Genomic DNA, 72,089 nt, shown 5'->3' with positions numbered 1-72,089 from the left:
GTGCGGATCGGACTGTTAGGGCACTATGTGCTAATTTATAGTGGGTGGGTTGTAACTCTCACCATTAAGAGAAAGGCTGTGCGTGTTTACGCATGAAGCACAGAGATGCAAAAGTGTCTGATTTAGCCTATGCGTTCATGCGGATTTGGATGCTGCGTGTCGCTACTTGAAAGACACATTATGGACAGTTGTTTTCTCGCCTACCCGAGAAGACAGAGACGGAGGAACTTCCTGCACCTGCCTTACAAGATGTAGGTTGGATTATGTCCAACACAGTGTTGGTTATCCAGCTCAGAACCGTATCCAGATTTTAAGTCCCAAATAGCCTATTAAGTATGTTTGAAAATTATCGGGCGAGCCCCGATGAGTCCTCGAGCTGTGGGGAGGTTTAAGACTGGATCTGCAAACCCTCGACATCACCACATAATATGAGCTAAACATATTTCTATTCAATTTTATATTTCCATATTTCTACTCGGTGGTCGGGAGGTAGGCTATGAATCGAGATTAAATCGGCCCAAAACTCCTGTAGTCTGTGCCCGGCCTTAGTGCTGTTGCATAAATGCTCTGTTTTCATGATACATAATTGACAATTGATTTAATAATTTCATGCATTAAATAAATAATTCATCTGATGTAAGGTTAACATTTAAAATTAATGTGATCTGATGTGCAGTAAATTAATTTGGAACAGATTAGATGAGGCACACTCCGACAAAAAGGGCAGCCCTCTCCAAAAAGACCAGAAGGTGTTCCACTTGGTTTGAGTTTCTCGTGAGATTCCACTGTATTAAAAGTCCTGCTTATTGACGTCTGAAGCCAAAGCGGACAATCAGAGACTTTTTAAAAACTCTCAAGGACTCAAGACCCTCTTATCACGCAAGCCAACACGTTCTCAAAGCGTAGATCATGAATATCTGTTACTACGTTTACTGCTTTGTGGGCTACAGTGGGGCCCACCTCTCTGTGTCTGCAGGTAAAATGGCCCTCCTGATATTTCATCGTGTGTGTGTTATATTTGATGCATTTGACTCAGAAATTGTTTTGTGTTTTTGCAGTGGCGGCTGTGCTGGCACATGGAGAGGCCGAGGTTATACAGCGGAGGGTCGGGCAGAGCGTCACGCTGCAGACCGGAGTCACTGGACTGCAGACTGACGACGGCATCACCTGCTCAATTCTCTCAGATGACAGTAACAAGCCAGACACACTGGTCACATATTTCAACGGGAAGCTGAAACTCGACTACATCGACAGATTCAAGGGAAGACTCCATCTGCACGAAGACAGCGGGTCTCTCACCATCACGAACCTCAGCATGAACGACACCGCATTTTACCAAGTACAGATCCTCAATGGGAAATCATCAACACACACGTTCAGTCTAATTGTTGGTGAGTTGTAGCACTTGAATATTTAAAGGAATGGCTAACCCAAAGAGCAATATGACCTTAAAATGTAAATCCAGTGATAACTAATATAACAGAGTGAAAAAAATAGACTGAAAACTTCCTATATTTGAATGTGAAATAATGATATTTGTGGCAGTAAAATCACCAAGCCAGGAGTTTAGACTGGAAAAGTCAGTATGGGTGTGGGTATTCAGTGATAGGTGTAATGTGATTATCAAGGGCAGAGAAATAAAGGTATTTCACAGACTTTGAAAGTTTTTGGATTTGACAAAAGTAAAAATAAAAGAATGGAAAAAGCACTCCATTTATATTCAAACACTACATCCAAATTGATTTGGATCATCACCTCCCATGCTTATAGGAAAACCTTGTGATTACCTCACCATTTTTCCCCCTTTGCCAGATCATTAGTGGGAAATGCAGCTTCTGCAGCCTACCCAAAACCAATTTTGGGTCCACGAACTCAGACAAAATTAGCTATGAAACAGAAATATAATTCTTCCATCTGAAACACATGGCATTTTGTTGTCTGTGTGTGTAGATTGTTTTTGAAGATGTACATTTATGTAGACTGAGGTCATGAATACATCTACAGTGGTCCCTCGTTTATCGCTGGAGTTACGTTCTAAAAATAACCCGCAATAGGCGAAATCCGCGAAGTAGTCAGCTTTATTTTTTCACAATTATTATAGATGTTTTAAGACTGTAAAACCCCTCACCACACATTTTATACACTTTTCTCAGACAGGCATTAACATTTTCTCACTTTTCTCTCTTGTTTAAACACTCTCAAAGTTCAAACCTTCGTAGAAAAATAAGTCCAGTAGGCTATTATAGAATGAACGCATTCTGTACTGTACAGGAGTACGAACGGAGTACGGAGGAGATTGATTGACAATGGTCCCTTAGCCAATCAGGACGCAGAACACAATGCGCTGTAAAAAAAAAAAAAAAAAAAAAAAAAAAAAAAAGCATGCAAAATTGCACTAAAAAAATCCGCGAAACTGCGAGGCCACGAAAGGTGAACCGCGTTATAGCGAGGGACAACTGTATACTTATTTGTTTATTATAAGTTTTATAATGAGTCTTGTTTCATGAAGTAAATGGGATGAATGTTAATTTGTTTATTTAATTTGAGATTTTTTCATAGAGGTCATATAGTGATATAAACATCAATACTGACAAAGGAACACATATTTATTTCAACCATTTATCACAAGCCCACCTTGTGCTGCATGTCTCAAGCTGGTTCTCCCTCCTGACTGAAGCGCTGCAGAACAAAAGTCTGTTGTTTCCTGTTTCACAGAAGCTGATCCAGCCCCATCCAGCACCACACCTCCCCTCAAGGTCACAACACCTACCCTCAAGAGCACCACATCTCCCATCAACACTGGTCTGACGGTCGGCTTAGCAGTTGGCATTCTTGCTGCTCTTTTTGTTGCTGCTGTCATAGCAGTGGGCCTCTACCGTGCAGGAAAATGTGGGGGAATTGGACGTAAGTATTAACCTTGATATTAACTGACCCTTTTCTCATAACAAGAAGAAAGCCTTTATCATTTTAATTCACAATGACACACATTTGCACCAAATCGTACTGGATAATAAGGGTATCTTGTCTTTTAAAAGGCTGAAAAGTAGTTAAATTAGATTCATTTTAGGCATTTAAATGTCTTGAATGAAGCTACTAGCAGTCTTATTTTTCCTCAAGCAATGCAGCTTTATTTTGACTTCAAATTTTGACTTTGATGCAACATTTCAGTCAGTGGCAATAATGCATTCTTAGGTACGCATAAAAGATAAAAAAGATTTTTCAGTGTTGTGGTGCAAGGTGTGCCAAATCACTCCAGTTATTCCAATTGTAACTTCAAAAGTACGACAGTGATAGCTTTAATCCGTTTTTTTGAAATTTTGCCCCAGTCCAAAAGGGTGACCCCAGTCTTCAAAACAGGCTTTTAAACTGCAGGATCCCATGCTGACATTAACTTGCTTTAGCTTTCCATGTTTTCTTTCTCTGCACAGGACCTCATCAGGGCTATGCCAGAGGACACACAGACGCATGCAACAGCTGTGTAGTTTGATGCCGGCGTTTGACTTTCTGCTCTGGAGTCATCTCCAGACAAATGTTCAGGCTCATTTTTTTGTACAGCTCTTCATCACAAACGAATTTCAAAAGGCCTTCATAAAAAAACGAGCCTACCTAAAGGTACAATAAGGCATATTAAAGAAGGACAAGAGGAAACATGAGGCCTAAACAGCGTGGCCTCCCTGGCACCACCAGCCTTATGGCCTAGACCAGCGCTTCCCTGTTTTGTCCTTGTTTGGTTTTGTTCTTGACATACAGTGTGTGAGAGGAGAGAAAGCCAGCGCACATAAGTGGGAGGTTAGGAGGGGTAAAAGTATCTTGACAATACTTTCCGATAGCGATGGATACATATTTCAGTTTCAGCATGCAGTCTGTGAGTTCATCCTGAGCTTTGCTGTCTGATGCTGATGACAACAAGCAGCGATGCAAGCAGGAAACAATGACTGTAACCCTGGCCCATAGAAACACACATGTTGTACTTGATGCAAGCTGAAAGACCTAAGCAGTGCCTTCAGTAGGTGTAATGTTGCGCTCAATTTAATGTTTTTAAATCTGAGCAATATCTCTGTTTTATTCGCTTATGAACTCCATTGCAGGTAATAAAGGTTACATGAGGTAAAGTTTATTAAATGAGAGCCAAAATTATAATGTGAAACAAGAAGATTCTGCAGCTCGACCCTCTGCAACTGATGTGATGACTGCAATAAAATAAGTGAATATTTGTTTCCAGCAAGGCCCAAACGCGCATATACATTGAGAGGTACAAGTCTCCCCCCCCCCCAATGTTCAGGCACTCCAAAAATGTCCCCCCCTAAAATATTGCTGGAATATATTAGCAATTTAATGTTCAGGCATTCCCAAAATGTCTGTCCCCCCTATGCTGAATTTGTGGTTTTGGCCCTGATTTCCAGCTTATTAGACAACATATTGCAGTTCAAATAGCCTATACCCATAATTTCACTGTTCCTATAGCTGAAGTGAGTGTGTGTTGAACTAAATGAGCTTTAATAATAATTTATCTGTATATAGCTTTAATTACACCAATAGCCTTTACTTCTGCTTCAGGAAAATGTAAATAGCTTTCACCATTCCTGTCAACAGGTGCTGACACACATCGCATTAACATACATTTTATTATTCATAGAGCTAATATATGTTTTCCATGTTTATTCTTTGTCTCTCCAAGTGTAGCCAAGTGTTTTCAAGATTAACTTTTGTATGCTGTGTCTGTGGAAACACCCTGTTTTAAGTATTTTTCATATGTCAATTGTTATTGTAGCGCCAAGCTGATACATACAACAAAGAAGGGAGTTACTGTTAACACTGTCCAGGTTTTAAAGCTGTCACACACCAAGAAGGATATCCGTGTGGAGATGATCAATGTACATCATGGCACTTTAAAAATAAAGTTGTTTTTGTAAAGATCATGTAAGCCTTGTTCCTGGGACACTGCAACTGTAGAGCTTCATTAGATGCTCATTAGCACTGCATCAGCGTCATGATAAGTGTGATGCAGGGGGTTTAAAGGAGAGGAAAGTCCTGATGAGGCGCTCAGCAGCACATGGACAGGAGTCCTACAGGTGAGTAATGCCGAGGTTATGAAACCCACACCTTGACTTTGTGGTGGACTCACTTAGATGAGAGCTCTCACTGTGCATACGTGAAGGGGCTGGGTGAAGAAAGGGACTGTCTGCAGCAGGAATAACAAAACAAAAAAATCTGATAATGCTGAATCATGGAGGTGAGTATACATCCTCGATGGCGTAGATGTGAAAGAACCTTGTGTGGCTGAATGCTACGACCACAGCCCAAATGATGTTTTACTGAAGTCGAAGTTAGTGGTGCTAGTATAAACATCTACTTACATGTAAAAAATAGCACATTGGAGTAACATGATCCTTTACAGTATACTCTCAAAGGAACTGACCGGGCAATTGACCGGTTTGTGTTGCTTATGAAGATCTGCAAAAGACAAACTCTGACATTGGTGTGATTTAAATGTTATAACATGAGAAAAAGAGAGTTTTTGTAAATTTACTGTCTCTGCTACAGGCAGGCCTAAAGGACAGAGCACTTGACTGCAATAAACGAGTGAATATTTTTTATTTCCAGCTTGTTAGACAACATATTGCAGTTCAAATAGCCTGTACCCATAATTTCACTCTGTTCCTTTAGCTGAAGTGAATGTGTGTTGAACTCAGTGAGCTTTAATAATAATTTTCTGTATGTAGCCGAGCTTATTGTTCCTCACCAAACACACACTTTACTTGCTTTGTATTTCCTGGAGTCAACCTTTAATTACACCAGAAACCTTCTGCTTCAGTAAAATGTAAATAAATTATGTTTTGAGGTCTGGCCCTTAAGTTTAAAAGTGTTTGTGTTCAGAAAATTTGGTTATTTCCCTCCAATGTCAGCTAGCTAGTTAGCATAGCTCTGACATTGTAAGAAAGCCGAACCCCTTCAAAGTTATTAGGGCATTTTTATTTTATTGCTGTGTTTTTCTCCTGCACAAGCTAATTTGTAAGTGTAAGCTAATTTGTAAGTTTTCAGGCTACACCAGGTTAATTTGTAAATAGCCTACAGTGTGTATTTGTTCATTTCTAATTTGGACTGAGTGTATTTATTGCATTGTTTATCTATCTATCTATTTATCTATCTATCTATCTATCTATCTATCTATCTATCTATCTATCTATCTATCTATCTATCTATCTATCTATTTGTTATGCTAGGCTAGTGTTGTGCTAGTTGTGTCTACTTTCCCTCAGGCTATTATTTTAATTAGCTGATGGGTTTGCAGCTAATATGGAGCTACCACTGTTGACAAGTTATGTTTGCTGTGTGTTTTGGGGTTGTGTTTGTTTGTTTGTTTGTTTTTACCTCATGTTGAGATTGTGTACTTATTTTCTGTGTGAAGATCCAAATGTTTAATGTGCAGTAGGCTACCAAACTCGGCTAATTATTCCTGCTCCTCATGTCTCCATATTGTTTCTTTGCTATTCTTTTCCAGTGTATGAAACAGGGATATTTATCAGTAAAAGAGAGGCGTTAGTGCCATAAAATGTTCATGTGAAGTTGAAGACAGAAGCGAGGTGCATGGTGACCCTTTCCTCCAGCTGCTCATGTAACGACGCCCTCTGGTGGATGGAAGCGGTCAACCAAAAAATAAAGTGGATGTTTAAACTTTTTATAATGTAGATGACACTGATGAAGACGGTCAGTAGGCTATTCGAGGATAAGTGGCTGAGAGGATGCAGTTCAGTGCGACACACAATCACTATTTATTAGAGAGCAGCTCTTACTGATGAGACGAATCAAAACACAACAAGCAGCTGCCGCCTTCACACTTTGTGTTGTTCTTTTCATTTTAAATTGATGTTTAAGGTAGCCTACCTTTAGACAAAGACGGAGTTAAGGAGGATCAAGAGTTGAATATAAAGCACCAGTCAAGAAATGAAATAATACACCTTCAAGAACAGCAAAAGTGCAGTAAGACACTAAATTGAGGATTTTTTTGTGTAAAATCACCGAGCCTCTCTCTATTTAAAAAAAAAAAAAAAAAAAAAAAAATCATATTAAAATTTGAAAAAATGAGTTATTAGTAGATAAGCTTCACACTGAGACCACTTGTGATGAAAATGTATGAATTCTTGGTGCTCATTGTTGATGCGATGCTGCCCTCTAATGGACTTCTGTATCAGAGCAGCAAAGTAAAATAAATTGCTGCGCAGCAATGGTCGGAGCCGGGCAATTTTAGGCAATTCTGAGCAACAAGTGGAGAATAAGAAGAGGCTTCACAAATTGACTAAGCCAGTCACATGATAGCAGCCGCCTATGCATGGAAAGGCAGACTTTAAACCACTGTTAAAAAACAAACAAACAAACAAACAAACAAAAAAAAAACACATTGCATCTAGACAGCCTGGAGATGTTGGTAATTTGTTTTTAACGATGATTGATTTGCTCCATAAGTGAAAAACTGATGTTTAAGTGTAAAGTGTCCAAAGGTTTCTTCAGTATTGGGGCTAGGCCTACATTTTGGTGAAAGTTGCAAAGCTGTAGCACATATGGTTGATTTGTTATAAATTTTCAAAGTTATGAAATTTAGAGGCTTGCTGTAGCGCCACCATCAGGAATACTGGCTTGTGTTTGCAGCTGAGGGAAATCTGGCATGGAACTAGACCTTTGTGCAAAGTTTGGTGAGTTTTCACGCATGGGAAGTAGGACTTCCTCGGAAGAAGACAAGAAGATGCAGGAATATAAGAGGGACCTGGCGGCATGGCTGCCCGGCCCCTAATTATTGGCCTTAAGGATCATGATAACATACAATCTCTGTTGGACAAATGTATGCTGAATCAGGTGAGGAGAATCCTGGAGGACCCATTTCATTTTCTGTACCCACAGTATGAGCTATTTCCATCAAGCAGGTGATACTGAGCTCAGCGGTCCAGATTGAACTGGTACAAGAACTCTTTTGTGCCTCTGTCAGTCCGTGTTCTGAACAGAAGTCTTAAACAGTAACTCTACAGCTCTCTCTCTCTCTCTCTCTCTCTCGCTCTCTCTCTCTCCCTCTCTCTCTCAGGGGTGATAGCCTTGTGCAAATACAGCACTTTATGATTTTATGACTTCATGTATTTTTATTGTATTATTGTATGTTTACTGCATGTTTCCTATGTATGATGTATCATGTGTGTGTTGATGGGTCTGGCTGTGCTGAGTCCAAGCCAAATTTCCCCCTAGGGTGACAATAAAGTATATATCTATCTATATCTATTTATATCCACACACACACACACACACACACACACACACACACACACTTTCCATCTTGCTCTTTATGATGACCAGGTAAGCTGACCAAAAATTGTAAAGAAATTTTTGGTGTTGTAATGGCTTTATATTATTTCTAAGTACAGATTTTTGTTATTTATAACCAATGCGTACAGGGTGTGTATAGGACATTGAAAACATAGCATCATGTGTATTTCATGTTTACCCGGTAGAACCAATTACATTAGTTAAACTCATTAAATATGAGGCAACAAAAATGATGTTAATCATTTATTTAGAGACGTTAAACATTGAGTTAAACATAATAGAAGGGTTAAAGCAAGCCTCTGTGTGTTTGACAGAAATGAGCAGTTATGGCAGTGCTTATTAGACATGATGCAACATTTTTGCACGTGTGATTACTATCAATTAAGGGAAGCTCAAAGGGAAGAGTGGACTAAATCATAAATCATTAAAAAAATTATAGTGGAAAACTCACAGCTGCAGAAACTATGGAAGAAATTATTGATGTTTAGAAGAGGCTAGAGACTACACCTTTAAGTGTTTAAAATAACTTGTGGTATGGAGAGAAAGTAGACTTGAGGGAAGCAAAATGTCACCACACACTCCAAGCTCAGATAGCAGCCAAAGTCCTGACCCTGATGAGGGAGGCTTGCAGCTGAAATATTGGTTATCTTCATGCATTTCTTCAAGTCTTCACTGTTCTGACCTGCACCTCAATACTCCAGGTGTGCATTTTTTTTTTTGGAAGGAAACTGCCACAAAATGTTTTCACTCACTGTGCAGGAGTCTCAGACAAATATTGAGCGACACTTGAAGGCTACACAGCAGCACAAAGCTCCCAAGAAGAGCTCTGTAGAGGACTTTCCCTGTGAAGACAAAACACACACACACACACACACAAATACTACAAATGTACTAACACCTACAGCATATGAAAAAAACATAACCATAAACTTTCAGCCTCATGTTTTCCATTGACACTGACTATCAGCTACATTTTCCTTAAATTCCCTCTCTAAGATGGAGAAAACCTCTCCTCTCTTAGTGTGAGAACAAAACAATTGGTCACCATGTTTTTGGTTCTCTCTGGTCCCCAAAGTCATATCATTCGCCGGACGCTCAGGAATGTTCTCATATTCCCTGGTGATTTCAAATCCATCGGGCTGATCGGACCTTGCCATGACCTTCAGCTGATACAAGGTGTGGAGAGAGGGCGTCTCAATCTGTAGCACCGCTTGGACTAGCAGTTTTACAGTTTTTTTCAATTCCTTACACACAAAACCTTTATATATCACACTATTTCTAAACTCTTTCACTCAAACCTCACAACTTCACCTCAAATCAGCAAAACCATAAACTAATTCTCAGCCTTGACACAGTTTTCAATTTAGCTATTCACTTTTTGCAAATCAGTACACACAATTCTCTAGCTAACACACAAAAATCTATCAGGAAGTAACTTGATTTCCCATTTCAAACACAACCAATCAAAATACCACACTTATTCATCAGTGCCTCAGACTCTGTCCTCACATGTGTAAACAATAATTGCTTTACTGAACACCAACCAATCACTCCTTGACATAGGCCTATAAAACTATCTGTCTTGAACAATGGATAACAATGCAGAGAGCCAGGGGAGTCAGACGAAGACACAGAGAACGACGAGTCCAGGTTCGTGGAGGACGCTTTGGAATAGTGATGGGTCGTTTGCGAATGGACCAGCTCCTGATTGGGAGCTGTGTTTTTTTTTGTTTTTTTCCAGGAGCCAATTTTTTTTTTCTGCGAAAACTGCACGTGATTGGTCAAGATGTGGGGTACCGTCTGTCTCTGCTGAGCGCTTCACCCCGAACCGGCAGTTACACACACACACACACACACACACACACACATATGTGATGGTTGGTGTACTTTGCTTTGATGCTGTACAATGCTGCATCCACAACAGCAACTGATTTATTCAGAAAATTAAATATTTTTGGTTCCATTATTGCTTGTGTTGATTTCTTTTTGCATGCTACTATATTTTCACCCTTATATGGCAATATATCAAGAAAATCCATAGAAACAAAAGAGCTTTAGATTTAGAGCAACAGTGTGTAAATGATATACACAAGTATGTGATACAATGGGAGATGTGTTTGTGATTTGAGACAAATGCTTGCTTTTGAGATGTGTTTACAATATTTTGAATACTGTGTTTCATTTTGCAGTAGATAGGGCGCATTTTGCATTTTGTGTGAGCAGTAGTTGGATTTGTGTGTAAAGTTTTGAGAAAAAGACACAGAGCTTTGAAAATGTGTGAAAGCAATTGAAAAAAACTGTAATCTGGACGACAACCTGACAACACAAACACACACACACACACACACGCACACACTGTTACTGGCAGTTTTGAGTTCACGGGAAGCCTTTTTTATAAAATGTTGATCTTATCTACTTTTTTCCCTCAAATCAAAGGTTAGTGTGTAATATAATAGATGCTCTTGTTTGCCTGATGTTATCTGACAGAGTGAAGCAAACTCTGTCAGCGGGGGAGGACCGAGACTGTGAGTGATTCTGAACATGAGGCAGGATTTTGTAAAAGGTGGATTAAATTATCAGAGGTCAAAAGGTTGTACTTTGTGATTATATGACAGCAATGACACCTTGTAGGCTTTTTGTCCAATATTTGGTGTGTTATTTTGTAGAAACTGCATACTGTTTTTTTCCTGCTTTGGACCAAGTGGTTATGCAATATCAAAGAGTGAATGAGCAAATAACGTGTTTTTCAACGGTTAGGTGTGAATCAGTAGTTATCCTAAAGCACTTACAGTTTTTTTCAATTGCTTACACACATTTTCAAAGCTCTGTGTCTTTTTCTCAAAACTTTACACACAAATCCAACTACTGCTCACACAAAATGCAAAAAGCGCCCTATCTACTGCAAAATGAAACACAGTATTCAAAATATTGTAAACACATCTCAAAAGCAAGCATTTGTCTCACATCACAAACACATTTCCCATTGTGTCACATACTTGTGTATATCATTTACACACTGGTGCTCTAAATCTAAAGCTCTTTTGTTTCAATGGATTTTCTTGATATATTGCCATATAAGAGTGAAAATATAGTAGCATGCAAATAGAAGTCAACACAAGCAATAATGGAACCAAAAATATTTAATTTTTTGAATAAATCAGTTGCTGTTGTGGATGCAGCATTGTACAGCATCAAAGCAAAGTACACCAACCATCACATATGGAGGAGAGTGTGTGTGTGTGTGTGTGTGTGTGTGTGTGTGTGTGTGTATGTATGTGTGTGTGTGTGTGTGTGTGTGTGTGTGTGTGTAACTGCCGGTTCGGGGTGAAGCGCTCAGCAGAGAGAGACGGTACCCCACATCTTGACCAATCACGTGCGGTTTTCGCAGAAAAAAAAAAATAATTCGGCTCCTGGAAAAAAAACAAAAAACAAAACACAGCTCCCAATCAGGTGCCGGTCCGTTCGCAAACGACCCATCACTATTCCAAAGCGTCCTCCACGAACCTGGACTCCTCGTCCTCTGCGTCTTCCTCTGACCCCCCTGGCTCTCTGCATTGTTATCCATTGTTCAAGACAGATAGTTTTATAGGCCTATGTCAAGGAGTGATTGGTTGGTGTTCAGTAAAGCAATTATTGTTTACACATGTGAGGACAGAGTCTGAGGCACTGATGAATAAGTGTGGCATTTTGATTGGTTGTGTTTGAAATGGGAAATCAAGTTACTTCCTGATAGATTTTTGTGTGTTAGCTAGAGAATTGTGTGTATTGATTTGCAAAAAGTGAATAGCTAAATTGAAAACTGTGTCAAGGCTGAGAATTAGTTTATGGTTTTGCTGATTTGAGGTGAAGTTGTGAGGTTTGAGTGAAAGAGTTTAGAAATAGTGTGATATATAAAGGTTTTGTGTGTAAGCGATAGAAAAAAACTGTAAAAAATCAAAGCAAAGTACACCAACCATCACATATGGAGGAGAGTGTGAGTGTGTGAGTGTGTGTGTGTGTGTGTGTGTGTGTGTGTGTGTGTGTGTGTGTGTGTGTGTGTGTGTTTACTGTGTGTGTGTTTACTGTGTGTGTGTGTAACTGCCGGTTCAGGGTGAAGCGCTCAGCGCAGACAGACGGTTCCCACATCCTGACTCCCCTGGCTCTCTCTGCATTGTTGTATGACAGATAGTTTGACCTTTGACCTATTTACAGGCCTATGTCAAGGAGTGATTGGTTGGTGTTCAGTAAAGCAATTATTGTTTACACATGTGAGGACAGAGTCTGAGGCACTGATGAATAAGTGTGGTATTTTGATTGGTTGTGGGAAATCAAGTTACTTCCTGATAGATTTTTGTGTGTTAGCTAGAGAATTGTGTGTACTGATTTGCAAAAAGTGAATAGCTAAATTGAAAACTGTGTCAAGGCTGAGAATTAGTTTATGGTTTTGCTGATTTGAGGTGAAGTTGTGAGGTTTGAGTGAAAGAGTTTAGAAATAGTGTGATATATAAAGGTTTTGTGTGTAAGCAATTGAAAAAAACTGTAAATGTGAAAGTAAATTGGGAGTATTTAAGCCACTCCTCCTCTGTATGACAAGAACTCCCTCCACTCACAGTGCTGTCAGTTCTAGTTTTGTTCTGCTGCAGGTCTCAGTCCAAGGTAAGAACAAACTGCAAGAAATAACTTGGCAGTTACTTTAGCAGTTTTTATTTATTTATTTAATTGTGATTCTTGCTTGTGTTTCATGCATTAATTCAAGTTATGTCACATTTTTGTTCTTTGAGGTAAAAAAAAAATATATTTGGTGTGCTGCTGACTGGTGTATTCACAGTGTTCAGTATTCATCTGGAAGATATGACAAGCTGGGTGTTGCTTTGGTTTGTGAGGCTGAAGGATAAAACACAAGAATACCGAGGTGCAAAAGGCAGATATTCATGAGCTAGGCCTATTAATTCACAGTTGCTGGTTTTCCACACTCACAAGTTATTTGTATGATTTCACAAATAATGCAAAAGATGCAAGCTTGCCACAAAAACCTCATGTCTTAATGTTCTCAACATTTTAGACATGTTTCAGTTTTGTTGAAGTCTCTTATGAGTAGAACTTTTGATTTTTATTTCAGGCTTCCACTACATGTTTCCTTTTACTTTACTCCTTTATGAGCGAGGTACACTGCATATCACAGATCAGAATGAACACAACTCTCACTGTTTGGATATTTGTTGCTCAACCAGTCCAACCTGGTCACGTAACTGATGTGTGATTGCAAATTCAGCAAGAACAAACAAGTTGAAAAGACAACAAAACCAAGTCTGACAGCTCCCGTCAGCAGTAGGAGAGGCAGAGCAGAGATTTCTGCTTCATGGGAAAGTTTTTGGCGGTTTTTTAGGAAATGCTATATGGAGCATTTCCTAATAACGATGCAGGGCTCTTTTCTCCACTTCTCCATTTTCACTTCCTTTGCTGTTGACTGTCCATTTTTTAGTAGAAGTATTTAACACACGCTTTAATATTATCATCTGTAATCATAATAATACATAATTACAGTTGAATAAGTGGAAAGTATCAGGTTTCATCTGGTATTAATGCTGCTTCACAAAGATATAAAAACAAAATCTGAAAGCCAAACCGTGCGTTGCTTCCCACGAAAAAGCCATCACTGTACGCAGGGGCGACTGGTCATTTACATTTTTATAAATGAAGCCTGCCTAGTAAACACACGCACTGTCAGTTCATTTTACTGATGTCATGTTGTAGAGTTTCTGGGTGTCTTTTTCAGAGCTTTAGTTTTCACTGCCATTTAGGGCCAAAACTGTAATAAATAAATAAATAAATAAATAAATAAATAAAAATAATAAAAAATCAGTAGAGCAAATTTATCACTGGAGAGAGATACTGTTGGAGACTGGAGACAAAACAACAATCCACCTGGAAAAACTGAGCACAGAAACTAGCTTCAACCAAGGAACAAAAATACAGTTGAGTAAAGAATCGGGTGACAGAAAAACCAAACAAACCCAAAATCATCAGTCAAATGACCAAGCAAAGACACAGGAACTTAAAGATTAGAGCTAAAGATGAATCAGATGCAGCTGGGTGTTCACGGCAGGAAGAGAAGCCCTGCTACACATGACCTGGGCCTGAGGGTGACCTCTGCTGGCAGCTAGAGGCTCAAAGGCACCATGACTTATTGCCAAGGTTACAGTCAGGTCCAAACATCATGTGACCGGTGTTTTAATAGAGCTGGGCCTGTGCGTCCTCTGGCACAATCCCAACAAACTCCTGTGCAGAGAAAGAAAACATGGAATAATAGTAGGAATATCGATTGGGAGAGTTTGCAGTGTAATATAGTGTTTCACTGTATAGAATTTAATTAGTGTGGGTTTTGAGGGATGATACCATTGCCAACATGTTTGATGTTTGCAAACATTCATGTCACGGTGGGTTTCTTAAACAGCATTAGAACCATTAGAACCATCACCTGACACTGAAACTCTCCACTGAAGTCCAGAATAATGTAATTATTTCAGGATCTGCAGGTCTTTGAGATGGGGAGACCTGTGTGGTCACAGGAAAACACTGGAAATAAATGAAATGTTAAACAAATTTTTTAATTAAATGTCAGGTTTTCCAGGCAGTTTCCAATAGCTCTGGTCAGACAGGAACCTCCATCATAACAGAGGATATCTAATGAAAGTCCATCATGGGAAAACTGATAAACTTCATGGGCTTAATTCTCTCTCCAGTGGATCAGTTGATGACTGGCTGTGTCTCACATTAAAACATCCTCAGCTCAATAAATGACTGAGAATCACAACAAGACCAGATGCTCATGATGCAGGCCAAGTAGATGTAGTTCAGGAATAGTAATCTTGTTTTGTTAATCATTACCAAAATGCATCATTGGACGTGTGTGACTGATGATATGATATGATATGATATGATATGATAATTAACTCAATATCACTGCTGAAGAGCAGTTTCTCAGGAAACAGAATTACATGTTGCGAGGTTTGTAAGGCATCTAGTTAGAGTTAGTCATGGCTTCATTATGACCACTAGATGGCATTAGTGCTTAACTTAAAATCAGTACAGAGGAAGTCTTGCTCACTTCTGAACGGAAAGGACAGTCTTGAGGAGGAAGGGGGAATTAAAGAAAACATCTATGTAATTGAGGGAACAATGTCATGTTTCAAGTTTCATTCATATATCACTTTAAAAACCAAACATCCTTTTCACCAAAGTGCTTCATAAAAAAAAATGGGACAAACAATAGACAGAAAAGAAGGACAATAGAAGCATAGAAATGAAATAGTAATTGTACAAACAAAGCAGCGTTAAAAAACAAACAAACAAACAAAAAACAAACAAACAAACAAACAAAAAAAAACATCTAAAGTAAGGGACAGCAGATAAAATTCAACCCAGTGCCCTGACTGACTGCCGCCGGTAGTTTGTTCTGTGTTGTTTTTGTTGTCTTGTTGTTGTTTCGGGGTGTAGAATCAGTTTCCCAGTTGGGTCAACAAAGCTGAAGTGGAAAGTTGAAATATGCGTAGTGCATTGGTTAGACTGTGTACAAGATGTAGACAAAATGTTCTTTTCATTATGGGAAAAATCTGAACCAGTGAGGCCCATATAAACTGTGACACTGAAGGGGAAGATAAAAAAATGGGAAATTGTGCAGTTTGTTTGAACTTCAGTGTATAAATTCACTTAGCCTACATACATTTGGTTCCCACTGCTTTTGTTGTTGTTGTTGTTAGTTTGGTTTTGTTTAATCATTCCTTTTTCACCAACGGTTTGTTCTCTCAGTTAGTTTGTTCAATTAGTTTATTTTTAGACACTGACACAGGAAGTGAAGGTTCGTGCTACCTTATGAACGGCACCAGCACAACTTGCTTGACTTCGCCCAGCCTCGAGGTTTGTTTTAAATTTGAACAGGAAGTGTCTCATTTTTTGATGGGTTGTTTCGGTCTGAACCCTGAGTAACTAATGCAGGATGTATGCACAGATATAGAAGCTATAATGATTAAACATGTTTATCAGAATTTTCAAAAAAAAAAAAAAAAATCAACACAGATGAGTCTGTCTGCAGAAGCCTCAGAAAGAAAACAACTCACACACTTCACTCAAAATCAAATAATTTAACTGAGCAACGTTTCTTGATGTTGTTAACGATGAGTTAACATTGTGGTTAATGTTGGCTCTTTGAATTGAACGACGGGAGCCGGTTCCTGATTAGGAGCCGCTTCTCTCTCTCTCTCTCTCTCTCTCTCTCTCTCTCTCTCTCTCTCTCTCTCTCTCTCTCTCTCTCACTCACTCACTCTTTTTTCTTCCTTTTCTCTTCAAGCCGCACGTGATTGGTCAATATGTGTGGTGTCGTCTGTGTCTGCGGTGAGAGGCGGGAGAGGCGGCAGTTAGCCACACACACACACACACACACACACACACACACACACACACACACACACACACACACACACACACAGACACACACACACACACACACACACACACACACACACACACACACACAGGAGAACAGGAGGTCTGATTATTGATTCTTAAAGCTGCGAGCAGCGTTGGACGGGCCCTCGCGCCCCTGCATACGTTGGAATAGTTATGTTCCAATTGCATTTTTTTTCATGTAGCTAGATGCTTCAGGCCAGGAGTCTTATCAAACATGTAAAGTATAAGAAAATCACTTAAGCTGTTGTCAGATTTAGAATTGCTTGTCACGTCTCAGTGTTTTTAATATTTCGATATTTCAGATCTTTCACTTACTTGTCATCTTCTGTGTTTTGCCCTGTTTTGTCACATTAAAGCTGAACAGATAAGATCAGCTTTTTTATAGGCTATATGTTGCCATCATGTCTCATAAAAATGGCTTGTTTTGCACATATTTGTTCAAAACAACAAAAAAGACCAGCAAAGACTGTATAGCCTAGGCTACTCATTTGCACAAGATCTGTAAAGCTCACTTCAATTCTATATGTGTTGTATTGAGCTCGACATTCAGTGTATGGCCCATCAGCCTAAAGACTGTATGCTCATTTGCACAAGATCTGTAAGCTCACTTCAATTCTAGATGTGTTTTATTGTACTCCACAATCCAGCTGATGGCCGATCAACCATCAGCTGGTATGCTCATTTGCACACGTGTAGACAGGGGCGCCGTATATGGGGGAAAAGTTAGGAAGATTCCAAGGGCCCTTGCCTGACAGGGGCCCCAAAAAATAGGTGAAAACTAATATAAAATTATTAAACCATCATCGAGTAAATATATATATATATATATATGTGTGTATATATATATATATATATATATATATATATATATATATATATATATATATATATATATAAACATCCATATTGACCGACCACTCACCCCTCCATATCTGCATGAAATGGTTCGGTCCTGCAGCTGCGCTGGCTCACTTGCCGGTGACGGTGTGCTTAATTAATTTCAGTGAAGCGACAACAGCGACCAAAATGTTGCCCAGGAAAATAAAGTCAGGATTTCAAAAAAGGAAAGAGAGAAAAGAGAGAGAGGAGAGAGAGAAGAAGGGGTGTCAACCCCTTACTGACTTTTTCACCAGGAAAGGTGGGTAGCCTGTCTGTGAGTGGTATTAACCTGTTAGCTAAATGTCCATAGTGAACTAAGCTAGATACCCACAGACTACTGTTAGCCTATTTCATCAACATTTAATCAGTGCAGGAAAACGTTTTGCAAGATATTCATATTAAATCATTGTCCCTGCCCCTTTGAGCAGACTTAGCAACAGATGAGTCAGCAGCATCCCAGTCTCCCCATACCTGCACCCCTCCCTGTCCCAGTGAAGAAGGTGAGCAACACTGTGTTAATGATATTCCACTTAGCATCATTGCAGGGAGTCTGTGGGCATTTTTCTATCTCTCTTGCTCTTTTTACCATAACAAAAAAAGAAATATTTATTAATTACATAAATTTAAACACAAGTTATTTTCTCACTTAATGATCATTATGAAATAAAATTAAAAATAAAAATAAATAAATTAAAACACCCCACTGTCTGTACTGGATGCTGGACAGCTGGAAACAGTGAGTAGCTTACCTCAGCCTGCATGTAAGTTACAGACAGTATTAAAATTATCCAGTTTGATATGTTCATTTAGATTGAATTATGGCTGTCAAATGACAGATACAGACTTTATTATTCCCATCATGAAGGTCAATTATTTGAGTTAAGTTTGCACACACACACATACACACACACATACGCACACACACCACAAAAAAACAAACAAACAAACAAAAAAAAACTATTGGTAATCAAATGTACTATATGTTATCAAGTGATGGTGATACAGAACTGTACTGTAGTACTGAACTGTAGTGAACTATATATATATATATATATATATATCACATGCATTGTGTGCATCCTACAGAGCCAGGGCCTTCTCAGATAGAAGGAGGGACAAGTGTGAAGGTAGAGGAACAATTGAAAGAAAGACAGGTGGAAGAAGACAGACAGTGTCCAGAAAAGGATGTTTACCCAGGTTTGTGGCCTGCACATTTAACTGTCCTTTATTGGTGTATGGCATATTTTAATATATATACTGTATATATCACAGTATGTATATATCACATGCATTGTGTGCATCCTACAGAGCCAGGGCCCACTCAGACAGAAAGAGGAACAAGTATGGAAGTAGAGGAAGAAGGGAAAGAGAGACAGTTGGAAGAAGACAGACAGTGTCATGTAATAGATGTTGACCCAGGTTTGTGGCCAGCACATTTAACTGATAAAGACAGAGAAGCTCTTGTGAAAGCACTGGCCACCAGAGATGATGAAGATGTACTGCCACATGATTCTGAGGGAAAACCATTCCCAGAATACTTATTGTACAGTAAGGCAGCCAATGGGAGGGAAAAGGTGAAGAGAGACTGGATAATGTACAGCAAATCCTCTAATGCACTGTATTGCATCCCATGTGTGCTTTTTTCTCATTTACTAAAAAGACCTTCTCTGAGTGCACTAAACAGCCAAAAGGGATATAAATTGTCTGATGTAAAGTGGCGTCGGATGTATGATAAATTCCCTGAACATGAGAAGACTACGGCACACAGAGAGTGCTACTTGAAATGGAAGAACTTGCAACAGTCAGTAATGGCAGTTAGTGGCATTGACTCTCAGTTGCAAAAGCAGATCCAAACAGAAACTAAGAAAAACAGAGCTCTCTTGCAGAGAATCCTGGATGTGACACTACACTTGGCATCACGGAATTTACCTTTCAGAGGTAAAACCAAAGACCTAGATGATATCCAAAATGGAAATTTCTTAGGCACACTAGAGCTTTTGGCTCATTACGATCCACTGCTTAATGAGCACTTGCAAAAAGTCAGGGACAAAAAAAAAGGAACCAGGCTGACACATTATCTGAGCTCTGACATTCAGAATGAATTTATTGATTTATGTGGCAGAAGAGTTTTGAAAACAATTTTAAAGGAAAGGGAAGAGGCTATCTACTTTTCAGTCATCTGTGATGCTACACCAGACATTTCCCACACTGAGCAGAATGTGGTGCTAATCAGATATGTGAGTTATAACAAAGAAACAGACGACTGGGAGATCACAGAACGCTTCTTAGAATTTAAGGACTTTCATAAAAAAACAGGAAGTGAGATAGCAGAAATGATTGAAAATGTGCTTGATGACAAAGGAATAGACATTGGAGACTGCAGAGGGCAAGGATATGACAACGGGGCAAACATGTCAGGAAGGGTCAAGGGAATCCAAGCTCAGATATTAAAGAAAAATCATCTAGCTACATTTTCACCCTGTGCCTCCCACACCCTAAATCTTGTGGGTGTGCATGCTGCACAGATAAGCCCTGAAGTAGCAACATTTTTTGGCTGCATCAATTGCCTTTACTCACTTTTTAGTGCCAGCCCAGAACGCTGGGCCATCTACAAAGAGAAAACAGGTTGCTCTTTACATCACCTCTCAGATACCCGCTGGAGTGCCCGAATCATGGCTGTTAAACCTGTAGCACAACACCTTCCTTCAGTCATTGAGGCCCTTGACAGTATACTCACTGCATGTAGTCTCACCAGCGAGGCCAGATCAGAGGCTAGTGGTCTGAAGAACTACTTCATGTCATTTAATTCTATTGTTCTGCTCACTGTCTGGCTCAAAGTACTGCAGTGCATTGATGACAGGAATGTGGTTATGCAGTCTGGAAAAATCTCTCTTGACACAGAGGTAGCCAATATCAGTGCCTTAACAAAAGAGATGCAGACTCTTAGAGATGGATGGGAGTCACTCCTGGCTGAGGCAACACTGATTGCGACACAGCTAGATGTCATACCTCAGTTTAGCAAGGAACACAGTCGGCAAAAGAAAAGGAAGAGATTCCATGATGAGACCTCTCAAGAGGAGACAGCTCAGGACAGTGCAGCAACAGTGTTTCGGAACACAGTGTTTTATACTGCTATGGACAGCATCATAAGTGATCTGGAGACCAGGTTCCACACCACTGCTGAAATAGTTGAGGAATTCTCTGCTGTTTTAAAAGTTGGGCAGATCAGTGAAGATAAAGTCCCTTCTGTGTGCCAACCACTTATCAAGAAGTATGCCAAAGATCTCACGTCCGAGTTTGAAAATGAAATAAGACACCTGAACACAGTATATGCTGCCACTTTCCCTCCTAACTTGTCCCCTCTTGGCCTCCTGAATGCAATTAACAAGATGCAGCTACACAGCATTTTTGGGGAAGTCTGCATCGCTTTGCGTATATTTTGTACATTGCCTGTGACTGTTGCTGGTGGGGAGAGAGCTTTCAGTATGCTAAAACTGATAAAAAACTATTTGAGGTCCACTATGTCTCAGGACAGGCTTTGCAGTCTCGCCATGTTGTCAATTGAAAGTCAGTTGGCTAGAAAGCTAGACTTCAGAGACTTGATCAGTGACTTTGCTAGCCAGAAGGCTCGGCGCTGGGCTCTTGGTGAGTCAGGCTGAACAAGGGCCAGTTGTGACAACTGGCATGGCTATATGGAGATGGATGGATGGAGAAATTCCCTGTCAACTTTATTTTCTGTGCAGTTATGTTCAACAATCTGCTGTTTTCATTGTTTTAAGATGATGCTTTAATTTTGATTGAAAAGTTAATATATATTTAAGTTTGTTTGCTTTTCTTTTTTTAAAAAATCCTTCATAAATGTTAAGAGAGTTTGCCATTTGGAGAGTTTAAAATAAAAATACATTGAGACTGTAAAAGATGGACTTTAGCACATTTTATGGTGGCTTTTAATCTTGCATCACATAGTGAACTGCATACTGTATGCAGACTTGAGTGTACAAATCACCTGCAGTAAATTATTGTGCTTGCACTATTATTGAACTACAAAAAGCAAGACAGTTGAAAGCCTTTCATTTGAGTTATGTAAAGCTTTTGATGGGACACTTAGGTCCTGGAGATGTGGTGACAATCGCTGCGCCGAGGGGGCCCAATTGATTTTTTTTTCATGGGGCCCAAAATTCCTGGCGGCGCCCCTGGACACAGCTATGTAAGTCCGCCCACCAATGACGCGGTGGGCCGCGTCATCGGTTCTTTCTCTGGCTCCTGTGTCGGTGCATCTGACCACTGATTGGTCACATGCAGATTGCTGTGAATCATTGCAGCTATGCGTGCAGTGGGGTGTCAGATTACAGGTCGCTTTTCTCTCTCCTCCTGGAATCACGGGCATCGCGCACGTACCGCGGGCGACGCGCGCGCCATGCCGTCGGTAAAAATGAGCCCCCCCATGTATTGTGAGGCCCTACGCAGCTGTGTGTTCTGCGTGTAGGGAGGGGCGGCCCTGATTAAACATGTTTATCAGAATTTTCTGCAAAATCCAACACAGTTGAGTGTCTGCAGAAGCCTCAGAAAATTAATATGACTGCACTTTGTGGATCTCAATGAGCAAAAACAACACAGAAAACAACTCACAGACTTCACTCAAAATCAAATAATTTGGCTGAGCAACGTTACTTGATGTTGTTAACGGTGAGTTAACATTGTGGTTAATGTTAGGGTCGGTAAAATTGCAAATAATTGACCTCTAATTACCAGAAATGTGGGCACATAGTATATGCTTTCAAACTGGCTGCTGAGAACTTAAAACAGGTGGTGATCAAGCATTTTGACAGCTCTGGAGTTTACACACTGCAGGAGATGATATCCTGTGTGAGACACACCCTGCAGATAAGATTTACGTGGGCAGAAAGTCAGAATAATTTAAAGGCCACCTTTGATTTTTATTTTATTCTTTTAACGTTCTGTTTGTGTTTTTATTTTATTGTTTTTATTGTTTGTGTTTTTATTTTTTGTTTGTAGTTTTCCATAGAAGGTATCACAGACATCGCAAGTGCATTGACCACAATGTGGTAATTATTATAATCAGATCATGATTTACTAAGCTAAAGATTTAGGGGGGTGAGCTGTCTCTAAGGACAACTGTACAGATCGTTACATCATATTAGATTGAATATCTTCAGCTATATGATGATGATCTTCGGGGTAAATTTAATTATTAACATCTCACTTGAAGTTATGTTGCTTAAGAGACCTCGCCTCCCTCCTGTTGTGTCCTGAATGTGTGTGCAGCCTAAACAAATAAAACATCACAGGCTACACACATATTTGGTTCCTACAAGCGTCAATACAGTATTATTAGAATAAGCACACAGAGCACAAACTATAAACTGATAGCAGAAATGAAGAACACCTCTGGCTTTTGCGTTTTCTAAATGCAGGGCAGCAGGTTGCACTAAAGTTTTGTTACACATGCAGTAAACAAAAACACACAAACACACTGGTATCCAAATGTGTAAAATATGGATATGTATTCCAAATATAACACACTATCAGTGCAAATAACACACACATAAACAAACAAACACACGGTGTTTCTTTCTTGGTGTGTGGGAGGATCACAAGAGGCAATTATTCACAGTAGGCCTACAATGGCAATGTCCTTTTATGCCTTATGTAAAGTCACAGAAAAAAATGCAACAAATAAAATAAATAAAATGAAACAATGTCCAGTTAAAAGTACACAATAATTCACAACCTAAAATTCAAAGTGAACCTTTTTGCATCAGTGTCATTGGAAGCGGTAGAGAACATGACAGTTAAAAAGTTTCTCGTTTCTCAGATGCTCGGTAAATTTGTTTCAGTGGTTAGCGGTGGGCGGCTAACCACTGAGAGAGTTTTTGACTTGTCACGCCACAAACAAAAAACTTCAGAGCCCCGACTCCCCAGTTGGCACTGGAAAATATAGTGTAGGGTTGAACTGACATATAGAAGCTTTATTGTCATTGTGCTACTGAGGACAGCATACACACTAAAAACTGCTGGGTTAAAACATAACCCAACTTTAACCCAGCCCCTGAGTCAAAAAGGGTCGAACTACTTGCTGTGTTATTTTGACTCAAGAAACTGGGTTATGCATTCTGACACATAATCTGGGTTAAATAAATAACCCAATTTTTCTTTTAACATGACCCAGGATTATAGTCAATATAACCCATCTTATAGGTCATATTCATTTAGCCCACTCAATCCACAAGTAGAGTGGGCTAAAACTTTCACACAGTATTCTTACTAATTAAGCAGTCCTACATTTATATGATTTTACTGTACGTTTCCATGGACAGTGTTACAGACGCTAGCACACATAACACTATTCAATTCTGAATACGCAATCACACACAAGTGCGGTATTAGCAGCTAATTCAGTTTTATGCCAAGCCCTGACTACAACCCAAGCCCGAAGACACACATCACTCACGGTTTTACACTGATAAATTATCAAGTTGTAAATTATTCAATAAATAGACAATAAATAGTCTGCATAAAATGTGCAAATATGCAATGTGCAAATATTCTATGCAAACCAATAATAAAGTGCAAATATTGGACTAAAGTGCCAAGTGCCGTTATTAAAGTGCATAGTTAAGTTGTCTGTTTAAAGTGCATTTTCTACCAACCATGTTGTGCAATATTTACAAGCAAAGCTATCAGTCACTAGTAATGAAGTGCTCTTCGTTACATAAACGAACGTTTGTATTCAATCAATCAATCAATAAGCAATCAATCAATCAAACACAAGTCTCTGACCCAACAATGGGTTACTCTCAGAAAAAATAACCCAGAAATATTACCCAACTCGAAAAACCCACGAATTGGGTCAAAATAAAATCCCTATAACCCAAGAAATGGTTATGGCTCTGGAAAAATAACCCAGAAATTTAACCCAACACAAGTAACGCAGGAATTGGGTTAAAGAAATAACCCAAGTGTTTTTAGAGTGTAGGCTGCAACGAAATTGAGTTGGTGCATCCCTGAGTAAAGTTAGAAGTTAAGAAAATATATTATATAGCATGTATGAAAAATAAAAAAATAAAAAAAATAAACAAATGTTGAGTGCTAAGACTGGTAAAGGGTTAAGACTGACATCCTGCTGGTAGAAAGTGACACTTTATTGTTTCATACTAAATGTCCCTAATATCCAATAATTGTACGTAGGATTTTGTAGCTACAAGACGATTTATCTGTTTTCCATTGTGACTGAAAATATGTCTGTTGCACTGTGTCACACAGTATAGATGTGAAAGAAAAAAGCGGGCAATGGGAGAGATGGGTGGGCCCTCGATCAGACAAACAAGAATCAGGTAGTCTTTGGAGATGAATCAATCAATCAGTGTAAAATATATTTTTAAGTTCGTCTCCTGTAAAAAAAAAAAAAAAAAAAAAAAAAAAAAAAAAAATCCTGTGTAGAGCCTAGCTCCACGCCACGCCGCGCCAGGTTTTTAAATATTTAGCCATGTAATAATGAAGGCTTTTTACACATTTTTCTTCGTGACAGTGAGCCCTGGATGTCTTTTTTATGTTTACCAGTACTATTCTACACAGGATCTTTATTTAAAAATGAGACGAACTTAAAAAACAAACATATTTTCCATTTTATACATGTGATTGTGGACTGATTTAGAGGCACTTGTGTGGTCAGTTAATATGAGGCTATAAATAGGCAGATCCGTGCGTAATAGCTGCGCGTGATGACAATATTATATAGCACTTGATCGAGATAAACTGGCCTGTCTGCGGTTTGAAGACGTTTCACTTCACATACAAGAAACTTCCTCAGCTCTGAACCGAAGAATGGAACTAACTAGCGTTGACTAGTTTTGATTAACGTCTACGCAAATGCTGGACTGCTGAAGGAAAAGGTGACCAAGAGAAGAAGGCACAAATACAAATACATCGAGGTGCTTATGCACAAAGTTTGTATGTGCAGAACACACAGGAGCCTGAGTAGCTTTGGCACGCACAGAATGAGCCAAAAGTGGTTTTCAAAATAAAGTCCATTTTGAAAACGTGTTGCGCTTTCACATCGGAGTTCTCCGTGCAGTGATTAACGAAAAGTCCAATGAGAGTATTAAAAAAATGTGGAAAAAATGTTCTAGCAGCAAATAGGAAATTGTATGTTATGATGTGTGCCAGAATAAACATGTGAAATGAGAGTATTTCATAGTTAGAATTTATAGTTAGAGAACAGCTTTTATTGATTGATTGATTGATTGATTGATAATACTTGTGAGGCAGGGCTGAATTATTTGTGCATCAACAGCTGCTCCATTTATAACAGTACCTAACAAAAAAGAAAGAAACTAGGACAAGGAGCAGAAAATACATGTATTTACATCACAAGATATTTATTTAATAAGGAGACGAACTTAAAATAGTTTTTCTATATTCTAGATGTGATAATGCTTAGTGAAAATATCAGGCCGCTCCAGTGGGCATTTGATCTGGGTTCTTCGTCTAACTTCAGGATTGACTGGTAGCCTACACAAAAGAGTGTTTCAGTCTGTTAAAACGTGGAGCCCTGTGTCTCTCCTTCGACGGCAGCTGGACATCTTCACTGTTCAGAACATGGTTGTGGTTAGAGATACTAATGTTGTTGGCCAGCCTCAGTAAGCTGGAAGAGGTTGTTCCTACCATATATTAACAGTTTTTCATTTGGTGCCGCTTTTTACATTTTGAAGTCGTGGTCAAACTCTTGTAACCTGTCATTTCAATACTGTGGAACATTAATAATCACAGCAGTAAAAAATAATAGGCCTAATAATAAGAGCAGAATTTCTTTACTAGCGCCAAAAGACCTGAGACGTCGGAGAAAACGCATTTGTTCATTCGTTATTCATTATTGTCACTGCATTCTACCGCTTCCATGTTGGTGCATTGCAGGGTTGTCCATGTGGAGATATTGAAGCTGTATCATCAGAGCGCTTTAGAATGTATTGATGAGGTTTGTCTGTGCGACAAGACAGTGACAGGCTGAACTCACAACCCTGAGAGGCCCTGACGCTGGTCATGATGGGAGACGAATCGGCACTGTTCACCTTCACCATCTAAACTCTTTTGGTGGGAAAAGACGCAGAACGTGATAGGCCTACTTGTATATTTTTCTTTTCCTGGCGTGGCAGCAATACGCTTCCGTACATAGGCTACCGGTGAAACAAATATGGGACGCGGAAGCCGCGCGTCACATGCAGGCAGAAGGAGGCGTTTGTTAATAGCTACGTTTCTCAACTCGCTGTAAAGGAAGTCTGTGTCTGTGTGTTCGGCGCTGAGCTTTAGTCCACGCTCTCTTTAGCTGCGTGTGTGTGTGTGTGTGTGTCCTATTGCTCTGTGCAGCCAGTCTCCCTACAATGTTCCGTCTGGACATGAAGCCACTGGCCGCTGCAGTCCTCCTGAGTGAGTATACAACTCATCTATCATGTTGTAGTTTGCTCTATCTGAAGAGAGCTACTACTGAAATGGTGGCTTTGTAGCCTATGATAGTTATTTTATTAATGAGGTGTTGACAATCACGTAGGACACCGTGATTAACTGATAAGGTGATGTTTCAAATGGCACAGCTTGCATCTTTGTATTAATATAGTGGCATAATATTTCCCTTACATGCTTTGCATTAGTAATTACATACTGTGTAAGATGCCCCGTTAGTCCATTCTTTATCGAAACATTGAATTCCTTTATTGAAAATATGTAGATGAATTTTGCGATAACAGACTTTGGCTGTTCTGATGGCATCCCTCCCACCCCCATTTTTTTCCCATCCTGTCTAATTTCGCGATTGGTGTAGGATAAAAACCGCATACGGTGAAAGTTTTAGACACCTATAATAGAGAGTCAGACAATAAAACCAGCAGCAGTGTTTGCTCAGTCAAACATAAGGTTTAAATAGTGGATTATCTGACAATCCATTGAGCTCTGCTGTCGTAATCTTGTGGTTTCTTAGTGAGCTGCGCTGCTTTATGGGAGATTTAAAACTGGAAGAATAAATTCTCTGTTGAACCGCTGACCTGATATTTGCACTCAGTTTATCTTTCTTCTTCAGAGGTGTGCAGTGAATTGGAGTTAAATTAAGTCAGCCAATTTTGTGGGTTAGTAATGAATAGGATGCCGTGTCAAGTGTGTGTGTGTGTGTGTGTGTGTGTGTGTGTGCGCGCGCGCAATATAACGCCGTCATTGTGCTAGTCTCTTTGCTTTCCACCCATGCAAAGAGAAAAGCAAGAGCAGAAAAAGCAATACCTTCTTCACTTTACTGATATGATACAGTTAACTCTGTCCCTTTCACCACTGTACATAAAATGTCTTGCACCTGCAGGTTGATCGTAATTAGTGGGCTTTCATTTTCCAATATGGTGGCACTAGCACTGCTACTCTCTCCACTTATAGGCTACAGAAAACAAAGCAAGAGAACATATTTTTCAATTTAATGTTTACGCCAGAAATAGACTTTTTTGTGTGTTACTGTACATGAAATGGCTCGACAAACATTATCAGGCTTGGACTGGTAATCTGGCAATTCTGGCAAATGCCAGATGCCAGACCACTAGTGAGTGGTCCGGGCCAATGTGGGGACAAAAATGTGGGGAAAACCTGTGGGGAGACGGAAAAATGCGGGGTAGGCCTACAAAATCCAACCTGCCAGCTGTGGCCCGCTTGATGAACAGCCCATCTGTTTGGGTGTTGCACGATCCAACACTGCCTGCAAGCAGGTGCATTGACCCTCAGGGCTGATGCTGCAACATGTTTTAATAACACATTTATTATAAATTCATCGAAAGAATCGAGACTAGATTTTGGAGCACTAGGCTTATCTTGAGGCGTTCATGCTTCTGCCTACAGAGAAAGACATGCTTATTTGCTGTTTAACCCTGTAAAGCCTGAAGCATCAAATAATTGACAAAAAAAAAAAAAAAAAAAAAAAAAATCAATTCTTTGAAATTGGAGCCATTATTGTTCCAACTAAACAGCCAAAAAAATTTTTTTTCAAATATCATTTCCCAACTATGAGTTTCAGTTTGTGTCAAGTAATTTCACACTGCATCAACTCAGTAGCTAACTGTTCCTATCGATGTTTTAGTAAAAATTTGCATGTGTTTCGTAGGCTATCCTAACCTTGTCAAAATTGGAAAAGTTCTCCTTCCATCCACACCTGTTTTTCACTTCTTGCTAGAGGCCTTCTTGGACGTGTGACTTGACAGCGCTCTGGTGCGTGAAATAGGTGAAATGTTATTATTATAGCCTATTTCCTATTTAAGCCAATTTCACGCACCCGAGCGCTGTCAATAGCACACCATTGTATTGTTTTTCAGCCTTGTACATCATTGGTGTCACACCAATGATGTACAATGTACAATGATGTACACACCAAAAAAAAAAAAGATGTCTTATGTGACACGTGCGGCTTTAGCCTATATTAAGGACGCTGTGCCATGCTGCTTTAGCCTATATTCGTAATATAGCCTACTTTGTAATATGTGTTTAACATGTAATCACGGAAATCAATCAATAATGCAATAAAGTAATTTCTGCAAAATAAACATGCCCGTGAAACACGACCACCCAAAAAATGCAGATAGTAGGCTACGCTGTACATTTTACAGTTACATTTAGTGTAACTTGTGGGTTTATAATGTGGTGGTTGGATCACTGTTTATAAAAAGAAAGCAGCCTGATGGAGACGGATAACTTTGTTATGCAGCTCCTTACCTTATGCACTTTCCGCACACTTCCCCACACAACCACAACACTTCGTTGCTCTTGACTCACATGTCACTGAGCTAACCACAGAAAGCTAGAAAGTCGCTTTTATCCAAAGCGATTTTCTAGTCATACATAACGGCACAGATTGCACTCTGCCCAGCAGTCACAGGAAGTAAGAATGTGTGACTGTATTATCCTTTACAGTTATATAAGAAATACCACAGCCAAGTAATTGCAATAATACTGCATTTTTGTTTCATTTCCTTAAACAGTACAGCTTTGGTTGTTCAGCCAGCTGCATGGATGCACTGGCTCAAAGAGAAAGAGAAAATTAAGATGTCATTTGGATTATCATGATATTGAGATAATATACAGGCTCCATGTGAGGAGCCTGCATTGAATGTTTTTCACTGGATACTACCATCTTCATTCAGGTTAATACATGAATGAATGTATGTTTTGTTGTGAGAAGTGATAAGAATTCGCTTCGGTTCTGTCACTTCTATGGCAGTTTCATATTGGCTATCGGCACACGAATGGAACCAATCACACACGAAGGAAGAGAAGAGAGTTGAGAGATGAGAAAAGAGGAAGATGATAGCAAAAGGTAAAAGGAAGAGGTTAGAGGGAGCAGGAGACAGGAATAGCAACACCACTCTCTCTCTACGTTGAGTTCAGTTTGTGTCACATCAAACTTAACCTTTTTGCACACTCCTCAAGTCAAGTTAACAACATACCTCCAAAGTTTATGGTATACAAAATCTGAATAGCACCAAGCCTATGTGGGCTGCTTTATAAAAAAAGTTGAGATGCATGTTGCAACTACATGTTGAGAAATTAACCACATTTTTCGTTTAGGCCTTGAGGATGAAGTGGACAAAATACTGGCCAGAACAGAATTCTGGAAAAAAAAGGGGGAAGTGACAGAAACTAAAGAGTGTGCATCCTGTGTATCTCTGTAGGTCTGTGAGCCATGTCTTATATGTATTACATATCATGGCCCTCATCATAATTATAGCATTTTATGGAGGTAAAGTGCAACTTTCAATTTGGAATTCTGAATCACAGAATTCCTTGTTTGTTTGTTTGTTTGTTTGTTTTTGTTTTTTTCCCTGAACATTGCTGAACACCAGTAATTGCACTGGCTTTATATATATATATATATATATATATATATATATACTTAAAATCTGTTATTGAAGTTGAATATTTTATGTTACTTTCCCTTATTTTTTCCCCCCTTTTGCAGTTCCCTTAATTCTTCAGCAAATAAATATGGATTTGAAGTTGTAACCAAGTCTTAATAGTTCTTGTGAAACATAACAAACTCCATATCTACTATTTAATTACAAATGTAACAGTATAATGAACAAAACAGACCACAAAGTTATGATGCTACTTCAAGCATTGCTTCCTTAGTAGGAGGACATTACAAAATTGCAGTCATCAGCAGAGGCGTTGTGAGGGCAGTTCAAACGCTCTTAGGTGGCATAACCAGGCTGGGACACATTTGTCAATGCACCACACACAAGTACATCATCGTCAATGGGTATTTTGTTCTCACCTTCACATGGAAGGACCACACTGATGGGTAATTCAGTGTCAACCTCGCTGCAAAGCAGTTTTCTATTACCGTATTCATCTGAATATAAGACGATATTTTTTCCATTGATTCCCGCCCTGGGTGAAATTACTGCCTTGCGCCCTTCCGTGTTACTCCCCTGACGAGGGCGTTTTTGCGGGGCATTTTTCAGGGGTTTATATGGCTGATTACATATTTGGTTGATTCCCCCTTTGGCATGTGAAACTTTCCAAGTCGAAACAATAAGTTATCACGTTATGACATGAAAGGTTTCATGTTATAGCCTAACAATAAAAAATAGTCTATTGTTATAACAAGAGAGAAGTATATATAATTGTGTTTCATTTAGAAAAGAATGAGAACATGCTCAGTGGATCCTGACTTGGGTAAATGATCAGGCCTGATAACAATTTGGGTGCAAGGCAGGTTAGCAGTAACGTTATGCGACAAACGTTACTGCTGTGTGCTCGTGTGTGTGTGTGTGTGTGTGTGTGTGTGTGTGTGTGTGTGTGTGTGTGTGTATCACCAACCGGAAGCACAAAGACAGTGGGGGTGGACAGGATAGAGGAGGAGTAGCGCCAAGTTAAAATGCGCCTGCTGGTCCCTCCCTGCACTTGCCTCACTCCTCTCTGTCGTGTGTGTGTGTGTCCTGCTGCTGCTTCTCTTACTTACGTCCACGATGTTTTCCAGGGGTGTTACGTCGCTAATCACAGCTGCATTTAGTGAGTATTTAACTACTTAGTGATTCTTTGTATTGTGATAAAATGGGTCCTCTTCGACTATCTGTTCAGGATCCCTCAAGTTCAGCACCTTGAAATATTCTCGACTGGGTTTGCGCATGAATGAATACATTTTGACCGATACGAGAAATGCGTAACAACATGTGCTATTCATGTAGCCTAGTTTTAGTGAGTAGCTAACTACTAAAATCTGGACTTTTTACTTCCAAAGTGGTTTCACCTTAATTTGATACTTTTCGTGATAAGCTAGGCTGTTATTATTCCGAGATAAGCATGAGACATAAAAACATGAAATTACACCTTAAATGGCAGATTATATTTTCAGCACATTGTTGTTGGTATTTTAAACACATTTCACTTGGGCCTGAAATGCTGCATCACATGATAGCATACCAAAAAGCCTTCACCGCGCCTTCATTCAAACTTAGGCTCTGAACGGACTGAAATAGGCTATGCCAGGCCCGGACTGTACATCGGGAGAACCGGGAGAATTCCCGAAGCGCCGGCCTGTCACTGGCCTGCTGGCCTGCCTGTCTTTTTTTTTTTTTTTTTTTTGGACAGGTCGCCGGCCAGGCCAATCAGCTGTCATGCCGGTCCGCTCTCCGGTTGGCCTGTCCCTTAGAGGGACAGGCCAGGCCAGGCCAATCAGAGGCCAGCAGCCTGTGACAAGCTCAAGACGTGATTGGTTTGTTTTGATTAACACCCGCCCCAACAGTCCGAGCACGCTGTAAACATAGGAGGGGGTGTGGCGACTTGCGCGAGTGTGTTGGACTGCGGAGGAGAGCGGAGGAGGCGGAAGGAAAGGTTTAGTGATTACATTGCAGTTGATAAATAAATTTTTCCATGGACCCCAATCCAAATCCGGGGAAAAAAAGAGGAAAGGTGGGGCAGAAAGGGAGAGAGAGAAAAAAAGAAAGGCACTCGAGGAAGACGCTGCCAAGTGCCTCAAGTTGCCCTTGTTATTCAGCCCCCCCCCTCGCTGTCGCACCGTCAAAAAAAAGTGATGCTTCAGCAAGTGAGTTTTCTAAAACACACTGGTTCTTCTCAGTAGGAGGTTCTTTAGGCCATGTACACTCTCAGTTAGAGTTGAATTAACACTGAGGATTAGATTTTACACGTACAGTGTAGAAATGTAGGACCTGGACTTGAAATTCAAAAGTTTTGAAATTAAATAAGGATTGAGGTTTTAAAATCACTGATTTACAAGCCATATTTTTTTTTACTGCCTTTGAGATTAATTTTTTTGTGCAACAAATGGGATATAATCATTCCATTATTCTTATAGTGAATGCAAAACACAATAATTCTATGTTTGCTATTCAAAGGTGGTGGTGGTATTGATAGCAGTCCTGTTGGTGCTGCAGAAAGAGAGGCCAGTGTACGACCATTGGCAGAAGGTACACAACAATGTCTACAGTAGGGCATGTGATAGGTGGTACATGAGTCATTTGCATGTTCCTTGGGATTACATTACAAAAATGGTAGTTATTCTTTATTATTAATCACCAACCTGTAACAAGTTGCAGACATATGAAAACCAGGCAGTTGACATAAATATGGAGTGGCTATGTGACATCAGAGTGAGTGTTGGAGTGGCTAGTGCCTGTATGTGTAGGCACTAGCCCCCCCCCCCCCCCCCCCCCCCCCCCCCCCCCCCCGGATGGCCTGGGTGGATGACTACCTCCTGGCCTGAAATAATCTCCCAGTCCGGCCCTGGGCTATGCCGTAATTTTGCCATGTATTAGCCTACTATTACTTGTTTTGCTATTAAGTACCTAGTATTATTATTTACGTGAGATCAATGGGTTCCATGTTGGAAACTACTTTAAAACATGAATTTTAAAACATTACGGACACCGGGTTGCATCATGCGGTCTTGGAGAATTAGACTAGAGATTCCCCTTTCTGATTTCGGATTTGAAAATAATGGCGCATCACACAGGAGAGGATATTATTATTATTGTTGTTATATTGTTATTATTATTATTATTATTATTATTATTATTATCATTATTATTATCATTATTATTATTATTATAATTGCGCCAGAAAGACCAATACGCCTCTCTCCTTTTCTCTGTTTTGATATGTGTTGAAAGCAGTGATGCGCGGATCGGACTGACTATGTGCTAATTTATAGTGGGTGGATTGTAACTCTCACCATTAAGAGAAAAGCTGTGCGTGTTTACGCATGAAGCACAGAGATGCAAAAGTGTCTGATTTATGCGTTCATGCGGATTTGGATGCTGCTCGTCGCTACTTGAAAGACACATTATGGACAGTTGTACACTGTAAAAAGAAAAATCTTGCTCAAATTAAAAAATTTGATGTTCAGTGGTCACATCTAAAATATTTGACTTCACAGAATCTAAATTGAGTCACTTGTTATGAGCTGATTCTTTTGTTGATGTAAACCATATTACTGCACTTGACCCAACCTTAATTCTTTGTCTTGATCCAAATGAACCAACCTAATTTATTTACACTGAACCAAATAAATAATTAATGTTTGCGTTGACACCAGTATATTCATTTACACATAATCAAACTATATTTTTCACATTTCATTTTACTTCAATGCATTTCCCATCTTACACTCTATAAAAGATAAGACACTCGGCCAATACATTATTTCAAAAATTAGTTATTCTTTCAACATTCAACTTTCAACAACTTTCCAACATGCCAACATGCATTTTTGCAAAACACTAAAAATTTGAGTATATCCTTCTGCTGTGCAGCTTACTTACCCTTATTTTTGGGTGTAATCCCCCAAAGATGTCTCCCGCCAGTCAGGCCATGCGAAAAGATAACTGTTTCTGGTGGGGCACATGTGATCCCACGTGAATCACATTTGACTCAAAATAAAAAATATTATCTGCTGAACATGAACTAAAAAATACGTCCGTGAGAAATCAATAACATAGTGTGTCCTTTGGGCGGATATTTAGTTACGTAGAAATCAAAACTGATGTCTCAAAATCCAAAAAGAAAGAGTTTCACAATCAAATCAATAATTTTATTCTGTTTTCAATGGAAGTTATTAGATTGAATGAACAACTGCATGTTAGACTTTTTACAGTGTATTCTCGCCTACCTGAGAAGACAGAGACGGAGAAACTTCCGGCACCTGCCTTACAAGATGTAGATTCGATTATGTCCAACACAGTGTTGGTTATCCAGCTCAGAACCTTATCCAGATTTTAAGTCCCAAATATTAAGTAGGCCTATGTTTGAAAATTATCGGGCGAGCCCCGATGAGTCCTCGAGCTGTGGGGAGGTGTAAGACTGGATCTGCAAACCCTCGACATCACCACATAATCTGGGCTAAACATATTTCTATTCAATTTTATATTTCCATATTTCTACTCTGTGGTCGGGAGGTATGAATCGAGATTAAATCAGCTCAAAACTCCTGTAGTCTGTGACTACAGGACAATTGATTTAATAATTTCATGCATTAAATAAATAATTCATCTGATGTAAGGTTAACATTTAAAATTAATGTGATTTGATGTGCAGTAAATTAATTTGGGACAGATTAGGTGCACTAAGGCACACTCCGACAAAAAGGGCAGCCCTCTCCAAAAAGACCAGTAAGTGTTCCACTTGGTTTGAGTTTCTCGTGAGATTCCACTGTATTAAAAGTCCTGACCTTGACGTCTGAAGCCAAAGCGGACAATCAGAGACTTTTTAAAGACTCTCAAGGACTCAAGACCCTCTTATCATGACACGCAAGCCAACACGTTCTCAAAGCGTAGATCAGGGAAAACAGGACCTGATAAAGCATTGTCTCTTGAATATCTGTTACTACGTTTACTGCTTTGTGTAAAACTGAGCTGTGCATGGCCCAAAGACCCTGGGCTGCATGACGGCGCTCAGGGGGTTGACTTCACTTGTTTGTAAATAAACAGGGCAACTGGTTTGATGTAAACAGAGGGGGGGTCTACAGTGGGGCCCACCTCTCTGTGTCGGCAGGTAAAATGGCCCTTCTGATATTTCATCATGTGTGTGTTATATTTGATGTGTTTGACTCAGAAATTGTTTTGTGTTTTTGCAGTGACGGCTCTGCTGGCACATGGAGAGGCCGAGGTTATACAGCGGAGGGTCGGGCAGAACGTCACGCTGCAGACCGGAGTCACTGGACTGCAGGCTGACGACGACATCACCTGCTCAGTTCTTTCAGATGACAGTAATAAGCCAGACACACTGGGCACATATTTGAACAGGAAGCTGAAACTCGACTACATCGACAGATTCAAGGGAAGACTCCATTTGCAAGAAGACAGCGGGTCTCTCACCATCACGAACCTCAACATGAACGACACCGCATTTTACCAAGTACAGATCATCAATGGGAAATCATCAACACACACGTTCAGTCTAATTGTTGGTGAGTTGTAGCACTTGAATATTTAAAGGAATAGCTAACCCAAAGAGCAATATGACCTTAAAATGTAAATCCAGTGATAACTAATATAACAGAGTGAAAAAAAATAGACTGAAAACTTCCTATTTGAATGTGAAATAATGATATTTGTGGCAGTAAAATCACCAAGCCAGGAGTTTAGACTGGAAAAGGCAGTATGGGTGTGGGTATTCAGTGACAGGTGTTGTAATGTGATTATTATCAAGGGCAGAGAAATAAAGGAATTTCACAGACTTTGAAAATTTGTGGACTTGACAAAAGTAAAAATAAAAGAATGGAAAAAGCACTCCATTTATATTCAAACACTACACCCAAATTGATTTGGATCATCACCTCCCATGCTTATAGGAAAACCTTGTGATTACCTCACCATTTTCCCCTTTAGCCAGATCATTAGTGGGAAATGCAGCTTCTGTGGACCCAAAATTGTTTTTGGGTATACCCAAAAACAATTTTGGGTCCACGAACTCAGACAAAATTAGCTATGAAACAGAACTATAATTCATCCATCTAAGGGGGATCTGTGTGGTTGAATCACATGGCATTTTGTTGTCTGTGTGTGTAGATTGTTTTTGAAGATGTACATTTATGTAGACTGAGGTCACGAATACATCTATACTTATTTGTTTATTATAAGTTTTATAATGAGTCTTGTTTCATGAAGTGAATGGGATGAATGTTAATTTATTTATTTAATTTGCAATATTTGCATACAGGTCATATTGTGATATACATTAATACTGACAAAGGAGCACATATTTATTTCAACCATACATCACAAGCCCACCTTGTGCTGCATGTCTCAAGCTGGTTCTCCCTCCTGACTGAAGCGCTGCAGAACAAAAGTCTGTTATTTACTGTTTCACAGAAGCTGATCCAGCCCCATCCAGCACCACACCTCCCCTCAACACTGGTGCTAGGGTCGGCTTAGCAATTGGCATTCCTGCTGCTCTACTTGTTGCTGCTGTTATTGTGTTTTGCCTCTACCGTGCAGGAAGATGTGGTGGAAGTGGACGTGAGTATTAACTTTGATATTAACTGACCCTTCTTTCACAACAAGAAGAAAGTCTTTATGATTTTAATTCACAATGACACACATTTGCACCAAATCCTACTGGATAATAAGGGTATCTTGTTCTTTAAAGGGCTGAAAAGTATTAAATGAAAGTATTAAATTAGATTCATTCATAGATTCACACACACACACACACACCCCACCCCCCTCCACACACACACACACACACACACGCACACACACACACACACACACACACACACACACTGCACTTCTGGTAGATAACATGCAAAGACTGGAGGGGAAGGGGTGAGTCCAAAAGGCTCAAGTCTGACAGTTCCTGAATCCCAGTACCGGGCGTCGGGCTCTGTCACTTGGTCTCATGGTCTCGCACCAACCCTGAACCTCTGTCGGAGCATGTTGTTCCTCAGGTTTCGGTTACTTCTGCTGTTTAAACTGTTCATATATCTATTTTTTATATATTCCTCGTTTATAGTGTATATATTGCTTGCTGCTATTTATCATCTGTTTATACTGTGAATTTGGACATTGCCCACATCTATGCACATTGTATACATCGATGCACACTGTTTTTTTTTTTTTGTTTTGTTTTGTTTTGTTTTGTTTTTGTTTTTTATCATCTATTTATCATCTGGGTGCTATTTATTTATTATCTGTTTATACTGTAAATTTGCACATTGCCCTCATCTATGCACATTGTATACATCGATGCACACTGGTTTTTGGGGGTTTTTTGCACATTGTTTTTTGCACATTGGGTACTTAGATCTTTAGATCTCAAGTGTCATCTTTTATTCTTTATTTTTGATTTACTTAATCTTGTACTCTGTGGATACTGCTGAAAACTGTGAATTTCCTTCAGGATGAATAAAGTATCTATCTATCTATCTATCTATCTATCTATCTATCTATCTATCTATCTATCTATCTATCTATCTATCTATCTATCTATCTATCTATCTTTTAGGCATTTAAATGTCTTGAATGAAGCTATAGCAGTCTTATTTTTCCTCAAGCAATGCAGCTTTATTTTGACTTCAAATTTTGACTTTGATGCAACATTTCAGTCAGTGGCAATAATGCATTCTTAGGTGCACATAAAAGATATTTTTCAGTGTTGTGGTGGAAGGTGTGCTCTGTAACTTTTTGTTATTTTTTTTCATCCTCTTTCAAAAGAACAACAGTGATAGCTTTAATCTGTTTTTTTTTAATTTCCCATTTAATCACAGCCCCAGTCCAAAGGGGTGACCCCAGTCTTCAAAAGAAGCTTTTAAACTGCAGGATCCAGTGCTGACATTAACTTGCTTTCCATGTTTTCTTTCTCTGCACAGGAGGTTATCGGGGCTGTGCCAGAGGACACACAGACGCATGCAGCAGCAGTGTAGTTTGATGCCAGGGTCTGACTTTCTGCTCTGTAGTCATCTCCAGACAAATGTTCAGGTTCATTTTTTTTTTACAGCTCTTCATCACAAACAAATTTCAAAAGGCCTTCACAAAGAAAAGAGCCTACCTAAAGGTACAATAAGGCAGACGAAAGAAACTCAGGAGGAAACATGAGGCCTACACAGCGTGGCCTCCAGGGCACCACCAGCCTTATGGCCTAGACCAGCGCTTCCTTGTCTTGTCCTTTTTGGTTTTGCTCTTGACATACAGTGTGTGAGAGGAGAGAAAGCCAGCACACATAAGTGGGAGGTTAGGAGGGGTAAAAGTATTTTGACGGCTCTTTCCGATAGGGATGGATACTCTCCAGTTCATCCTGAGCTTTGCTGTCTGATGCTGATGACAACAAGCAGCAACACAAGCAGGAAACAATGACTGTGACCCTGGCCCATAGAAACACCCATGTTGTACTTGATGTAAGCTGAGAAACCTAAACAACACATTCAGTAGGTGTAATGTTACATTCAATTTATTGTTTTTAAATCTGAGCAATATCTATGTTTTATTCGCTTATGAACTCCATTGCACATGTAATAAATTAAAGTCTATATCACGTAAAGTTTATTAAGTGAGAAGAAAGTTATAATGTGAAACAAGCAGATTCTGTGGATAGACTCTGCAACTGATGTGATTTAAATGTTATAACATAAGAAAAAGAGAGTTTTTGTAAATTTACTAACTCTGGTGCAGGCAGGCCACTTGACTGCAATAAACGAGTGAATATTTTTTATTTCCAGCTTGTTAGACAACATATTGCAGGTCAAATAGCCTGTACCCAAATAGCCTGTACCCAGTGAATGTGTGTTGAACTCAATGAGCTTTAATAATAATTTTCTCTGTATGTAGCTGAGCATAATGTTCCTCACCAAATATAACACACACTTTACTCTCTTTGTGTTTCCTGGAGTCAACCTTTAATTACACCAGAAACCTTCTGCTTCAGTAAAATGTAAATAAATTACGTTTTTAGGTCTACCCCATAAGTTTAAGAGTGTTTGTGTTCAGAAAATTTGGTTATTTCCCTCCATCTTAGCTAGCTAGTTAGCATAGCTCTCACCGGTCCTGTTTGTATGTGCTAACACTACATAGCATGGATAGAGCTAATATGTATATGTTTAACGGTAATTCTTTGCCTTTCTAAGCAAACAAGGGTTATAAGAAAGCCGAACCCCTTCAAAGTTATTAGGGCATTTTTATTTTATTGCTGTTTTTCTCCTGCACAAGCTAATTTGTAAGTGTAAGCTAATTTGTAAGTTTTCAGGCTATACCAGGTTAATGTGTTAATATAGTGTGCATTTGTTCATTTCTAATTTGGACTGAATTTGTGTATTTATTGCATTATCTATCTATCTATCTATCTATCTATCTATCTATCTATCTACCTGTTATGCTAGGCTAGTGTTGTGCTATTTGTGGCTAAAGCTACATTCCCTCAGGCTATTACTTTAATTAGCTGATGGGTTTGCAGCTAATATAGAGCTAACACTGTTGACGAGTTATGTTTGTTGTGTGTTTTGGGGTTATGTTTGTTTGTTTACTTCATGTTTAGATTTTGTACTTATTTTCTGTGTGAAGATCCAAATGTTCAATGTGTAGCCTAGTAGCCTACCCAACTCGGCTAATTATTCCTGCTCCTCATGTCTCCACATTGTTTCTTTGAGATTCTTTTCCAGTGTATGAAACAGGGATATTTATCAGTAAATGAGACGTTGATGCCATAAAATGTTCATGTGAAGTTGAAGACAGAAGCAAGGTGCATGGTGACGTTCTCCTCCAGCTGCTGATGCAGTTCAGTGAGGCACACAATCACTATTCATTAGAGTAGCTATAATTTAATCAGCAACTAAAAACAGTAAATACAATAGAAGCAGCATAAAAGAGTGGAAATAGAATCAGATAAAAGCCAGATTAAAAAGGTGGGTCTTGAGCCTGCGTTTAAAAACATCAACAGTCTGAGCAGCCCTGAGGTTCTCCGGCAGGCTGTTCCACAGACATGGGCCATAATAATAAAATGAAGATTCACCATGGGTTTTTGTTCTAACGTTGGGAACAGTTAAAAGACCGGTACCGGAGGACCTCAGGGTGCGCGAGGGCTGGTAGGGTAAAAGCAGGTCAGACAGATAAGAAGGCCCAATGCCGTTAAGACACTTAAAAACTAATAAAAGAACCTTAAAATCAATCCTGAAACGCACAGGGAGCCAATGCAGTGATTTTAAAACTGGTGTAATATGAGTCCGCTTTCTGGTCCTCGTCAGCACACGTGCAGCTGAGTTCTGGAGTAACTGAAGGTGTGAAATGTGTTTTCCATATCAAATGTCATTTTTAAGGTTTGGATAGGCTATCTGTAAACACTTATCTGAACAGAATATAGATTCTGATATTGTTGAAAAGGATGTGTTGTAAAGAATAATGTTGGAGATGTGCACTCATGTTGAAATAAATCTACATTGTGAAGCAACCCTTACTTGCACTGAATTTGAAATATTTTAGAAAAATACACTGAATTACAAGGCTTTACAGAACAGTGCGCTATTGTAGACTTAACATGTAAGGTTATAATTACATGATTTTAATAATAATAGGTCGTGATCTAAAGTGGGCCGGTCTGAGGCATGAAACTCCAGGGCTGAAAATGAGTCCCACTCCGGCCCTGCGTTTCAGTATACGATTCTGTGTAAAATACAACCGGCAAACTTAAAAAAGACATCCAGGACTCACTGTCACGGAGAAAAACCATATTAAAAGCCTTTATTATTACATGGCTAAATATGAGTTAGGCTATGTGGCAGCGCCACGCCAGAAAAAGAAAAATGTATCAGTATCACGTTATTATGTGAAAAGTTTATTGTTATTACAAGATGTAACGTTGTAACAAGAGATCTGTTGTTATGACGTGATAAGTTTGTATGTAGTATTAACATGAAAATATCTTGTTATAATGTGGAAAATATCTTGTTATAACATCGAAATAATCTTGCTATAGCAATAATCTTGTCACACTATAACGTGATACTGAGCAGTTTTTCTTTTTGTGGCATGTCAGCATTACACAGACAATACTGAGGCTATATGTTGGCACTATTCATTCATGGATGTGCAGTAGCCTATATATCATTATATTTCATTTAGAAAAGAATGAAACATGCTGAGTGGATCCTGGTTTGGGTAAATGATCAGGCTTCATAGTAATTTGGGTGCAAGGCAGGTAATCAATAACGTTATGCTGCAAACTCATTCATACAGTACATTTTAACAATGGCAATATATCATCAAAACACTGAGCTGAGCTGAAATCTACACACTATGTATGGGTGTCTGTGTGTGTGTGGGTGTCTCTGTGTGTGTGTGTGTGTGTGTGCGTGCGTGTGTGTGTGTGTGTGTGTGTGTGTGTGTGTGTGTGTATGTAAACATGGGTGTTCATGTCACATATTCATATTTAAGAGACATCAAACTTTTGAAACGCAAACCACAAACCACAACCATTATTATATCAGGCTATGTTATGAGCGAGTCACTTTAAATTTCCACGGGTCATTTACATTTCCCGCGGCTTGACAATTGAAGAGAAAAAAACACGTGGGAGAGGAGAGGGGGGGGTGTCCGCTACGTCACTGCTCTGCAGTGTAGTCCATAGACATCATATACGTATATGATGTCTATGGTGTAGTCTACGTGATACCCAGGTATATGCTGTATACCCACTAGAAAAGGTCCCGAATTTCCGTATAACCACTTAAAAATGCGCAAAGATAGGCCTACGTATCAGTATGTTTTTTTGACATAACGTTCACTTTCCCGTTCATAAAGTCGCCTTCTCAGTGTTACGAAGAGGGCTCTTTTTGACCATATAGGGTCTTCCGTCAGGCGTGACGTTTCGGGGGACACTACAGCTGGAGCTAACGTTAACGTTTCAGAAAAGGAGCCTCTGTGCACGTGCGCGCGTGCACGCTCCTGTTTCACAGAAGCTGATCCAAACTAGACTACACCACTGCTGCTCTGTGTACATGTCCTTCCGCCGCCGCTGCTGCTGCTCTACTTTTGCGGTTCAATTTCCCTCCACGACGTTTTCACACTTATGCCGCTTATGACAGCTGCGCTTAGTGAGTATTTAACCACTTAGCCTATTGATTCTTTGTATTGTGATGAAATTAGTCATCTTCGACCCAAAACCATTTGTTTCTCCGGGACATTTAAATTTCCCGGGGTGACAATTGAAGAGAAAATCAAGTCGCTGCCGCGGAGAGGCGGAGTGTCATGAAGTTCATTTTAAAAGCGCCTGCCGGCTCCCTTCCTGCACTTGCCTCACTTCTTTCTGGTCTTGGTCTGGTCCAGTTTCCCTCCGCGATGTTTTCCACTGGTCTTTCGTCGCTTATCACAGCTGCACTTAGTGAGTATTTAACCCACTTATTGATTCTTTGTACTGATACAAGAATACATACAATGCGTACAAATGCAAACAAAACGTGCTGTTCATGTGTATCTACTAAAATCTGGACTTGTTACTTCCAAAGTGCTTTCACCTTAATTTGATACTTTTCATGATGTTATTATTCCGGGAATCCGGGATCATCATGAAACATGAAAACGTGAATTTACACCTTAAATGGCAGATAATATTGTCAGCACAAGCCTTCACCGCGCCTTCATTCAAACTTAGATAGGCTCTGAACTGACTGAAATATAACTTAATTTGCCATGTATTATCATTTACGTGAGATTAATGGGTAGCCTACCATGTTGTAAACTACTTTAAAACATTCATTTTAAAACATTGCGGGAATTTTTAAATCGGGTTGCATCATGCAGTCGAGAATTTTTATAGAGGTTCACTTCTCTGATCTCGATCATGCTCATACTACAGGGTTTAAAAATAATGGCGCATGACACACGAGGGATTATTATTATTATTATTATTATTATTATTATTATTATTATTATCATTGCGCCAGAAAGACCAGTACACCTACTATTTCTCTCTGTGTTGATATGGGTTGAAAGCAGTGATGCGCGGATCGGACTGTTCGGGCACTAAAAAACTATGTTGTAATTAATTGCGAGTGGGTTGTAACTCTCATCATTAAGACGAAGGCTGTGCGTGTTTACGCATGAAGCACAGAGATGCAAAAGTGTCTGATTAATGCGTTCATGCGGATTTGGACGCTGCGTGTCGTTACTTGAAAGACACATTACGGACAGCTGTGTTCTCGCCTACCTGAGAGACAGAGATACTTCCCGCACCTGCCTTACAATATGTAGATTAGATTATATCCAACAAAGTATTAGTTATTGTGGTCCTGCTCAGAACCTTATCCAGATTTTATGTCCCAAATATGCAATCCAACACGTTCTCAAAGCGTATAGCAGGGAAAAAAAGACACCTGATAAAGCATTGTCTCTTGAATATCTGTTACAACCTTTACTGGGCTGCATGACGGCGCGCAAGGGGTTGACTTGTGTGTTAATAAACAGGGCAACTGGTTTGATATGAAACAAAGGGGGTGGGGGGTGGGGGGTGGGGGGGGGGGTCACTACAGCTGAACCCCCTCTCGGTGTCGGCAGGTAAAATGGCCCTTCGGATATTTCATCATGTGTGTGTTATATTTGATGCATTTGACTCAGACATTGTTTTGTGTTTTTGCAGTGACGGCTGTGCTGGCACATGGAGAGGCCGAGGTTATACGGCGGAGGGTCGGGCAGAGCGTCACGCTGCAGACCGGAGTCACTGGACTGCAGGCTGACGACGACATCACCTGCTCAATTCTCTCAGATGACAGTGATAAGCCAGACACCCTGGGCACATATTTCAACGGGAAGCTGAAACTCGACTACATCGACAAATTCAAGGGAAGACTCCGTCTGCACCAAGACAGCGGGTCTCTCACCATCATGAACCTCAACATGAACGACACCGCAGTTTACCAAATACAGATCATCAACGGGAATTCATCAACACACACGTTCAATATAACTGTTGGTGAGTTGTAGCTCCTGAATGTTTAAAGGCTAACCCAAAGAGCAGTATGACTTTAAAAATGCAAATCCAGTGATAACTAACAGGGTGAATAAAAAAAAAAAAAATAGATTGAAAACTTTCAATTTGAAAAAGGTGTCATAACCAAGGGCAGAGAAATAAAGGAATTTCAAAGGCTTTGAAAGTTTGTAAATTTGACAAAAGTAAAAATAAAAGAATGGAAAACCTTGTGATTACCTCACCATTTTCCCCCTTAACCATTGTTTTTGAAGGTGTACATTTATGTAGACTGAGCCATGAATACATCTATACTTATTTGTTTATTATTAGTTTCATGAGTCTTGTTTCATGAAGTGAATGGGATGAATGTTAATTTGTTTATTTAATTTGAGATTTTTGCATAGAGGTCATATTGTGATATACATTAATACTGACAAAGGAACACATATTTATTTCAACCATATATCACAAGCCCACCTTGTGCTGCATGTCTCAAGCTGGTTTTCCCTCCTGACTGAAGCGCTGCAGAACAAAAGTCTGTTATTTACTGTTTCACAGAAGTTGATCCAGCCCCATCCAGCACCACACCTCCCCTCAAGGTCACAACACCTCCCCTCAAGAGCACCACACCTCCCCACAACACTGGTCTGACGGTCGGCTTAGCAGTTGGCATTCCTGTTGCTCTACTTGTTGCTGCTGTCATAGTGGGCCTCTACTGTGCAGGAAAATGCGGGGGAATTGGACGTAAGTATTAACCTTGATATTAACTGACCCTTTTCTCACAACAAGAAGAAAGTTTTTATGATTTTAATTTGCAACACATGTGCACCAAATCCTACTGGATAATAAGGGTATCTTGTCCTTTAAAAAGCTGAAAAGTATTAAATTAGATTCATTTTAGGCAGTTAAATGTCTTGAAAGAAGCTACTGGCAGTCTTATTTTTCCTCAAGCAATGCAGCTTTATTTTGACTTCAAATTTTGACTTTGATGCAACATTTCAGTCAGTGGCATTAATGCATTCTTAGGTGCACATAAAAGATATTTTTCAGTGTTGTGGTGCAAGGTGTGCTAAACCACTCCAGTTATTCCGATTGTAACTTTTTGTTATATTTTTTTCATCCTCCTTCAAAAGTACAACAGTGATAGCTTTAATCCATTTTTTGAAATTTCCAATTTAATCACCCAATCATGCTCGCAGCCCCAGTCCAAAAAGGTGACCTCAGTCTTCAGAAGAAGCTTTTAAACTGCAGGATCCAGTGCTGACAGTAACTTGCTCTCCATGTTTTCTTTCTTTGCACAGGAGGTTGTCGGGATTGTGCCAGAGGACACACAGACCCACGCAACAGTGGTGTAGTTTGATGGCAGGATTTGACTTTCTGCTCTGTAGTCATCTCCAGACAAATGTTCAGGTTCATTTTTTTTGTATAGCCCTTCATCACAAAGGATTTTTTTCCAAGGCCTTTACAAAAAAATGAGCCTATGGCAGATGAAAGAAAGACAGGAGGAAACATGAGGTCTACACAGTGTGGCCTCCCTGGCACCACCAGCCTTATGGCCTAGACCAGCGGTTCTCTACCCCTTTTCCACCAAAACGGTTCCAGGGCTGGTTCTGAGCCCATGCCTGACTTAGCACCAGTTTTTTGGTTTTCCACCGCCCAAGCACCGGCCAAACTGGTTCCAAATCGGTTCCAAGCAAGCACCAACGGCGAGTAGGAGCTAAACAGGAGCCAGAGAAAGAACCGATGACGCTGCAGTTAAGCACTGGCTCTAGCACCAGCTCCGAACTAGCACCAGGTGTTTTTTGGTGGAAAAGGGACATATCTTGTCTTTTTTTTTTTTTTTCTTGACAGACAGTGTGTGAGAGGAGAGAAAGCCAGCGCACAGCGTCGTTACGTCCATTAAGGGACTGTCGTGCACTTCTTGATTCAACCTTTGTGTGCAATGTACCAGTGTAGTATATATATATGCACCTTTCTGAGCTGAGAGGTTATTTTGTTGATAGTCCCTTACAGTTAGGAGGATTGTCATCTCCTTATTCATTAATTTTGTGTTTTTTATGATTACATAGCATTCTTATTACATTGGTACATTATGTTTATTTCTTTATTGTAGAAACCACACACACGCACACACACACACACATACATACACACACACACACACCAGAATACTTCAACTCCCAACAATAAATGAGTGGCATCTCAACGAGAGTGTGTGTGAACTGGATTTATTAAGCCTTTAACATCATCATCAACATCATTCCTGTTCTTACCAGACAACCTGTGGAGAGTGTAGAGACAATCATAGAATCAGCACCCAAGGGTTTATTCATTCAGTCATCTTTAAGAGGTTTGAGGAAGTAAACCAACGCCTTTTTACAGTCACAGTTAGAAATCGGGTTTTTCATGAGGCCTGTCTATAAGCGCAACTGCCTAGCTTAACTTTTTGTTACAAAGCAAAAGAAGAGTGGGTGGGCATTTCACATTTAAAACAAAACCTCCCAAAGAATTATCCTAAATGCATTCATTGGAAATGAAAGCATGTCAGTGGCAAGCTGGCCCACATCCGTGTTATTTTGATACTGAAAAAGAATGTAAGAGGTAGCTACAGCCAAACAATATTATTAACCAAAACATGTTCAAACTTTTTGCTCATAATATGAAACCAGAGGCCTGCTTTGTATGTCCTGAACGAGCTACATCACTGTGTCTCCTGAATGTAACTGAAGGGCATAATCGTGATATCAGCAACAATCCGGCCCGAGGCGCAGGACGGGTGCACGGTCACTCCAGTGTCTTCCTGAGGAACTCCACCAGGAGATGATGAGGGAAACCAAAGTCCATCTGGATTACCACAAAACCCTGAAACAGACACAGTGACATGAGAGCGCCTGAGAGAGGAAAGCAATGTAATTATGTGAAAATTATGACAAAAGTGGCACAAAGACACGGACAGAATGAGAGACAATCACAGCCGAGAGAACAACAAAAGAGTGAAAAAGAGAAGCAGCCCACTCACATCCCGAGGAAGGACTTCTGGGTTGATGATGTCAAACAAGTTGACTCCCTGTTTGTCCAGGAGCCTGGTGAGTTCTGGCTCCAGAACTGGAAAAAAAAAAACAAAAACAAAACACACACACCACAAATCTATTGCATACCAGGAGGGATCAGATGTGCATGACAAGAGAACAATAATTAAATTTGATTTTTTTTTTTTTTTTTAAAGAAGCTTTGTGTAGCATTTTAACATGATTTGTCAGGGACAGGAAAGAAGTCAATTCACTTAGGTATCACATTTTTTTTCTTTTTTCACTATTTAGTAATTAATTTTTTGAAATATTGAATTGGTTTACAGTAAAGATACTGGTATCATATGAAACTAGACAACCTAAGGACTCTGTCATGGGGCTGACAACCAAGTTATGCTAAATTTTGACGATGGAAAAACTATCATGGCCTCTTGACCTCTGACCTCCAGATATCTGAATGAAAATGGGTTCACAGACACCCACAGGTCTCCCCTTTTCAGACATAGTTGTGTTATCTTGGTATAAAATTGCCAAAATTTCCAGTAAACCCTGTTGCTAGACATCAGGCCAGCTGCATCTCATGAATGTATGTGTGCCATCTCTCTGTCAGCCTTACCAGACAAGACTTTAGGGATGCCTATCTTCTCCACAGCCTCTCTTATGTACTCCAGCTGTGCCTCATCCAGCTGCTGGCAACAGGAGAGTGAACATGTTAAATTACTGAGCCAAGATGAAGGACGCAGTCAAACCACAGCTAAAAATCAATTTTCTTCTCAGTTTGTGAAAAGTTGAATACCTGGAGATGCAAGGTGACTGCATGGACAATAAAGCTGCACAAGCCAGGATTTGTATGTGAAAATTGAATCGTCTTTTTGGCTAAAATTACAAAGTGGGGCTTCAACAGACAGCACTGTCCCATCCTCGCTCACGGAGACCCTGTTTGTTTGCCCAAATGAAAATCTGAAGTTGGACATGGTCGCTTTTCTGTCTGCAGGAAGTGACTCAAACCATTTTTCAAACAGTTACCCCTCGCTGCCACTTGGGGCCACTAAAGCACAAATTTTCCAGCATTAAACTAGTATTGCCTCAGGTCTGTTGTGAGTGGGTGCAGTGCAGTCTTTCCCAATACAGAAGAAAAATCTGTTAGTGAGATCAAGACAAAACAAAAACAAAAAAATCAATGGGAAAGAAGAGTTTACCTGCTGGTTGGATGATGGCAGCTCTGCCTGTAGCACAGAGATCCTGCAGAGAGAATAAACTATGAGCGTCATGTTCACAACTAAACACAAGACATGGACCAACTGGAGGAGCTGGAAAAAGTTTGACTTGATGAGACTGGATACACAAAACTGCAAATTTCATTCTACCATGTGCAATTGTCAATAAAATTGCAATTTTATTGAAATTTTAATGCCCCAAACAGTTAATTCCTCTCTAATGACTTTACTTCACACAGGACTTCACACAGGTCCATGGGTACCCGTTACATTTTGGGCTGCAGGGCCGTTCCTCACCTTGTCTAATTGATACTGAAAGCTGATTGGCTGGTGGTGGCAATATTTGTTGGAGTTTGATGTCGTCCTGTAAGTTTTTATTCAGCTTTTATGCAAAGAAAATATGTGCAAAATTTCAAGAGAATCAAACTCAAAGCCAATGAGGAAGTTTTGATGTTGCTGCAGCGCCACCTACTGGCTTTGACTCAAAAGTGATACCTGCACATGTCCACCAAATTTGGTTATAATACTAAAATGCGTTCAAGACAAGCCCTGCCCACAGCATTTGTCCAAAGTCAGTTATACCCAAACTATATCAAATACATAAAAAAAAAAACACAAAAAAAAAAAAACACAAAAAAGAAGACAAAAGCAAATTGATAACTTTTTAAAGGCACTGTGGGTCCAAATATAGTAAGTGTCATGAGCCTCACCCCCAAAAGGACCTCCGACTCCAGTGCTTAGACTGGAGAGGGGAAAATATGGAGACATATCCTGTTTCAGTTTTTAATTAAAGGAATTGTTTGGATTATCTCTGTGGTGTTTAAGTTGGAATAAAAATATACACCATTATTTATGCGGACTAACGTGAATTCTCTTTTTTGTTCTCTTTCTTTGAAACGCTCTCCCAGATGCTTTAGGCTGCCTCGGTGTAGATGGGACTTTCTTCCCTTTTTCCTGATGATCTCTGGGTTTGGGGGAGTTTTCTCTTTTCTTTTGAAGTTGGGGGTGCCATCCTGTTTTGTTTGTTGTAAACTGTGGGCCTTTAAAGGGCTCGGACACTGTAAACAGTGATGTGAGGCTGTAAAGAAAGCTAAATTTGAATTTATGCCCCAGGGTGCTGAGCTGCTCTCACAGACATAGTGCAGCATGTATTCTCTCAGTGTTCAGGAGAGTGGTCTTACTCTGAGGTGTTGCCCTGGAGGAAGAGTTTCTTGTCAGCGTAGGAAGCTGTGACCACCACCTCTACCTCCTACACAGCAGAGAAAAACACATCAGTCCCAGACACATAAACTTTCACCACAGTACTGTCAGTATTGAAACTGGGTAATATAAGAAGATATAAAGAAATATAAAGTGCATTTTGGTTGTTGGGAGGTTGGATCTTTACTTGGACAAATAGCTACCAGCCACTACTTATGCTAGTTTCTAATGTAATTGGAAATTCTTTGAGTAACACTTTAAGAACATAAACAAACACAAATAAAATGGATTATGCTAATAATAAATCAAAACAAACAAACAACAACAACAACTAAACAAGTCCCAGCACCCACTCTTTGGGGTAATTAAACAGCTCTTTCCTTTTTTTTTTTTACTATTTGAATTGGGAAGTAGATCTTGCGGTTAGCATTATCAAGAAACTTCTGCATAAAACACTTGTGTCAGGAAGAAATGACCTGAGAGTACTTTCACAAATAATTGTACCTTAATTGTTTTTTTATATTTGCTTACTCTGCTTTGTTTGTGTGGCTTTGTATGCTAAAAGTTTTTTTTTGGGAGCTGTTTTGCAGAACTATTAGAAGTGAATGAATCTGCAATACGCCGGCCAGGGGAAGCATTACACCGCTGTATACATCTGAGACTGAGTACTTCAATATGCAAAACACTTGAACAGAGCAGGGCAGACTCTCCCATTCAAATCAACATAGCAGGATGGTTGGGGGCGGTGGCCATGTTTATGTGCATCGCTACCACTGCAAAAAGCTGTGGCCGTTGCACCGGAATGACTGTTGTATAAATCGATTCATGGCAAGTTGCTGATCCACTGAGGTGAAAGTGTCTGCAGCAACGACCAAACGAGCGGTGGAGCCTGCAGCATGGAGAGGCGTCTTGTGCTGCGGGAGGGGAAGTGAGGATTGTTGGTGATAATTATCAACGTTGATTATTTCTTTCAGAGAGCAGCGACAGCACATCATATCTGCTCAGCTCTAGTGCGACACACGTGGTCACAGTAGCAGCTAACCACAGTGGCTGTTTACACTGTTTATTCTGCTGTTTACGCTGTTTATTCTGTTGTTTACACTATATATTCTGTTTTATCTATTTATTCTCTATTGCACTCATTATTATTTAGCTCTTGTTTTTTTAGCACTAGTTATATAGATTATATTGCACTAGTTATATAGACTATATTTTAATTATTTAAACTGCCCCATAATTCCATCTCTGTTGTAATCTGGAAGCCAAGCACCGACATTTCGTTGCCAAAATCTCACTGCTGTGTTTTTTGTGCAATGACAATAAAGAAAGCCTAAGACTAAGTCTAAGTCATTTTATTCTGTAGTGTTAGTGACCCTCTCCCCTCACTCCCTTCAGATCCCGCAGCGTCTGACCGTTTGGAAGAGGAGTCGGAGTGTGTGTGGACTTCCACAGTGCAGCTCCCCAGAGGCCTGCGCCCTCACACTGCCTCCCAGCACAGAGGTCTGCAGCCGGGGAGCGGATGAGCTCCACACCCTGAGCTCTGGAGAACCTGACTCCAACAGGCACTGGTTCACACACACACACACACACACACACACACACACACACACACACATATACACACAAAGAGAGATGCAAATATCAGCATCAGAATCAGAAATATATTATTGATCCCTGAGGAGAAATTGGGTCAGTTGCAGTGGTAGTATTAATAGTAGTTGTATTGCATTATGTAAAAATATGTGTATTAATCCTATAAAAATATTACAACAATAAGATAAAACATAAAAACATAAAAAATGAGGCTATGTAAAAAGTACACCTATACACACCATATATACACCAAAGTTTTGCACTGTTGAATTACTGTAAAGTCGCACAGGTATAAATTATTGCACAGTAAGATAGTTAAACAGGTAAACAGTCAATAGGTACAGTGTAGGATGGGTATAAATATACAGTATGTACTATATTCTCACACTTAATTAGGAGATAAACTGTCAAGCTCTATTACTCAAGTTAGTGTCTGTACATGGAAATATTTGCCTTTAATTAATAACTCAGCAGGTGAATGAATGCCTCAGCTTACCTGGCTTATGAAGTCAGGCGTGGCACTGGAGAGATCCGTCTTGAGAATTTCCTGAAGTCACATTCATCAACACAAGACAGATACACAAAGCACATGAAGCACTTTATGACTGTAAACGTTACATGTGTTACATTCAATTACATTTGTTACATTTTTACAGTTTATTTCTGCATAAAAAAGGACATATGTCTGCACTAGCAATCTCTAACACATCCTGTATTTACACCAAAAAGCTGAGCACAAGATGCGATGCAACAAACACAACTACATGTTTATTCTGACAAGTTGGAACAAATAACTGGCCGCAGAACGTGAATGGAGTGTACAAAGACTTTTCTTCTCCAATGTTCGGCTAAACTACAAATGAACAGACTCGACTCACATGAAGCAAGGCATCGACTCGATAAATGTCAAAGCCACGTGACTTCATAAGCAGTTACAGAAGCTGCGTGGAGATGGCACACTTACACTGACTTCTGCTCCAGAGATGTTGAGGTGAAAGCGGCCGTCCTGGTGGGCAGCGGTAATCATCGGGTTAAAGACCTGGTCTGAAGTCAAAACACTGGTTTAAGATCCTATTGGACATGAGTTTTGTGCAAAAATCAACCAAAGACAAACAGACAGAAAGCGTACTTTCAGCCACACTGACAGGCTTTTAACCAGAGCCACGAGGCGTGATCACATCACTCCTATTTAAGCCTATTTGTACTGGCACCCATTATGTTTCAGAGTAGATTTTAAGATTTTACTGATTATTTTTAAGGCTTTACATGGCTTCTCTGCCTGCTATATCTTTGACCTCGTACTGTCCAACACACCGGTACGTATTTTTAGATTCTCGGGCAGAGGTCTGTTGTTGGCTCCAGCGGCCCGGCTGAAAACTAAAGGGCACTACGAGTTTGCAGTTCGGGCCCCGAGGCTCTGGATCGATCTGAGGAAATCAGATCGGCTGAGTCTGTGATTTCTTTAAAGCTACAAAATATGCTTTTGTCAGATAGCCTTTCCTGATTTTACTTGTGTTTTAATTTTCTTTGAACTGTCTTTTATTGTCTTCTATTGTTTTTTATACTCTTCATTTTTTAAAATTGTTTGTTCAGATGAAATTCTGGAGTTGAGAATGGACTCGCAAAGGAAGTGTTGTGCTGAAACTTACAGAAAAATACAAAACACTGGGCCCACAGAACTTGAAAGGAGTAGAACGGACACTGAACTGAATGAATGTATGAACTATCAGAGTAAAATGGTGTTTGTGGTTAGTTGCTACAGTGAAAAGTGTGTCACTCTCTTTAGGACAAGGATATTTTGTGCTGTGGCTGCTTCCTGAAAGCAATAAATAAGTGTTCATTGTTTCTACCGAAGGGGACGGAGGAGTTGGCCCATGTTGATTTGAATAAGAAAGTTGGTTCTACTGAAGTTCAGGTTCTGTAGTTGGGCCTCATCTGAGAGCCACTTGTGCAAACAAATTTGATCCTGAATGTCACTTAAGAGCAATTTCAGAGAAGTTACCGCTCTGGCCAACATTCTCGTAAACAGAACTTCCTCTTTTTATTTAAACAAAAGTTATGACTGCCCTGGCCTCATGTCTATAATTATCCTAGTTCTCCAAACTTAAAAATAGGCGTTTTTCAGTAATGGATTGCCATTAAAGAAATTCTGAAAGGCAATATTGCAAATTAATGAATAAAACTAAAATTTAACCACAATTTGAGCAAGTAAATTAATGAATTAAATCAATAAATTAATATCAGCTGACTCATCTCATATCCAGTGAGTATGTGTGATTATTTGTTTTTATCAGCCTTTAAATGTTGCATTTCCAAATCTGCAACAGAAAGAAAGCAAACACAAACAGTAAAAGCTGCTGACCTGAAACCCAGAAGTAGAGCATCTTGTGTTCAGTCAGGTGACTCGGGTGGAAAACAGACGCATTGATGACTGAAGAAAAGTTGTTGTAGTTGGTCAGGCCCTGGACAATTTATGGAATCAAAGCGATGCAATTAGCACACTCGACTCAATCATCAAAAAATGCAAAAAACATACAAGGAAACTGTAAGTAAAAGTTTGTACACTGTGACTATTTATGTGTGCATGGACGTTTGAGGCAGAGCTCTTCCTATTTGTACAACTTGTCAACTTAAAAACACACACACACACACACACACACACACACACACACACAGGTGGCTGTAATTGTAGCCATCGCTACATAAAATAGCTACATGATCATAAAATAGCCTAAATCTTTTTCATAAAGTTGGACTGAAACCTAAAGGTGCGCTGCAAGAGGAAAACACGAAGAGCTGCAGTCTTAACTGATTTCCCTGGAAAAACTCATACAGCTTAAACAGCATGACATAAACGTTGAGCCTCATAGACAAAATAAGCTGAAAGCCACTGTGGAAGCTGAATTTGACTTTGTAATGCTGTGACGTGTGGTCTCTGTTGTTGAGTACCTTGTGGTACGACTCTATATAGTTGTCAGTGATGACAGGAGGAGCTGCGATCCCGATATCCACGCTGATGTCCCCGTCACTCAGGAACTGCTCTGGAAACACACACACACACACACACACACACACAGAAATGTTCACTGTGCTTTATGAACCACACCGCACCACATTCATCATATGGATGTGTGTTTATGTTATGGATACATGTGGGATGGTCATGTAGACGTATACACACACAAGTTTGAAGATATGAATCTCACACACACACACACACACACACACACACACACACATACCAGCTGTGTCTTGGATAAAGTCGGCCAATATGTTTGCCACCTTGTTGATCTCATTACAGATCTGCAGAAGAACAGAGACAGAATCGTTGTTAGCTTTACTGACACACAAACTGACACCTTTCACTTAAGCCAATTAGTGTGATGAATTAGCACCTTTGTCTTGATTTTGTCTGCATTTACTCTGATGAAATTTGAATGTGCATGCCAGGACGTTATTAATAATAATAAAGCCTGAGCCTGCATTTACATCACAACAACAAGTGGGGGCAGAGCTGACACACTATCCACGGCGTTGTTGCAAAACTTAGGCCTAGTCCACATGTTCATATACACTCGAAAAAAATAAATAAATTAAAAATATAAATTGAAAAAAATCCTGGCCACACAAGCGCTGTTTAAAAAATAAAAAACAAAAAAATAAAATAAACTCTGTCCACATCAAAAACACTACACTGACAGGCAGCGTTTCCAGATGTTCGATAATTATCATGTTTGTATGACAATTTTTCCCTCTGTACAATCTATGATCAATAATGGTAGAAAGTTACGAAATCTACCACAACAATGCATAATTTAGCTTCATTTCCTGACTGCTGATTCAGGATCATTTTTTCTTTGTAACAGTCACAAATAATGACGGAGAAATCCAGTCCTAGATCTGTGATGGAAACACACCCATTGGATGTATGCAATATGTGCCATGTGAAATGTATGTGCAATATTTTTTTTATGTGTAATTATGGGTTATATATTGTTGTGACTGGTACATCTGGTTCTGGTTTGTGTTTATATAGAGTTTGTTTCACTGCAACTCTGGAGGCATTTATGTGTGAAGCATTTGAGTCCATGACAAATATCCCTACTAGAACAATAAAATATACTGTATTTTATTGTATCATATTATATTGTATTGTATGTCATATTTTGTGCATGCAATATCTACATGTCAACACTGAATGCACACGGTTATTTATGCACATTGGGTACTTAGATCTCTGGTGTCATCTTTCATTCTTTATTTTTTATTTATTTAATCTTGTAATCTGTGGATACTGTTGAAAACTGTGAATTTCCTTCGGGATGAATAAAGTACCTATCTATCTATCTGAACCCAGAGAGTCTGAAAAGTTTAGATTGTGTTTTCAAAAATGTCCATTTTCACTGCAAAACATGGTTTTGCATGTGGGTAAAAGGCCAAAACGCATAGAAAAAGCTCTTTTTTCAAAAGCACCAGTGTAGACTAGGCCTGGCACACACATAGACACACACACACAGTCTCTCTCTCTGTCTCTTGCCCTCACCTGTCCCTTGATGACCAGTTTGACAGTGAAGGTGATGAAGTTGGTGAAGAGCCTCTTGAGCCAGTTAGGTCTGAACGACACAAACACACAGCGAGAGGGTCAGACAGTCAGTGCATCCTCTCTCTGTTCCCCACCTGCCTGCTGGATGTTCAGGGAACTTACTCTCTGTCTCCCTGCAGCAGGAGCTCGAGCTTGTGAAAGTTCAGATAACAGTCTGAGGTGTCCGCCGCCACCTTCCCTTTTCCACAATCTGACAGGACGAGAGAGAGAGAGAGAGAGAGACAGGGCTGATATGAGGTGAGAAAAGATATGAGACCAGTGAAGAGCTGAGTTAAAGGTTTTACTGAACCCTGACAGGGCACCAAATGACTGATTTTAGTCCCTGAGAGCAGTCACTACAAAAGAAAATACTTACAAAGTTTGGGGTTGATTCCAAGATCAATCTGAGACTCAACCTCAAAGTCAACTGAATTTGCAACATCGACCCTAGAGGAGAAGACACAGACAGCTGGAAGAAATTAGTCATTTAAAGTAACGATCTACAACATTTTCAAATAAATAAATGAATACCTGTTTGGCAACTGTTTGCCATGAACAGACATAATAATAATAAAAATAACCTCATTCAGCCTATATCCAGGGGCTGTAGTACCACTTCAAACACTTTAACCTGTTTGTCATGTGATGGCTATTGCAGTGATAGAGGATGTTTTCATGCAAAAACTGGATGAAAGCTCAAAAGCTCATTTTGCACCAGAGGTATCATTTTGGGGAGCTGCCTCCATCTGAAAATAAAAACCTGTCCTGTCATAGTGATGTTTAAAAAGGAAGTGACATTATTTTGCAACTGAGACATATTAAGACAGTTGAGCTAGTACCATGTACATGCAATGATCTTTTGAGTGTGGTACCATGTGTATGTCAAATCAAATCAAATGCCCAATGATAGGTTTATACCTACAGTCTACATCCTGAGTCCCCACTGTTATTATGTACTGGAGCCTTTAGGTTGGCTCTGTGGTGGCATGATATGTGAAGAGGCTCCAGTGCGTAGTAATACTGCTGTTCTTCAACAAACAAAATAGTTCCAAAATCAGGAGCTGAACTGAGAGCACAGTGAAGCAGCAAGGATACAGAGAGGGTCCACAAAAACATATGATGTACTCTGTTGTGAATGCTGAAAACTTTTTTGTCATGTTTGTTGCAGGTTGCAAAGTGTTTTGTCAGCTGACCTTGTTATCTGCTGCAGTTGTCGGAGCCAGCTGGCAGATTTCCAACTGGAGGAGTTTCTGCATGAGGTTAACTCATGTAACGATATCAGTAAAAATGTAAACTATCCCTTTAAAAAGAGCACACCAGTGAATTTGCATGCTTGGCCTAATATTTACAAAATGCACATACTAGACGTTTCTGCTGTTCCCCCAAAGCAATCGGTCGTATTTCAGAAGCCCTTTATTGTTTCTCCTCCCTTTTATCCGGCTGTTGGTTTCCATTAATTCAACTACGATATGAACAATTGCCTCCAGAGACTTCAGACGTTCTTTACACCATTATTCGATCACTATAATAAAGTTGTCCATATTAGTTTTCCTATAAGCAGCAGCACAACAGTAATTCAATCAAAAAGTAGTTCCCGATGAAACCAATTATCAGTTCTGTGGTTTATGAATGGTTACGACTTTGTTAGAAGCAGAACATTTTAAGATGGGTGTTTCAACCAAAAATTCATGATTGAAAATCCAGGGATTTTGGTTACATGTTCTGAAATCTTTAAGACCCCCACATGATTTGCTAAATTGTTTAAAACATGGATAAATTGTAGTAAAATGGGCGAAACATTCAAAATCTCTAGGATGGTCCTTTAACAGAGTGACACTGAGCTTACTGTGTGTGTGTGTGTGTGTGTGTGTGTGAAGGGCGGACTCACATCCAGCTGCCGTATCCATACTGGATGGTCCCTCTGAAGATGGCGGACACATTACTTATCTCCATGGCGATACCTTCACCTGGACGTAACTCAAACTCACTCCGACCAATCGACAGGTTGTGGATTTCCAGACTGGGTGGGGCAAAGACACAAAGGTTGAGCAGGAATATTGTCCAATTGCGGGACATTTACCGGTAGAAGTCAGCCATATTTGTTCACTTACTTGTCCAGGCCGTATGTCACTTTGCCTATAAGAGGCAGTGACTTCTCTCCCTTCACACTGGGGTACCTGGCGTGCTGGAATGCCGCCTCAATCACTTTGGTGGTTTTCTCATTCACTAGCAACAACATCACACAAACGCGCCTCCATAAACAAGCTATACAGAGAGCCATGGGATTTATGGGGAATACAGTTTTGAGGAACATAATCAGTAACATGAGATAGAGGCCCCCTACCGTCTCAGTCATGTTCTCATTAGTCAAGTCAAGTCACTTCTATTTATATAGTGTATATAAAAACAACAGGAGCTGACCTGAAGGGCTTTACAAGCGTGGCAGAAGTGTTTACAATAGGGCTTATCCAGGTTTACAAATGTACATGAGAGATATACATAGAAGAGTAATACATAAAAGCCAAGATTAAAATGGCAAACACACACACATACAAAAAAGATAAAACAAAACATCAACATTAAAATTTAAAATAAAAAAGTTATCACAAAGGTATGGCAGTATGACGGCATATTACGGCTACTATAGGGAGAACAAAAACTCAGAATTTCTGAGATTAAAGTTGTAAATTAATGAGAAAAAGAAAAATTTTAATATTCTCTGAGATTAAAGGGGTAAATTTACATGAAAAACTTGAGAAAAAATGGAAAATTTTGAAATTACAAAGTCATAAATTTACAAGAAAATAGGAAAGAAAGAAAAAACTGTGTTTATTATACTATCTGATTAAGTAACAAGGAAATCACAATATTATTATCAGTATCTGGACTTTGAAGAGACGTTCCCGTGACTTGGCCCTATTCAGAGGAAAACAATATTATGATTATGGGCCAAAATCACCAGGATGTCATTGTTACTAAATCCAGTTGCAAAGTGTAACTGGATGAGCTCATCAGCTGCAGATCTGATACAAGCGGCAGCTTCTGCAGTGTGTGCCTGATCCAACCTTGCAATTTGAGGTGATGTGGCTCCTTGACCAAAAGGTAAAAAGGTAAAAGGTAAAAAAAAAAAAAAAATCTCAGTTTTTTTTCTTGTAAATTTGTGACTTTATAATCAAAGAATTTTTGAGTTTTCAGCTGAATATTACCCCACTCCCCCAGCTCCATATTTTCCACCGATGAGATTTTTGAACCAGGAACAAAATCATTGAATGAAACTGAACTGATGAACAAACAAATACAGTAAAACCTTGGAGAGAAGCATGAGGGAAGGGTCAAAATCCCGCTACTCACAGACAGCGGCAGCCGGGTAGGTGAGCCTGCAGATGGCTCCGCTGAACCGATAGGCCAAGACAGGATCGTCCAGGCAGCCGTGGGACGTCCTGAACACAGACAGGAGCAGCAGGAGGACCAGCGGTGGGAAAACGTCACAAGGCATTCTGCTAGATCTTTGTCTCAGGCTCTGGAGACTGAAGAGGTTTTTTTTTTTTTTTTCCCCAACTCGTCTGTCTTAACAAACAAGGCTGTGTGTGCTGAACCAGCCAGAGTTTGAGCACTTGCCCATCCAGCTCTTTGGCAGCTCTTTTACTGCACCTGACTCACTGTATAGTTACACAAGTTAGAGTAATCAGTGGACTCGCTGGTATTTGTTCTGGACTATGAGCAATACCTCAAAGTACTTTCCCTTCTACCCCAGTGACTCAGAAATTCTCCCTTGATGTGCTTTTTCCCAGTTTTTGTCTGAAGCTGCTTGCTTGTGTGCATGTGACCGGATTATGATTTTCACAGCAAGCCTGTTTACACTTCCTTTATTTTTGTAGATCAGTGTGTTCAGCAGTCAGTGTTAAGCCAATCCTATTTCCAATAAACCAAGCAAAGAACCTTATGTTAACATCTGCTCACACACCAGAAAGTCTAGTGATCTAGTCTAGTGAGCAAACCGATCCTCCATCCAAGCAGAGGTGGACAACTTGTGTGAAATGCAGAATCACCAGACACACACACACACACACACACAAAACAAAGAAAAAACCTCAGGCCTGTCTTTCACACAAACTCCCCTTTAAGTAAACGGGTCAAGGTACACTATACCAGCTCTTCCTATGCCATGTGGGCTGCAAAACAGAAGGTAGGTACAGACACACTAACCTTTCAACTGTTCAGATCAATACTGGGCACGGAAATCAACTGTGGAGCTACAGATGTATTTTTTTTTTTTTTTTTTTGCTGACGATTGTGCGTTTCAGTTCAGAAAGTAGTCACAGTGAATGAGAAAAAACAGCAAGCAGGAATACAGACGGCTGTAGGCACCTCCAAAAAGATATTCCACACAAAGTAAAGATGAATCTCAAAAGATAGATCCTGAGGCAAACCATCAATGTGATCCGCACTAATTCTTATTCCAAACTGATGCAACAAGCAGTCCAAATTACAGATACCAAACACACACCACTACTCTACACTCCACCGCTCAAACTGAGCTTACACTCTAGACTCTGAATGCATATCTGTTCTCGTCTGACAAAGACTAGACCTCTAACAAACCACCGTGTCCCGGTCCAGACGTGAGCAAAGATACTTTCACGAGTTGAAACCAAATGCACAATCAGATGTTAATTTGAGCTTTCTGTTCCTTAATTGTCGTTTTCTTATAATCCAGTGGATGTGTCTGTTGTCCTCCAAGCCTCTTAGCCGACTGAGATCACTTTGGACCTGAATGAAAAGGGGGGAAGGGGGATGGAAAAAGAAAAGGGAGGTACAGTAAAAGGCAGACAGAGATAAGAGATGAGAACCCAGGGGCCATGCTTCAGCATTAGCCCTTGTTTGAAGTTGTCAGGTTATTGCAGGGCAGTAAATACAGAAACATGTATAAACAGGAATGGGACACAAGCTATAGCCAAACTGCTGCTCTCTCTCTCTCTCTGTTTCTCTCTGTCTTACTCTTTCTTTCTCTATCTACAAGAGACAGAGAGAAAATTACAGAGAGACAACAACAGACAGAGAGAGATTCTAGATTACAGTTTAAATATTAAAATTGTTGTTAAAATAACCAGTGTAATGCAAGATCACTGGGCCACTCGGCAGTTGCTTCTGGGCCAGATGTGGCCCGCTGGCCGCCAAATGAATAGGCGGGCCATACAATATATGTCTTTGAATATGAGCAAGCAAGTGAGCAAGTATCGATACTGTATCTCCAAGAATCCATGCAACATTTATGGCAGGTTTTTACGACAGAGTTGGTCAGTCTGTCTGCTTGACAATCCCATTGTAAAAATGACTGAAGTGAGATGGACAGACTGGAAAATTGATCTCTATTAGATAAAACTGATGTTGACAAAATTTTCCCTCAGGGACATAATTTGCAGCTGAGAAAAGGTAATAAATCGTAATATATATTGAAATACACGTTATCACAATACTCAACATATTGTAAAATGTTTAAAATCACAATACTATCATATTGTGAATTAAATGTCTTGACAATGATGTATCATGGGGCCCCTGGTGATTCCTATCCCTACCAATTAATGAATAATATTGCACTGCATATTCCAGTTAGTTTTGTCATATTGTTGTTACCGTTCTCAGAGAATACTTAAATGATTTTAATGTGCATGCTGTAAATCCTGCATGATACTGTAAGTTACATGTAGGTGTTTTTTGTTGAGTGCTACCGTGCTCCTATAATATTTATAATGTAATGTATGCATTTTGTAGTGATTAGTGGCTCAAAGATACTTGAGCCCAGTTACTTGAAATAAATAAATAATAGGAAACTGAGCCCATCTTAAAATAAAACCTTTTATTTATTTTTCCTCCTGTATTTTTTTTTTTTAAAAGCTAGGAATCTCTCTAGTGCTGAGTCAGCCGAGTTTCACATCTGGTTACACGCACAGCAAAATACTCAGCCAGTGATAATCATTTACTTCAAATATTGTTAAAAAATCTTCATGCCAGTTTTGCAAATAACATGAATTTAACCTTTACAACAACTGCGGTAGTAATAATTGTAATATGTCATGATAAAATCAGTAATGCATTGTTGGTGGCACAGTGGTGAAGTGGCAAACCAAACTATGCCCTGAGGCAGTAGGCCTGTTTTTGGCTTGGACATGTAGAGAAGTTCACAGAAAAGGAGGTTTGTGCATTACAAGATTGTAAATGGTCTTACTGAACTGTCATTTAAATAAGGCTTTCTGCATGGCTAGTTAAAGTCCATCCACATGTGTACAGGCCTGGTGCATTAGTTTGGTGTGATTGGTCAGGTTTATGGGAAGTGCTGCCATCTGCTGGCCAGCCACAGTCGGTACAAAAATAGCAAACGTCAGGCCTCAGCTGGAGCGCATTGCCCCCAAAAGACAGCAGCTAAAATTCCTCCTTGACACCAGCAATTCAAATCTGACTTGTTTCAGCACTATCTGCCTGACATTTGCCTTGTTGTAGGAGACACTTTTGAGCTGTAATTAAACTGTAACTCCCCAGCTGAGGCACTAAATCTGAAGCAGCCCCCCTAATGGACTAACCAACACAATCTCCTGTGTACATCTGTTTACATAAAAATGACACTGATTGAAAGTTATGAAAATGTTAAGGATTTTCACAGGAATGTGATATTTTACTTTTAACTGCAATATTTCTTTTCACTGGAATAAAGATTATACAAAGGCCTTTTCATTTTTTTTTTTTTTTTTTTTTAATCAGAAACATTAGTTTTATTTTGTCGGTAATCCTGAGACATATCAAACAGAATTTCAGTATCATATGTCTTGTATTTTCCACCTATCAGTTTAAAGTAAAACGATAACATTGGTTAAACTCTGGCAATCACAAACATGAGCAAATTATAATCACTGTAAATCACAGGACCTAATCAATGTGGTTCATATCTTTTTTTTTTTTTTTTTTTTAATTAATTTGACTTCCTGAGTTAATCTCAAATTTGTTTCTTTCAGATTCAAAGTCCATGTGTGTCTTTCCTTTTTCCTTTTAACGTTTCTAAGTGCAGGTCTTTGATTTGGGGGTAATAAACCTACCATTAATAAACTTTATATTTATAAAGCTAAAGCTAAAATGCTCCGGGTTGTCCAGTAACATTGGCATTCTAGCGAGCTTTATCCTAACTTCCTGTCTAACCAGCCTGTGGCAGTAATATACGCCCATCAAATACAGTATGTTCACCTGGCCAATCATAATTACGACAACCTGGTTCTTCATTTTCATAATTTAAGAAAGACCTTACCAGTTCATACTTGGCTTGGATATCGACAATCTTAACTTCTTTTTTCACTTTGGAGAGGAAATTTGAAGCTAACAAGCTCGTAGCTAACCACCAAACACCGCAGGAGAGTCATGTTGCCAGATCAGATTCACAGTTTGAAGCACAATACAACTCAAAACAACCCAAAGTTTTACGCTTTTTCTTTTATCTGCCATGTGTGTCATATGAATAGCTATAGCTCTTTTCCTACAATTTGGCTACAGTTTAACAATACATCGGCAATTCTCTAAGGTGAAGAAACTTTGGTGGTTCTTCTCCACACTTCTTGTCCATTATGTTCTATAAAATAGTTCAAAATAAATTAAACAGGTTTATTATATCACCTTAATCAGTTTCAGATAGTATGCTGTACATAAAATATTATCATTTATCATCAAAGAAACACTGGGGACATAGAACCTATGTCCAACTTATGAATATGAGGATCAGTTTCCAGAAAATATAATATTGTGTTTAAAAAAAATTCTGTAGGCCTACTCTATAAAATGACTTGGAAGTATAAATTAAGAGAAAATGAACTAGGGCTACTGAACAGTTTTTTTTGTTTGTTTTTTTTTTTTCACATTACTGCCAGTTACTCCCCAAAGTTGTGAGTTCACATTAATTAGTGTTAGTCAGACTCAGTGGAGATGTGGTCGCTTTCTCCAGGCTTTAGTTTGAACCGAGCAGATTATTGTGACGCTTTTAGACACAAGGTTTAATTAGCGAGCTAATTGGTTTGCGGCTAATGGAGCCGCAAATGAACCGCGTTGCCCCACTGCTGTGAAGTTTCCGTGGTCGCAGTTTAAGTTCATGATAAACTGTGTGTTATTCAAAGGGAAATCTTATTATCTCGCATAGAGTTTGTGTTATTTCTGTATGATGCTCCACACTTATGCCAATTAGCTGTGTGTATGTATCCGGTTGGCAGCTGACTTGCAACATACTGAAGAGCATTTTTTTCCCAAGGGTGGCGAAGACATTTTTTTTTTTTACATTTTGGGTGGTCATTTTGGTTTACTGGTAAAGCAAAACATGATGCATAAGGTCATACCGGAGCCTAAGCTCGTCCTTTGTACTTTAGTAGAGGTTGGAGGTGCCCTGGCTTTGTGACTGATGGACTGCTGGGCTATAGATAGATAGATAGATAGATAGATATACTTTATTGATCCCAACCAGGGAAATTCTGGTGTTCCAGCAGCAACAGTAGAAACATACAATAAAGTTAACTAAAAAAAGAATAAAGGCTAAAAATATACAATAGAGACTATAAAGACTAAAGACTCAAAAAATACAATAAGGGCTAACCTAAGGAAAGGAGATACGAGATGTGAAAATATACATATGGAATGAGTATGACAATATACAGATGGCGCTGAAGTATATGCATGATTGTATAGATTGTATAGATAAGGATCAGCCTCAGCCTGTCAGCGACAGGCTGAGGGTACGACAGGCTGACACCTTTCAGGCTGGAAAAATACTCGGTCATTAATAGTTCCTAGTCGGTTCGTGATACAGACTGGATAAACTAAAACAAGCCGATATTCATAATAGTCACAGTTTAATGACTGTGTGTTTGTTTATATTGTCATGTGACCACTGAGGGAGCACGCTCCCTGGTGGTCTAGTGGTTAGGATTCGGCGCTCTCACCGCCGCGGCCCGGGTTCGATTCCCGGTCAGGGAACTGACTCTTTTGACTTTATTGAACCCTGCGAACTTCCATACAGACATGTCCGCTTCCGCAAAAGTGTCTCTTCACGTATAAAGCGTCCTTTTTTCATTCCGCCACACAAAATTTAAGTTTATATCTAAAACAAGGAGCTATCAAAGTAAAATCAAAATAAAGTGTGCCGGATGGTCGCGCTGCACCACGCACCTGTCCCCTTCAGCCAAGCAGACAGTACCGTAAACATGGGTCACATCCGACACTAGCGCTTTGTACAAATTCCAGTTGAACTTCTTGTGACATTGACAGTACACTGTATATTTTTCCATAATCTTTGCATATGCCAATCGTCCTAAAATTTAATACATTTTCATCTTAACTTCATCTCTGTTGTTTTATCTATTTTTTTTTTTTTTTTTTTTTTTTTACTTTGACAGTGCACTACTCCGTGAGCAGTGAATATCCACTTGGTAGGTGAGTAAAACAGTCTGAGTTTAAAAAAAAAAACAAAAAACAACCAAACAAAAAAGAATGGATTGATTTATATGTGATAGCTTTTTTTTTTTTTTTTTTTTTTTTTTTTTTTTTTTAAATCAAATCACTTGTATTAGTAAGAGGGGGGGCAAAAACACTTAATATATGAATGTACCTGAGGTCCGCCTGGTGGTACAAAACATGAAAATGTTTGACAGCCTATGGACTGTTGGAGTTTGTTTTTCCTTAATGTCCTTTAGAGAAAGAAAAGAAACCACATCCTTCGAGCCGGATTCGAACCAGCGACCTAAGGATCACTGCGTATCGCCTACAGTCCTCCGCTCTACCAACTGAGCTATCGAAGGGGTGTGAAATCAGTGGCTCCACCTTGTGGTTATAAACACATCCAGCTGCTGCAATATGTATGTATTTTTATCTTTTATATCAACCTCTCCGTCCTCTTTAACTTTCCAAAATGACTCTATACCCAGCACAGTGATACAGCTGGGTGGTAATTTAAAAAACAACCCAACAAAAAGCACCTCAGTGAGGTGTTGGGCCTCCAGGAGCCACCAGATTCTTCAAGTCTGAAGCTCCAGATATTCCCTTATTTTGTGTTTTGATGTTGGTGGTGGTGAAGAGTGCTGTGTGACAACGTTGGTCCAAAATCTCCTGTAAGTGTTACACTGGGTTGAAGTTTGACTTTTTTTTTTTTTTTTTTTTAAACCCCCCACCCCTTCCTTAGCACTTGCTCTGGTGGCTCATGGCGGCCTGACACCGTACTAAGACCCTCCATGTTGGTTTTTCCTTTCATCTGTCACCTGTCAGATGACCTTTCCATCTGCTTTAGCCCTTCAAATGAATATACCCCCCAAAATCAGCACAACAATAAATACTGTCTCACTATAGGTTAGAACAGAGCAACACAACAGATTCAAGTTTCATTCAATTCTTTATTTTTTTTTTCTCCTTGTATTAATCATTCATACTCCAGCAATTATATTTACACGTTTAGCTTTTCATATCGCACAGGTTTTCTGACGCTCTCTCTCCCAAGCCACCTTCTCCTCTGCTTCCCACCACACCGCTGAGAAAAAGACAGTTTGGAGAGTACAGGCCATGGTGCACAGACTTTCCTTCAGCAGGGGTGGGAAATGGAAAAGGGGCTAAATCCACACGGCTGAGTGGGTACAAAACTGAAAGGAGCTACTGGTCATAGGTGCTGGCTACATTGCCCATGTGGCTCCAGATATTTGCCTGCCATGTTATTTGGCCTTTAAATAAAACCATTCTTGTCTATAGAAACTTGATATGAGGTCCATGTTGATAACCTGACTGACCATTAGAAAATGAATCTGTTGAGAACCTATGAGATTCACTGCAGTTGCAATTAAAAAAAAAAAAGCCAAATTCAACATATAAAAACAAAACAAAAATTTGTGTACTAATGGCATAACATTCATTTCAAATTTGAAACCAGACTTTTAATCACAAAAGAGAAAAAGAAAAAAAAAATCAAGCAGAGGTTGACTGCCGCAGCAATACAACTGTCATCACTGCAATAGAAAACTGATAACAACAGACTGTTACAATTTGACACATTTGAAGCATGAGTCAGTATTGGATCAGTGTTTAAAATTATAACTTTTATCATAGTAAACGGCCATTTTGGCAATGCTGTCTACACTAAAACTAAATGTGGCACTGAAACAGGGACAGACCAAAATCTGCACCAAAAGATCTGGGGAGAAAAAACAAAAACAAAATCAAACAAACAAACAAAAAAACACCTCAGGTACCGCCGTGCTGGACAGGAGGAGATTTTGCACCCGGAGGCAGATAAAGACTCAGTGAAGAAGAGTGGAGACAAGAACCATGTGCAGAAAATGAAAACCTGCTTTCCACCAGTCACAGAAGAGCAGTGTTCAAGAGTTTGGCCTGCTATCAAAACTCAATACATTTCACACTCAGATAAAAGTCTACCGTCAAATTCCTTTTCCCAAAGAAAAGATGATACAATACAGCTTAACATCTGTACATAATGAAGAAAAGACAAAAAAAACCCAAAAAACATACATTGTGTTTAACAATACTGTCTTCGTAAACAAAATATAACAAATGAAAAACAATGGGCATAATTAATACACCATAAATGTACAAAATGAAAAAAGAGCTTTATTCTATGATAGGATCAAGAAAATAGTTATTAAAAAAACAAAGTGTAACTACATTAGATATTTTTATAAAAAGAACAAAGTAAAGGAGTTACTATAATGAGTACCATCATCATCATCGTCATCATCTTCATCAAAGTCAAAGGACGTGTGTCCTGCTGAGTATCAGGACATACCTTAAACTTAAAACATGTCGGTAGTATACACAGTACACAGGTTTTCTCTATCTCTCTCTTTCTCTCTCTCACACACACACACACACATACACACAGGTGTTGTAACATCGTGAAAAGGGGTCATTTACAGACCCAACTCAGAGACTGGGCAGGCCTGCAGGCCAGAGGAACAGAGCAGAGTACCAGACGGCACTCACGTCATTTCACACACTTCTCAAAGTGGAACATGGTTACTGATTCTAATAAACACATGTAACATAATGTGTTTAAATGTATGCAAATGTAAAGATCTGTTGATAGTGATGCATTATGTGAGGGAAAGGCAGATGACACACTCCTAACTTTTTTGCTCTGTGGTGGAAAATGCCACATTGTTATTTCTGTAAATTACATGCTCATGTTCTTTATGTTTGGCAAGACTGTAAGGGTATTAATTATAAGACTTAATAATGGGCCCTCTGTTTCAAAAAAGAGATCTGCTGAGTCAAGGCTTTCCAGTTAAATGTTGCAAGCTTGTCTGATTGGACAGTTTTCGGTAATTCATTAGTTGGGGAGCCAATCAGGAACCTATTCCAGTTTTGATTCGTTCACTGGTGTTTGTCTAAAACCACCTGATTTAACCCTTAAATGAAATCAACTTTTAACATCTTAGTGAAATCTCTAATGAAATCTGAAATACTAATGCCAAGAGACTGTTAAATTAAATTCAAATGATTTTGTTGATTCTGTTGGTCTCCCTCTGCCTCCTGTCCCGTCCAGCCCTGCAGCTCCCCGCCCAATCTGAGGGGCATTCTGGATGTGGAACGAGCCCTGCTGTCTGATGTAACTCCTCCCGGATGTAAACACTGGCAGTGAGGCTCGTTCAACACACAGCCTTCAAAAACCAAAGGCTAAAACAGTGTGGCGTGAAAACAAAACCCTCAGTGCTTCACTCCAGGGAGCTCACAAAGTGCTCTTCACCTTTATAAAAGTAAGCAGCACTCTTTAATTTTTTTTTTTTTTTGCATTCACATCCCTGCTTTACTCACTGCCTGCCCCACTGCACACAGAACAGACCAGCATTTACATCCATTGAAACATCTCAAACCATTAAAAAGGGAGGAGAAATTTAAAAAATATATATTGTAAATAATGGTACCTATGCTTCTAATAGTTAACTGGTACCAGTGGCTCAATAGTAAGACTCCAAAAAAAAAGGCTTGGAGGATTTCAGGCCTTCGTTTGGTCTCTTGTCATGTCACATACAATCATTTAGGGCTTATATTGTTTATTTAAAAAAAAAAAAAAAAAAACAGGAGTAAGAGGTAAAGTACGTGGAATGACATTAAATGAGGATTATAGCAAGGATAATAAATGATAATACAAGTGGATAACACAGGAAAACCATTGTTGTTTTGTTTCATTAGCTAGTGGCCTCAAAGCTGTAGTGGAGGAGAACAACCACAAGAGGGAGCAAGAGTGCTGAAAAAGCAGCTTGGTTTGCAACAAAGCAAGCACAGGACACCTTTCCTTAGTGTTTTCTTTCATCACTTCTGGTTTCTTATGTTTGGTGATTGCTGAAGTACCATTTATACAAGTTAATATTACTCTACTCCTATCCTATACTACATTCGCACACCATCTTTCTTTCTTTTCTGCTACACTCTGTTCTTCTCCCTTGAGTTACCTCTGCCTATCAAACCTCTCCATCTTTGTCCCTTCTTTCCCAGTTTTAAATCAACTGCTCTAACATTTTACCATCTTACCCTGGTTACTCTTTCTTTCAGTAAAGTAAACTTGCTCTGTTTTTTTTTTCTTTTCAAGTATTAATTATTAGTACCAACTCATTCTCACTTTTCTTTTAGTACCTAGCTATTGGCTGAAACCATCAGTGCCATAATCTCTCATTCAAATTTCTCTTCCTTTGAATGCCTCTCTTGCTGTGCTGCTGCATCTTCAGACACCCTCCCACCTCTGCTGATGTGCTTTTCGGTTTGGTGGGGAAAAAAATGTGACCTTTGGAAAGTCCCGCATCAGCAGGCAGACCCCAGCGTCGGCTCAATTGACAAGTTGGAAAATGGTGACCCCTGCAGAAAAATAAATGTTTTCTGTACCCCAAAACATCCCCCTGCACCCCTTTAAGTGCTGGCAGAGTCTGTCTCAGTTCAGGAGTCTCCTCCTGCTCCTGCTCCTCTTCATCATTTGGGCTGTTTCTCTCCCTGTACTCCTCTTCCTCTCTTCTATGCTTCACACTGCTCCATCTCTCTGCCTTGGTTTTCTTCTCATTTCTCCGTCAGTCCGTCGTCCTCTGTGATGCCCTGAGCTCGGAGCTCCTCCAGGACGTTGTCCAGGTGTCCGGGGTCGGGGAAGCCATGGCCCGTCAGGTTTGAGCCGAACTCTGTCTTGTGGTGGACCTTGAAGAGGAAAAAGTCAATAATAAATAAATCACTGACATTTTTTTTGTTTGTTTCATTGACAATAAATTAACCTCCATCACCAAAATACAGCCAGTGTGCTTCAGGAGAACTGACAGGGAAAAAGCCTAAAAAAAAAAAGAGGAAACTCTCCATCCTATCTCTCTCATACAGTTCCTTGATTTTTGCAACAACAAAATGTATTAAACTACAAATTAAGAATAAGATGTAGACATTTGTCTCTAGATACCTTTGGCAAAACAAAATCTATGTTCCTAATGTTTGATTAAACTGAATAACCACAGGCTCTAACCCTAACCAATAATACTTGATTTTGTGAGCTCCTCCATTAAAAATTGTGATGAAATTTGCAATATTAAAATTATAAATTGTAAAATTACAAGTCAAGGAAAATGGTACTACAGTGGAACCACAGAGACAGGAAAAACTGAATTTTCCAGCTCTCTCCCTTTATATATATATAAAAAAAGAGTTCTTGCCAGTTCATGCCAATGTAAGGATTGTTTTAATTGACATTACATGTGTATGAGGGACAGGCTGATGTTAATGAGTGTGTACCTCGTTCCAGATGACCGTGTCAGACTCTCCTGTCGTGCTGGAAGTACCGACTGAGAAGATCAACCTGCGGTCCCATGCTACCAGGAGCAATCTCAGTACCTGCAGACGGGAAAGCACACATTTAATTTGAAAATCATCTACGAAAAGCAGATTCTGGTGTTGTTATAAAGACAAAATCAGAGGTAACAGGTCATTTACAAGATCTCCAGGATGCATGGAGCACTGAGTAGCGGTAAATATGTGAGATTATTTATCTGTTTTGAGAGCTGATGGCACAGTGGTCTGGTCTGTAGGAAGGTGGATGGGTTTACCTTGCGTCCTTTCTCACTGTCTGGGAGGTAGCAGTGTCGGGGGAAGCCTCTGGCGGTGAAGGGCTTCCCTGGGTTCGGGTGCTCTGGTCCCTGAGCGAGGGAGAGACAGACAGACAGTTTTATTTTAGTGGATTAACACTCTCTCAAACTCACTACAACATACAAATGTACCTGAGATAAACCTGGTCTTTGTGCATTTATTAAAATTACAGAAATAACAAACGTAGCGTGGCACTTTTTAGGACAGAACTGTGAAACTAGAACGATAATGAATTCAAACTGATGAAAGAAATGACCACAAACAGTTGAGGGTCGGGGTAAAATTTAAAACCAGCTAATTCTATGTGGAACCGAAATAAACAAACAAAGAACTGTCAAAATACAGTCTGTTTCTGGTTAAGCTCCGCTAATAAATAAACAATAACTAGGCAGAATAAGATCACTGGGGAATTCAGTGTTTAATAATGTTAAGATGTGATGATATGAAAATAAATTTGTTTTGCACATAATAACCCCGTTCTGACGTCATTTTGGCTCAGATGGATGTGTGAATCAAATATAAACAACATAACAAAACCCAACATCCCTGCCAGTGTCATTCACATATTTGGGTGAAAGTGCACAACTTATACTGCTTGCCTTTTCTATTTGTCTTAATTTCAAACTAAGTATCACTTGAAATTAAGACAACTTTAATCTAGCCAATTTTAATCTAACTCATTTCAAACATCACAATGAAACTTAATTTTAAAAACAGACCTATGAATAAATGGTGAAAAAACAAGACCCCTAATAAAAG

At 39.5% G+C, this 72,089-nt stretch overlaps 3 protein-coding genes and 2 non-coding genes across 8 annotated transcripts in view; 2 read left to right on the top strand and 3 right to left on the bottom strand.

The window, feature by feature from the left end:
- The first annotated feature begins 17,767 nt into the window (after positions 1 to 17,767).
- On the top strand, positions 17,768 to 46,203 carry LOC115368868 (uncharacterized). 3 transcript variants are annotated; one of them, XM_030065271.1, is made up of 5 exons: positions 17,768 to 17,893; positions 18,063 to 18,134; positions 35,762 to 36,094; positions 45,136 to 45,321; positions 45,879 to 46,203. In XM_030065271.1, the coding sequence occupies exons 1-5, from the start codon at positions 17,782 to 17,784 to the stop codon at positions 45,935 to 45,937; spliced, it is 762 nt and encodes a 253-aa protein (XP_029921131.1). In that variant the 5' UTR covers positions 17,768 to 17,781; the 3' UTR covers positions 45,938 to 46,203. The 3 variants fall into 3 exon arrangements, with proteins under 3 accessions (XP_029921131.1, XP_029921148.1, XP_029921139.1); XM_030065288.1 differs by lacking the exons at positions 17,768 to 17,893; positions 18,063 to 18,134; positions 35,762 to 36,094 and adding exons at positions 42,955 to 42,993; positions 44,248 to 44,580; XM_030065279.1 differs by lacking the exons at positions 17,768 to 17,893; positions 18,063 to 18,134; positions 35,762 to 36,094 and adding an exon at positions 44,166 to 44,580.
- Positions 46,204 to 46,808: 605 nt separating this feature from the next.
- cetp (cholesteryl ester transfer protein, plasma) lies at positions 46,809 to 59,694 on the bottom strand. The gene is made up of 17 exons (XM_030059531.1): positions 59,550 to 59,694; positions 58,310 to 58,424; positions 58,087 to 58,218; positions 56,575 to 56,645; positions 56,322 to 56,409; positions 56,160 to 56,229; positions 54,859 to 54,919; positions 54,566 to 54,657; positions 53,979 to 54,078; positions 52,581 to 52,660; positions 52,113 to 52,163; positions 51,436 to 51,588; positions 50,005 to 50,072; positions 48,806 to 48,848; positions 48,223 to 48,295; positions 47,597 to 47,682; positions 46,809 to 47,439 (listed from the first exon to the last, which is right to left on the bottom strand). Exons 1-17 carry the CDS (start codon positions 59,692 to 59,694, stop codon positions 47,362 to 47,364), a joined length of 1,506 nt encoding a protein of 501 aa, XP_029915391.1. The 3' UTR covers positions 46,809 to 47,361.
- Positions 59,695 to 65,129: 5,435 nt separating this feature from the next.
- trnae-cuc (transfer RNA glutamic acid (anticodon CUC)) lies at positions 65,130 to 65,201 on the top strand. Its single transcript has one exon. It is a non-coding gene; the product is annotated as a tRNA-Glu (tRNA).
- Positions 65,202 to 65,936: 735 nt separating this feature from the next.
- trnay-gua (transfer RNA tyrosine (anticodon GUA)) lies at positions 65,937 to 66,022 on the bottom strand. The gene is given in 2 exon segments: positions 65,937 to 65,972; positions 65,986 to 66,022. It is a non-coding gene; the product is annotated as a tRNA-Tyr (tRNA).
- Positions 66,023 to 68,926: 2,904 nt separating this feature from the next.
- Positions 68,927 to 72,089, bottom strand: part of LOC115363757 (E3 ubiquitin-protein ligase DTX1-like) — a 49,375-nt gene continuing 46,212 nt past the window's right edge. For both annotated transcript variants that reach the window (XM_030058054.1, XM_030058045.1), the window contains exons 10-12: positions 71,291 to 71,380; positions 70,980 to 71,078; positions 68,927 to 70,400 (exon numbers count right to left, since the gene is read on the bottom strand). In XM_030058054.1, coding sequence (XP_029913914.1) covers positions 70,269 to 70,400; positions 70,980 to 71,078; positions 71,291 to 71,380 — 321 coding nt within the window. In that variant the 3' untranslated portion in view covers positions 68,927 to 70,268. The remainder of the gene's footprint in view (positions 70,401 to 70,979; positions 71,079 to 71,290; positions 71,381 to 72,089) is intronic.

This window comes from Myripristis murdjan, chromosome 1, assembly GCF_902150065.1.
Source record: "Myripristis murdjan chromosome 1, fMyrMur1.1, whole genome shotgun sequence".
NCBI lineage: Eukaryota > Metazoa > Chordata > Actinopteri > Holocentriformes > Holocentridae > Myripristis > Myripristis murdjan.
This window is presented reverse-complemented; position numbering and strand designations above follow the sequence as displayed.

What these genes read in the sequence shown, in the direction of transcription:
- LOC115368868 (XM_030065271.1), top strand. Translation starts at nt 17,782, where the DNA reads ATGTTGCCCAGGAAAATAAAGTCAGGATTTCAAAAAAGGAAAGAGAGA. An exon ending in TGACTTTTTCACCAGGAAAG is followed by an intron (nt 17,894 to 18,062) that starts GTGGGTAGCCTG and finishes CCCTTTGAGCAG; the next exon opens with ACTTAGCAACAGATGAGTCA. An exon ending in AAAATGCGGGGGAATTGGAC is followed by an intron (nt 45,322 to 45,878) that starts GTAAGTATTAAC and finishes TTCTTTGCACAG; the next exon opens with GAGGTTGTCGGGATTGTGCC.
- cetp (XM_030059531.1), bottom strand. Translation starts at nt 59,694, where the DNA reads ATGCCTTGTGACGTTTTCCCACCGCTGGTCCTCCTGCTGCTCCTGTCT. An exon ending in GCTCTACTTCTGGGTTTCAG is followed by an intron (nt 52,661 to 53,978) that starts GTCAGCAGCTTT and finishes TTTTGACTTCAG; the next exon opens with ACCAGGTCTTTAACCCGATG. An exon ending in CGCCTGACTTCATAAGCCAG is followed by an intron (nt 51,589 to 52,112) that starts GTAAGCTGAGGC and finishes TGTGTGAACCAG; the next exon opens with TGCCTGTTGGAGTCAGGTTC.